This window comes from Zonotrichia leucophrys, chromosome 2 (genome assembly GCF_028769735.1).
Source record: "Zonotrichia leucophrys gambelii isolate GWCS_2022_RI chromosome 2, RI_Zleu_2.0, whole genome shotgun sequence".
Lineage (NCBI taxonomy): Eukaryota > Metazoa > Chordata > Aves > Passeriformes > Passerellidae > Zonotrichia > Zonotrichia leucophrys.
In genome coordinates, this window is record NC_088171.1 from 59,012,903 (window position 1) to 59,074,134 (window position 61,232).

A 61,232-nucleotide genomic window follows, 5' to 3' on the forward strand; every position below is an offset into this window, starting at 1 on the left:
CTGTGCCCTCTTCTCCTCTCCTTAGTCCTCTTTTCAGACCGAGCCCGAGTCCTCCCTCCGGGCACGGCCCTGCCGCTCCATGGAATGAAGGGGAATGAAGGCTGTGGGATGCCTGCGGCTCTGGCAGCACAGAACGGGCGCCTGCGGCCAGCCAGGTGGCGGGCCGAGGAGGAGGAGGAGGAGGAGGAGGAGGAGGAGGAGGAGGAGGAGGAGGAGGAGGAGGAGGAGGAGGAGGAGAAGGAGCAGCCCCAGCGCACCCCCCGCGCTCGGCTCCCGCTGGAATGTCCGCGGCGGCCGGGCGGGGCGGGGACTGGCGGGGCGGCTCAGCCAATGGGGGCTGGCGGGAGGGGGCGCTGCCGGCGGCAGATCCCGCCCATCCCTCCATCCACCCCTCCCTCCGTCCGTCTGTCTGTCCGTGCGGCGGCCGGGGGGCGCGGGGCGGGGTGGGGTCGGGTCGGCGTGGGTTCGACACCCGACCATGGCGGCGGCGGCCGCTCGGTGGCCCTGGGCCCTGCTGTGCCTGGCGGCGGCCCCGCTGCTGTGCCCCGCGGCGGCCGGTGAGTAGCGACCGCGAGAGAGGGAGTGGGGGAGGCGGCTCCGCGGGTCCCTCTCTACAACATGGCGCAGGGGCGGCGTCGCCCGCGGGGATGCGGCGCCGCGGGACTCTCCTGTCGGGCCGCTGTCGGGGCGAGATGCGGGAGACGGGCAAGTGGGGGGACGCCGCCCCGCACCTGCTCCGCGCCCGGGAAGCGGCGGCGGCGCCGTCCTGATGCCGGTCCGGGCTGGTGCCTGCACCGGCTCCCCGGGGAGTGAGCGCGCCTGCCGGAATCCCTGCGGCCGGGAGCGGAGCCGGGGAGGGGCACTTCCACAGCTGCTCAGCGGCCGGATCTCCGGCATCCCGCCGGCAGCGTGACGGGCACAGACCTCCTCGTCTGCCCGCGCGGGTTCCGTGCGGCTGGGCCGCGATGTGCGCCTTCGGTGTCACGCTGCCTGCGGGTGAATTCCCAGGACTGTGGCTTGAAATGATCCAGATGGGTAAAACCTGACGCCTGGGTTTCCATATGCAGTGCCAGAACAGATTGTGTGTTCCGGGGCTCCCATTCCTTGTTTTCAGTAGAAGAGGAATATCGAACAAGGTCTCGAGTGTTTTAAAAAGTGTGTGCAAGACGTTTAATAAAGAGAAGGCTAGTGGTAAAATAGCTCCCCACATTGCAGATGTCTTGGCAATGTGTGCTTGCCGCCCAGAATTCCAGTCATGTCCAGGTTTCCCAGAGGATGGATGCCCTGTTTCTGGATATGTTCCAACCAGGCTTTATGGGGCTCTAAGAAGTCTGGTCTAGTGGAAAGGCTTAGAGCTAGCTGATCTTTAAGGTCTCTTCCAACCCAAGCCATTCTAGGAATCTGTGTGTCTGTAACTTCCTGGCAGGACCAAAAAAGAGCGGTGGCAAAAGAAAGCAGCTTAAGATGGATATTGGAAAACACCTTTTAATACATAAATGACATTGTTGTCATAGGAATGGAAACCTCAAAACACCTAATACTTTAAAGCAGAAGACTGCAGTCACTAAGGCATTTATGGGCATTTCATTGTTGGTCTGTAGTTTTGCTTTCCAGTGAGGCTTAGTTCTAGGAGGGAGACAGCAAAAAGCTAGTGGAATGAAATAGGACGTACTCTGGCCCAGCTTTCCTTTGATAAACCTACTAATATTGCAAGGAATTCATGCCCAAGTTCCTTCTTGATGGTTCAGTCAAAATCTGTTTGGTAAAGTGTTGTGAAAAAGACTTTTTTTGTTGTTGTTGTTGTTGTTGTGCCAGTGTGATAGATAGTTCAGATGCATCTCAGCAGAAGTCTGTAATCATTAAATGATCCTGTGTGTAAAGATGTGAGTGGAAATAAAGTTTTGAAGGACACCTCTGTCCTCTAAAACACTGGTCCAAAAACAGGAAAGTGAGGATGAAAATGGATATTAAGGCACTGTTTAATTCATTTTACATTTGCCAAGCTTAACTATGAATGAGCAAAATATTTGAATGGTAGGGGGTACAAAGCACAGCAGAGTATAATGCTAAAAATGCTGCTTTGATGTTTGATCTTTCATGACTTCTCAGTGCTTCAGTTGTTTGTTGGGGTTTTTTTAAACTCTTGATATGTTCATATCTGTGTTTCCTCTATGACTTCCATCCAGTCTTAATCATCCATCTAGTGAAACAATTTGCAGTTTTGTTCCCAGGTTTTTAGAAGAGAATTCAGTGAACAGCTATGTGAAAAGAGACCCCTGGTCTGATTTTCTTCACCACCTGTTCCTGACTGATTTCTTGCACTTTTCAGATTCTGTGAGATGATTCATTTTACAAAGGCACATATTCTCTGCAGAGATTTTTGATGGGTTTTTGTTCATTTTTTCATATTTATTCTTTTCTAAGTTTCCCCTGAGTTAATAAATTGAATTGTCTCATGAAGGAATTTGCCATGTGCCAAGCTAGTGCAAATTAAGTAGCAGAAATATTACTACAGGCAGAAAGGGAGTGAGATCTCATTTTGATGACGGTGAGTGTTCAGGGGTAACTGTGAAACTTATTGTAAGGATCTTCATCATTTTCAGAACAAAACTTGTTCATTTTTTGCCTTTTGGGGAGGAACGTTTCCCATCGTCATCTGTGGGGCAGAAAATTGTCCTGATAGAACATCAAGTGTGTACTTGTGTTCAGAAGTGATGGTTAAGTATTTCAAATCTTTTAAATATCTTTTTCCCTCTTGCTGCTCTTCCATAGGCTTGTCTTGTTGTTACCATGCAAAGGACAATTTAATGTGCCGTGATGTCTGTGAACAGGTAAGTTTGTTTTAAATTTAACTCCATCAGACTTGAAATTGTGCCTTTAGACAATGATGTAGCAACATTAAGTTTGTGAGGTAATGATCCTCTGTCTGGAGGCTATGGGTGAATTGTGAGATGTAATGGTATCAAAATGAGAACTTGGAAATTTTAGAGCCATAGTCCGCTTTCCTTTTGTAGTGAAAAATGGGTTCTGCTGAAGTTGAGGAGAAATAGGAATACCAACCTGAGGCCACAGTTTGGTCAAGAAGTGATAAGCACATTTTGGGAAGTGAGAGGTCTGAAGCTATTTTACAGAATTTATGAATCTTATGTGTCTCCAAGTTATGGGGAGTTCAAACTGAAGAACAAGATGCTGATATTATTCTTTCTTCCTTCAGGTTCTTGTTTGTCCACTAAGCATCTCGTTATGATATATGGCTTTGTGAGTGCAGCAAAAATCTGCTCACTTACTTTGTTCATAACACTTTGTTTCATAATGTTTGTTCTGAATTCAAAACAGAAAAGTATTTTTCCTTAACTTATGTTTAGATTTGTACCTGTGGGTAGTAATTAATACAGCTTTGTGTGTGTGGTTGCAGTTATTCATCTATGTAAGAATTTTACATCAGTAAAACTTACATCAATGTCAACACAGTTTTTATGTTAAAGTTGTGTTCTTAGATCATACCTGCCCTCTTTTCTTGTTTTCATTGCTTATTTTGGGGCTGTTTGAGTAATAAACCTGGTTATGATGAAATGTATGTTTATCTCTGATTGTACTATCAAAACTTTCACTTTAAATTGCACTTTTCCCTCCCTGATATATCTAGAGATTAGAGCCAAATCTTCTTTCAGCTTTCATATTGTTAGGCCAAACAAGGAAAAGTCTTACAGTGTCTTTGCATAAGATCATCTCTCAATTTCTATAAAAATTCTTGCAGCCCTTCCAGCATAATTTTCTCTCTTTTAATACAGGTAAGCAAAACTACATGGCATTATTAAAAAAAAAAAAGTGTGACACTCAGTCTTAAAAATTGTGTTCTAACTTGGATATAAGAGAAAGAGATCCATTCCTGTATATTAAAAAAAAAAATGGTGAATTTACAAGCTGCATTGATATGGCATTTGGAATTATCTGCCCATTTCTTTCTTGTGTTGCATTGATTTGAAGTTTCCAGCTTATCATGTGAATTCCAGTTGGCTCTTCATGAAAGGCCTCCAGCTTTTTACTGTCAAATTCCATCCCAATTCTGCTATACTGGTTCTAATTACTACATAGTTTTCTGTGGGTTTTGTAAGACACTCTGATCTGGCCTCATCTGGATCATCTCTCTCCACTCAGATAATCAGCATATCCAGAATCTTAGTAGTGAGACGTCTGGTAAAAGTCTGAAGAAGGACTGGTGCCTCCCAAAGTATGCTCTAAGGATCTGGCTTAGCTACCTCACATCAGGCTAGTGGCATCATTTTCCGTGTGATCCTTTGATGCGGTGCAACTGAAGGAGCTGTCTGCTGTTATTTTACTGGTTCTCATCTTCTGTAACTTAACTATTTTGTGCAGCTGACAGGAGGAAGAAATTTCATGCCTGTTTTTGTATATGCACTTGCAGATTAGATTTGGGGCCTTAGAGCAGATGAGGAGGAGTGATTTGTCGAGGAGCCATCTTGGCTTAACCAGCAGATTGTAAGCAATACCACCAGGAGAAACACTGCCTTCTGCAGGGCAAGGAGGCACTCACCTGCACTGGAGACTTTCTGGCTAAGGTGATTTGGTTTTCAGGGACTCAGATCTAGGATGTTGCAGGAATCACAAGGTTTTTTTGACCCTCAGACTGTTACCCATTGCCTGCAAATCTATATGGACACCGGCCATAGTATTGAGGGAGGCCTTGCCTGGGAGCCCAGGGACTGGGGTGGATCCAGGACACCCAGTGGAGTTGCCCTGGATCCTGCCAGTTAAGGAAGGAGGCTTGATTAAGGGTAAGGAATTCTACTAACCAGTAAATTGGCTACTGTGAGACTTTTGAAAAAGAGAATGTGGATTACAGGTTTGTTTGTCAACTAACATGGTTCAAACACCTAATTATTTTGCATTATTAATAAGTATTACTCTACTCTTAGCTTTAGTATCATCTCCTTTTCATGATTATTTGATTTGGCATGTCAGATACCAGGGCAAGGAATTAGTGGGCCCCTCTTTTTTTCAATAGACTTTTTTTCCCTAATCTTATTTCTGCTAAGTTTCATTAGTGATAAGTTTCCTGGCAGCATTCATTGTATACCATTCCAGAGGACTCTATCCATAGCCTTCTCTAAGCATAAGGACTGTCTGTCCCTGCTCCCAGGAAAACACCTTAATGTTCCAAGAATCTGATTCAGATAAACAGAGAAGTTACCAACAACCTTTCGTGCAGAAAAGATATGGTATAGATAGTGTAGAAGCAGGGAGATGTTTTATAAGAAGAATTTAGACCTTTTGCCAAGGCAAGTAAGGTTATATAGGAAAAGACAAAGCTCAGGTGGAATTGGACTCATAGAGAAGGTCAAGGGCAACAAGACATTTTATGGCAGTAGTTAAAGGCTGAAGAAGGAAAAAAAATGTAAAGCTATTGCTGAAGGAGGCGTGTGATTTAATGTCAGTAAATCATTCCTGGCCAACCTGGTTTGGTAATAAGGCTGGATTTCTGAATGAGGGGAAAGGCATGGATGTAATTTGTGTTGTCTGTAGCAAATTTTTAAACATTAATTCCCTCAATGTTTTTGTATCCATTTTAGGATCATATGGGTTTGAGGAATGGACAATTAGATGAGTAAAAAAAAAGTTGTAAAACGAGGCTCAGAGATAGAGGTTAGTGGGTCCTACTTTGCTTGTAGGCTAATAAGAAATGGAATACCAAAGGAGTCTGCCCTGGCACCTCTCCTGTTTAACATCCTTGTTAACAGCCTGGACGAGGTGACTCTCATTGAGTTTTCAGGCCATGTGAAGCTCAAAGTGTTGGTAATCTTAATGCTAGGACTGTCACCCTGAGGGACCTGGACAGATGGGAAGAATAAGCAGATGGACACCATGGTCTAGTCTTGTAGTTTACCCTTCGTTGAGCACAAGTCTGAAATAAATGATCTGCTGAGATCCCTTCCAGCCTGAATTATTTTATTATTCCATGACCTCAGAAGAGTTAAAATACTAATGCAGTTCTTTTTTTGCTCTTGTTTCTGAAACAAATGCTATTGTTCTCTTGATTTTCTTTCAATAAGTTTATCATGTTAGAATAGAACAAATTTAGACTAGAACTGTAATGTACTTTTGCTTCTGAAATTCATCTGTTTCAGTTATGTCATTTCCAGTTTCATATCACACATTAATAGGTCTGTTTCCATTCTTCTTGTTGACCAGTTTCTTGTTTTAATTTATTAGTAAAACTTTATTAGGCTGCTAAAGGAACAGCATCCTCAGTCTAGCGAGCTTCTCGGGTTTCAGTTTACCTGTGGGTACTATGCATTCCCCTGTTAGTTTTGATTGTCTCTTTAACTAGTCTTGGTTTTGTTCTACCTTTTTCTACAGAAATTATGTTTCAGGGGGTTTTTGAAGTTTAATTGCTTGAGGTCATGTAACATGTAGCAGAATGTTAATTAAGAAAATAGAGTAGGTCATGTAACATGTAGCAGAATATTAATTAAGAAAATAGAGTTGTATAGTATTTTGATACATGCAGCAGAAATCCTCTCATTAACATTGCCCTTCCACATTCAGTAGAAACTTTTTGATTGAAATGTTTGTGGAGGAAATTCTCATTCTCTTCTAAATAGAAAAGATTGTATCTCTATAAAAAGTAAAACATATTTGAAAAACTGCAAATATATAAAAAGAAATCCTATATTTGAATTCTGTTCATACTAACTGTTAGGCAAAGTTGTCAAAGAGTAGATATGAGAAAAACTAAAAACAGTGAAATAAATTGAAATAAGTATTTGATGTGCAGAACATTCACTGTTTTAAGGTGTGTTTTGTTTCCAACAGATTTTGTCTTCTAAGAGTGACTCCCGTTTGAAGCACTTACTGCAGCGAGCACCTGAGTATTGTCCAGAATCAATGGTAAGGCTTCTTAGAAAAGCTCTTCATATGAGGTTTGAACCTCAAAGTAGGATTTTTTTCTAAAGCCATCATAAATTACTTTACTTGCAGTAAGGTAGCATGCATAAGCTATAAAATGCAATGAAAGTCTTATCTGTGTTGTAAAAACTTGTGTGGTTGTCACTTGGATGTTAATGGTAGTGACTTAAATTAGATCATACGTTCCAACATGCGTATGGCACAAAGCCATGAAGTCTTGGGCAGAGACAAGAAGGCCTTGATAGCTGCACCAAATTGTTAATGGCCTTACCTCAGAAACTGAATGTCTTGGCTTAGAGCAAATTTGGGAGAGAATCTCCAAAGGGGCTCTGGTAGGAAAGCAAATTCAATCAGCCCTTCTCTCTAACCAGTCTGGGAGAATATACTTCTTTGGAGAAAAGTGGAAAAAAACTGTTTATTATACAACAAAACCTAAGCAATACTAAACAATAAAACTCTTTGCTGCTCCAAAAGAGATGAGAAACTGAGAAAACCCCATCCCCGGGTTGCAGCTCAGCTCACTCAGTCTCTGGTCAGCCCCTCTGGTGCTGGGAATGTCACAGGCCAGGCCTGGCCCGGGTGGGCCACAGGTGCAGCTGTCAGTGCTCTGGTGAGTGTTCAGCCCAGAGCAGGTTTCAAGAGGCCTAAAGAAAATGGAAAAAACCACAGTCCAGGAAACTTCTTTGCTTCAGCTAGCTAAAACTAACAAAAAGCCAAGGAGAGCTCTGTCTTGCTGTCTGTCCATCCGCAGACAACACAGTCCAGGAGCAGGAATGTGGAGAAGTGAGAGCAGTGTCTGGAAAAAATAAGCTGTGCACTTCTCTCCCCCCTTCACTCTCTGCAACAAGTCTTAAAGATGCAAAACTTATTATTCAGCATAACAGAATGAGACAATTGGGGATAAAAGCATCATATCGTCAACTCAGGACACTGAAGTAATGCTTTTATTGGATAAGTAAGATGATGGTTTCCTGAAAGTTCTGTCATGTCAGTAACATTCTTTAGTTTAACTAAAAAAAAAGAGTGTAACCCACTTCCTCTTCTAAGGATGATCCAATCAGGGAATAGATAAGTGTGGTCATTCAGATTGTAAATTTTAGAGTCTTATCTCTTGGCATCCTTTTGCAGTCAGAAAAGCCTACTTTCTTCTGGTAATTTCTGTTACTTTTGAACAGTATCAATACTGTTTGCAGCAAACCTAAAACATGCTCAGCTCAAGTGAGCAGTGAGTAAGAGTAATAAATCTGGGAATAACATTTAATTAGCAATTTCACAAGATTGTGTTCGCTTATGGATCCTTTCCTTCTGTGTGTCAAAGTTCATTCAGTTTTTTGTTTCTATGGGTCAATAGCTCTAAGGTCTCAGAAGGTTATAGACAGCTCCTAGTATGAGTAAAACCTGTCGTGAAAACTTGTTGAAGTGATGAGTAGCATTTGGTTTGGTACTGGTTTTCTTTATCTTTCATTCCCTGATAAGACAAGTAGTATCTTATCTGTATAGTAGAGAAGTGCTTCTGATAAGACAGGATTGGAGATTATCTGAAAGGGGGAAAATGACTCAATGATTTTTATAACTCCCAATTATCTTTATAAGTGACAAGTCAGTTGTCCAGTGTGGACCTTAAATTAATATCACTGAATGGGTAATATCTAGATGCATGAAATAGTTAACCATTTAACTCAATACTTTATTTGCTGCTCTCAGATATCTCTTCTCTTGTTAGACAGGTGTTCTGGTGCCATTTCACTAATTAACAGATGAGTTTTGATTTAATCAGATGGTCAATATTGAGCACTGGTTACAGACATTGTGTTGTGTGTGTTCCTTCAAGGAATGTGATATTGCCTGGTATTAATTTAAAAAGTAACTGTCAACACAAGACAGTTTTTCTTTGAATCATAGATGCATTTAGGTTGGAAAAGACCCTAAAGATCATTGAGTCCAACCATTAACCTCCTCATGAAATAAAGGAAGTCAACTGAATCAAAGGGATGGAACTTGCAGAAGTAGCAGCTCTTTACCATCTTCGTTTGATCTTGCTTTGGCTCTTGTCTAGGTAGAAAACCTCTACAGATACAGAGGAGGACAGTGTTAAATCATTAAATACAGATCCATTGCAACTTTGGAAAGTCATCAGTTCCTGTGATGAGAAATAGATAGATAGATAGATAGATAGATAGATAGATAGATAGATAGATAGATAGATAGATGGATGGATGGATGTGTCACTGTGTGACAATACAGTTTGTTGTGTCAGCGTGATTGAAGCACTTTTTAAAATTTATTTTCTGTATGTTTAGGGTATTTTTAAGCTGGTGGAAAGGAATGCTAGGACAGTAAGCTTCTCCACAGGTCTTAGTCCTAGACAAATCTTGTTCTTTGTTTAAGTTGCAGTTTAGTTCTGTGAACATTGATGGACAGAGTTGACTAGCTTGTGTATTTCAAATAACTGCATTATGTTATGCCCCTGCAAAAATGCTGCTTTTGATTCCGGAGTCTGTGCATAGCAGTCCTGTCATGGATGGAAGTGGTACTCAGCTTCTATCAGAGCACTTCTTTAAAATATATTTAAATATAAGAATTCTTCCAATCAGATATTTTAAAAAGTGAAAAAATGCTGAAATTGCTGGTTTGAGTCTGCTATAAACTCTTATTCTCTAGACATGCTTTTGCTTAATTGCATTTTTACTTTTCAGAGAGAAGTGTGGGGTTGTATAAATTCTTCTTTGCCAGGTAAGAAATACCTTTTGACTATTGAATCATGTTGCTTTTTCACCCTCTGTGTGTTTTGAAATTGTGTCTGCCACCTGCACCTATTGATTTCATGATAATTTAACTTCCATTGTGCATCTGAACTGCGTGTTGTTAAGTTTCCTCTAGTATATAATGAGTTACCTGTGCATTTTATTAATAGTTTTCTTCTCCTAGTTAAAAAATATTTAATATGTTTGTATAATTAAACATGTTCTTCTGTGATAAATCAGGGAAATATCAGCATGGTTTTTTGATTTTGTGACACCTTAACCTGATCTATAAAGCGGTTGATAATTATGACTTTACTCTAGGTGCAGCATAATTTGAGCAAAAACTGGGTAACACAGGGAGATAGTAAGAATTAGGCAAGCAATTTAAGTGCAGAGGCTCAGATTATGAACCAAACTGCTTGGTACACAGATGGATTTAGAAAGTGTGACAGGTTGAAGCTGGCCAAATGCCAGTTCACCTATGAGAAATAATTTATTCATTTTCCTCTGCTGTAGTTAAGCAGAGGCAGGGAAGAAAACTCATGGAGTGAGATAAGGATTAGGAGAAAACACTTTAGGGGCAAAGCAGGCACAAAACTTTAAGAGGTATAAAGAAAAAGAAATTATTAACAGAATTAAAGAGGATAATGAGAACTAAAATAAACCTTTAGAACACCTTTCCTCCCCACTCCAGCCTTTTTTTCTTCCCACCGACAGTGCAGGGAGACAAAATATGGGATTTTTAGTCAGTTTGCCACTTTTTAAGATCTTTCTTCTGTTCACTTAGTGAAAGGAGTCTCTTCTGCTGTGCCATGGGGTCTTTCCTATAGGAAGCAGTTCTCTGTGAACTTTTCCAATATGGTTTTAATTTTCATGGCTAATAATCTGCCCAGAACCTGCTTGCAACATAAAGTCCCTCTCACGGTTTGCATCTTCCCACAACTGCTTTTTGGGGGCCATTTAGTTTATGGAGTGCAGTTTTAAAGGATAAGCCATTCTAGAGTATAAAAGCAAGGTCGTCTTCTTCTATCTCTAGAGGCAAGGGCTCTCTCTCTCTCTGTTCAAGCCTCTCAGCAGATCACAGCTTCTCAGCATCCACATGCTTCAGCTTGAGGGCCTTTTCCTCATGGGCTGAGAGTGGATGCTGCATCCCCCCATGCATTTCATGAGTCACCGGGAAACAGTTTCTTGTATTATAGTCCTCATCAGAGCTGGCAGAGGAATCTCAGCTCAGACGCTTGGAGCACTTCCTCCTCTCCCTTTCTTTGTAGTGACATTACTGCCGCCATGTTGTTCTCCTCACCTGTCTTCTTCTTTTCTTTTTTCCTCACTCGGAGAGAGTTGGTGTTCATAGGTTTGTTTGTTCTCAAGTTCTGACAATTTGAAAAGATTCTGTAGAGTTCTGCAGCGCTGAAAAGTTGATATTGTCCAGGCTTTGCATCAGGGAATTGCTTGCTGTGCTCTCGCTGTTGGTCACGCAGTCCAGGCCCCACAGGTGCTCTTGTCACTGGGATGCCCCGGCAGGATCCCAGCAGCCAGAACGGGCCCAGCCTGGCCCTGCCAGGAAGGGGCTCAGCCGCAGCACCGACCATCCCTCCAAGGGCAGAAAGAGAGCTTCCCATGGTTTCTTCTTCTTTCTTAAATATGTTGTCATAGAGACATTACTGGCCTGTCTAACTGGCTTAGCAGTGTGCCAGTTCTCAGAGCCAGCCAGCCACTGGCTGTTCCTGGCATGGAGGAAGCTGCTAGCTGCTCCTCAGAGACAATCACTTCCGTGGCTGACTCTTTCCCTCTTCACCAAAAGTCAATTAATGCTGATCCAGCATAGAAAGTTAAAGCATAAATCACAACATAGGGCTGTAATGTTTAAAGGAGAGATCAAAAATAGATGAAATCAGGCTTAACTAGTCCATTGTATCGTGTAATTTCTAAAAGACTTTGAAATTACAAAATTAAAATGCTTTGAAATTAAAATGCTATATTTGGAAAAGTGGGAGTGTGCGAAGAGGAGGCTGTAACAGTTTTACAGCATCTGCTCAGACTCCCCCTCTCCCTCCTGTCCCCCCACCAGGCCTTGGAGGCAAGCTGTTGATTCCAGTGCTTGTAAACAAACTTTCTGTCTTACTGGTTAGAAACCTGTGTGCAATTACCAAGCTTCTGTCCTGTTGGGAGTCACAGAGGCACAGCAGGAAAGCTCCCACAGCAGGTGTGCTGTGAGGGACAGGTACAGGAAGATGAGAAGCAGGAGTTGCCCTTTATGTGAGAGTGTTGACTGGATTGCATGGAGCTCTGTTGGAATGGCTGGTGAGCCAGCTGAGAACAGCCTGTGGGCACTGGAGTGCACTGTACAGAGAGCCCAGCACAGGTGATGATGTGGGTGTCTGCTGCACACTGCCTCATCAGGCTGAAGTGGCAAATGAGGCCTTCTTTGTGCAGCTGGAAGAAATCTTGTGGTCACATGCCTGGTGTTTATGGGCACCTTTAATCACCCTGGTACCTTTAGAAGAGAAAGCACATGAGGGCACAGGCAGTCTACTTGGAAGAATCCCATGGGCCGTGGAACTGGAGAAAAGGAGGGTCCAAGAGAGCTGCTTGACTTTCAAGGATCACCTTATCCAAGCTCCACTTAATGCATGGTGGGATTAGAAAAGCCAAAGCCTATCAGGAGTTGATTGTGTTGAATAATGTGCTTGGCAGCCAGAAAGCTTCTTGAGCTACATCAGCAGAAAAGGAAGACTGAAGAAAATGAGAGCCTGCTGCTGAATGAGGCCAGAAACCTGGTGACAAATGACACTAAATAGCCTGTGGTCTTCTTTGCCTCAGTCTTTACTGGTAAGATGAACCTGCAGGATTGCCAGGTCCCTGATCAGTCATAAAGTCCAGAGCAAGGAATACTTGTGTTTGATGGAGGAGGATAGGGTTGGGTATTGGGAGGAGATAATGCGGACTTTGGAGAAGAAGGGAAGAAAGCAACTTCGCTCCTGCCTCTAGAAAGGGCAGGGAGGACCTGAGGAACTCTAGGCTTGGACAGTTTTACCTCAAACCCAGGAAGATAATAGAGCAGATCTTCCTGCAAACAATTCCCAGACACATCGAGAACAAAGACATGATACTCTATAGTCAGCATGGATATATGAAGGGTAAACAGTGCTTAACCAACCTGATGACGCTCTATGATGACTGCCTTTTTAGATGAGGGGAAAGCAGTGCCTGTTATCTATCTCAGCTTCAGTAAGGATTTTGTCACTATTTTTCATGACTTGATTATGGTCAAACTGATGAAGTGTGTGTTGAGTAAGTGAGCAGTGCTGTGTCATAAGGTTTGATCAGCGTCACAGAGGGAAGCTGTAGGCCCGTATCCTGAGGGTTGATGCTGGGTCTAGTCCTCTTTAACATCTTCATTGATGATGGGGCAGAGTTCACTGTCAGTGTATTCGCCAGTGATGCAAAAGTGAAAGGAGAGGTTGCTAGACTAGATGGTTGTGCTGCCATTCACAGGGATGTTGATTAACCAAAGGTATAGGCAGACAGGAACCTCATGAAATTACAGAAAAGGAAATGCAAAGTCCTGCACCTGGCAAAGGCCCCAAGCTCCACTGCACACAGGAGGCCTGGCCAGCTGAAAAGCAGCTTGTTAGAAAGGTACCTGGGAATCCTGGTGACCAGCAAGTGGAACGTGATCCAGCAATGTGCCCTTGTAACAAAGAAGACCAACGGCATCCAGACTGCATCAGTGTTGCCAGCGGATGAAGGGTGCTGATCCTTCCCCTCTACTCAGCATTGGTGAGACCACATCAGGGATACTGTGTCCAGTTCTGGGCATTTGGGACAGGGAAACGATGAACACACTAGAGCAAGTTCAGCAAAGGGCCACTGTAAAATGACTGGAGCTGGAACGTATGAGGGCAGGCTGGGAGTTTGTGTTAGGCAAATACATGATGTGTTATGGCTCAGCAATCTGTATGGTACAGATGAATAGGATGAATGATCGTAACTGTGGGCTCCAGTCAAATGACCTTGCACTGGAGGTATGTTTTCATCTAGAAATGCAGGTAACTACCTTGACAACAAAATTAATTTACAAGTTACTGTATTAAGATTGAAGTTCAGTGTTTCTTGAGAGTGTGACATCAGTTTATTCACAAGCTTCTCTGCTGGTTGGGTATAACCTGGAGAGAGAGCCACTTGCCAAGAAAACATTAACAACAGCTAAAAATTATTAGCCTTCTTAATTTGGTGTGTATTTGTAGCTCGTTTCATTCTTTTATTACCGTTTAGTTCCAGTATGTTTGAAACCACAGGCCCTGTATTGCAAAAACTGTGGATGCCTGATTACTCACTGGTGACTGCTCCTTGGTGACACTGCTTCTGAAGCTGTCCAGCTGTATTTACCATGTGTTTCTCCTGGACACAGCTAGTTATTGCAGCAGAAATTTCTGGAAATCTTTTTTCATATTGCACATGATGTTTCTTTGATGTTTTTTTAGATTGCTTATGCCTTACATTATCAATCCTACTAATAAACATTCTACCAAACATTACTGTTCTGATTGAAAGGAATCCCCACACAGGAATTTATGCAGAAGTGACTGATGTGTTATTTTATGCCTAAAGCAGAGTACAGTGAGTGGTTGATTTGGCAATTTACCGTACATGTGTGTGAAACCTAAATTCCAGATTCTTGAACACTGATTGCAAGCTACTGATGTGTGCAGTACAGCGATCTCTTTGACACTGTCAAAAAGGTGCTTAACCTTGCAAAAATGAATTCTGCACCCCAATTGTGGCAGTGAAAGGTGAGCTATACTTGCAGTTGTTAGTGACCTTCACAGCTGCTTTGGACTAGTGTGAATTGGAAAGCTGAGGCAATGCTCTGAATAGATGTCAAGAGGATTTCGAGTCCTCTTGAGGAAAGACCTATGGATCATTGGCCTGCAGAGGGTCTGAACCATTCAGATGGTCAAACTGACAGAATACAGGCTACAACCAGAAGCTGTAGTGCGCCTTTGCCCCTCTACTCCCTCCACTTGCTGAGCAATGGTGCTACCTTACTTGTGTCAGGCATTAAGCTTTTAATTTGTATTTTAGTAACTGTTATATGTATTTTAATTTCTACAGGGAATGTGTTTATTTTGCTTTGCGCAGATTTTGCTCCTCCTTTATAAATTTGCCATTAGCACATTTTCTTAATTTACTCATTGGAATGTCATGAAAGACAGATGCTGGCAAGACTTTGTATGCCACCTGTGTTTGTAAAGATGATCAAGTGTGTTTAAAAGGCAGTTTTCTTCATTATAAGTACCAGTTGGCCATTGTTTTCCATTAATTGCAATTATTTTTTCTTACTTTTTCCAACACTTTTTTCCAAGTGTTTTCGTGGCATTTAAATTTAAGATCTTACACCTAGCACTTTCACTTCCCCTTTTTAAAACTGGACATCCCATGTGGCTCTTCTAAATAGGCACTTCCACTGGGCTTAACAGCATTTTTTTAAATTAGGTTGTTGATACTTCTGCTTTTTGATTTCTACATAAAGAATATAATTTATGTATGTAGTAAAGTACTGCTTTAGTTTTTTAAATATTTGTAACAAAAATGAGTGGTTCATTTGAGTTAAATAATTCTACCTCCTGTCCTAAAATAAAGAATGTAACAAGTCCGTCACAGCTGCTGGGCAGCTGCATACATCAAACCTTCCCTTTATTTCTTTAAGGTTAGAGAATAGATATAAAAATGCATTCTTTTATTTTATTTCTGGTGTTTAGAAAACATTGGAAAATCTGTATTTATTATTAAATTAAGAGGATGAAACAACTTATGGCAACAATTTGCTTCTTACCGTATTTCTATGTAACCTTGTGGTAAGAAATTATGATCATGCGAAGACTGAAATAAATGGATTAAGGGAGACAGGAAGATGGGAAACTTCTATTGGCAATAGTTCTGGCTATGGAACCATGTTGCTGGGGAGATAAATGACAGAGGAAGTGTTGTGGATTAGCCCCAGCAGGCTGCTCATTACCACCCCAGTGTTTGCTCATTCTCCCATCTCTGGGAAAGAGGGGAGAATCAGAGGCAGCAGTGAGAAAACCCATGGGTTGGGATAAAGGCAGTGTCCATTTTAAAAATGGAAGGAAAAACAAGAAGGAAAGGAGGAAAAAACCCAAACCCAAGAAAAATGAGTGAAGCAAAAGAAAATAGTTGCTTACCACCAACCAACTGATACCCAGCCAGTCCCCAAGCAGGGGCGGCCCCTGCCATCCTCAACCCCCAACTTTTATGGCTGAGCATGGTGCCATGTGGTATGGACTGTTAGCTGGAGTCAGCTGTCCTGGCAGTGTCCCCTCCTGACCTCTTGTGCACTGTCAGCTTATTTGTGAGTCCCTATGAAAAACAGAGAAGGCCAGGGTGCTGCCTGCATTTGCAGTAGCTAAAACATCCCGGTGTTATCGATGCTGTTTTAGTCAGAAGTCCAAAACATAGCCCCTTGCCAGCTCAGCTGAAGAGATTTAACTCCATCCAGACCAAAAGCACCACAGGAAGTTTAGAGAAGGAACACGGAATGTTTTTTGCATTGGCAGAGTTGGTAGAGACGTGCTATTGAAAAAAACAGCAGGGTGTATCTGTAAGAGATGATGCTGTAATGAGATTTTTTTCCTGATATTTTTTGTTGGTTTATATTTCAGATTAGATAGGCTATCAAAATCTAACATTTCCATTGAACGTATAATGCAGTTTACATAAAGCCTCTTTATCCTCAGTGTGTGGAAGGTACTTCATTAATTGCTGGTTTCAACATTTATGAAAACGCAGACTTGTGGTTTTTGCTCGAACTTGGTTTGGAATTCCAATAAAATGTAATTTGTATATAGGCTTCTTGAATGAGAACAGGATTATCAAATCTGAAAAGTAGAGGGAAGGAAAATGATGGCATAGTTTCTCTTTCTACTCTAATAAGTCTGCTATCTTATTTCCCAAGGAGTTTTGAAGAAGTCTGATGGGTGGGTTGGTTTAGGATGCTGTGAGCTGGCTATTGCCGTGGAGTGTCGGCAAGCGTGTAAGCAGGTAAGGCTTTCACCCTACTGACTGAATCCAGGCTGGTTCTGCAGCTCTCTTTGCTTGTGCTAAACTTAATCCTGACCTCTTGTCACAGTTTCTACATAAAAGTTGTTACTTTAAAATAACATTGACCAAAAGGCAACGCGTGGCTGCTCCTAAGCTCTTTTTTTTGGTAGTGTCATGTTTAGTGATACAACATTGTGGTTACAGCCCCAAACAGATTTTTGTGCCTCTTCAAAGAGGTTTTTGTTTATATGGAAGAAAAGGGGGCTTTTTGGTGTTAATAGAGCCACTGCTTTTGTCAAGTAACAGTTTTAAGCATAATTTGTAAATTTAGCAATGACCTCTTTATTAAAAATCTGTGAAGCATTTAGTGACTTTTTTCTCCTAAATATGTGTTTGTGGCTTTAAAAACATCTTCAAAATCTAGGAGCATATTTGTGTTTATCATCATCCTTGTAATTCATTTGTGGAGCACAGATGTACTTAATATTCATATTTGTGAATGTTGCCTATGTAGTCTTAATCTTGACCAAGCAGCCTACAGCAAACTGCTGTCATAACAAAAAAATTCTACTTTCACCCAAAAGCACAGGGTTTAAACTATGTGGCAAGAGATGAGCAGTGAGTACAGAGTAGTGTGAGAGAAAGATGAGTGAGTAAACAAGCTGGATACTTTTGATCTTCAGAAAATAAGATGTGTGTTTATTCGCAAATGCATTTTTAAGCCATGTTTTCAAATATGTCCTAATGCTTAAGTGTCTCCAGACCTGATAAAGACATTTCTGTTTATTCCAGTCTTATTAAATTCTATTAATTTAATCTTATGATTGTTACATCATTTCTCATTATTCTCTAAATAAGATGTTGTACTGTTTGATTGCAGACTGTTGTTTCAGAATCTTGGCTATATTTTGTACTTTGATTAAAACATTTCTGTTTTTTTTTTAAATTTATACTAAAATCTAAATACCTGCCAAATATTAGGGATAATGATAAATATTTGGATTTTAATTTTGATCCTTAAAACTTGAGGGGATTTTGGAGTCATTTTGAAGGTGTTGATATAATAGGTCCAAGGACAGACTTTACCCAAATGTTTTAAATTACTGGAGTGGGAAGTAACATATTAGTAGTTACTATAGTTTGGAATATCTGCCATATGAAAAGGGAGCACAAGATTTTGTATAGAACAAAGGCATCTGTAGTTTGCAGGAAGAATCTCTGCTACTCAGTTTGACAACAGGAACCATAGAAATGAACACACATGAGAGAGGAGAGTTGAAAGTGACACACAAGTGATGAAACAGCAGGGAAAATGGGGAGATCTTTATGCTCAAGCACTTCCATTTCTTAAATGCTTCCTGTATTCTGCAATGTGGCAAACCTTTCACAAAACCTAAGTTGCTTTGTGTGCTTTCAACTAACTTGGTGCAGAAATATGAGGGTTTGGGTTTTCATTAAATGTCATATTAACAAGTCATGGTGTCTGCTTTTTTTTTCTTAAAGCTTTACATGGATTCTTTAGGTTCTTAAAGGAACATTTTAATAGATCATTAATCCATTGTTATTGCAGTTAATTTAAAAGTAGAACAGTCTTTATTTTGCAACATGATTTTATAATTTTCTACTACAAATGGAGAAATTTATCTGTCTTTCAGGCTTCTGCAAAAAATGATGTTTTAAAGGTCTGCAGGAAGGAATACGAGGTATGTTTTTATGTGTCTGAATATATCTGAAAAAACATCAACTTTTATATCAATCAACTTTTATATCAATTTTATAAGTCCTGTCAAAACATCTTGTAGAAGAGGGAAAGTTCAGTCTTTTTAGAGCTGTGTGTCTGAGTGTGCTCATTTTCATATGAATGTAAATTATCTCTCTGCAGTTTTTATAAAAGTATAGTCACAATCTGTAAAAAAGTTTTGGATTTTTTAGTCTTGCATATACCTTAATTTAAATGAAAAAGTCACAACTGTCAAATTGGATTCCCAAAAAGTTTATTTCATAGGAGATTTGATCAAAGTCAGCATTCTTTGTGATTATTCAATCTGTCAGAAACCTTTCAGCTTTGACAGGGAGAGTCCGCCTAAAAGTGACCTAATGAAATAAACTCAAGAAAGAACAGCCTTAAATATCCTATCTGAATATAAATAATTTCAAGCATATAATTTTTTGTAACATCAGTGAAACCATTGATGCTTGCAGTTATTTTTACTGTTCTGCTCATAAAATTAATCATCAGGATATCTTCAGAAATCTGCCTTTACCTATGTTCTTTTTCACACAGTGTGTGGAAATGCTATTCTGCAAGGACTAAGGACTGCTTTTCTTTTGATACTCATCTTAATTAAAAGCCAGATTCCTCCCACCCCCTTTAGTCTAATTTCCTTCAGCCCTAAGTTAGGTAGTCCTGCATCAGTTCTGCTCATAATCAACAGTTTGGGATATCAGACAATATTCCATTCTTTTGATTTGGGCAGAAGTGGAGCAGTTTTCCTGGTTTTTTTCCAGGAAGTATTGAATTACTTTTTTGAAATTTACTTTCCTGTTTGTCTTTTACCTAAACAATCTACAGAGTATTTTCCTAGACTCTTTACTGTGGAAGTTAGTGTGGGTTGAAAGCTTGTTCTCTTAAAAAAATGTGTTTTCATTTTAAGTAGTTCTGTCTCCTTTCATGCTATGATATGCTATACTGTCAACATCTGCAAGCTTCTCCTCTATTATGCTGGTCTGTTTCCTTCTTTTTTTCTGGATTTCTGCATTGCTGTAGGAGGTTGGCCAGTATGGGTTGAAGGAGAACGGGAGAGGAAAGGTAAGAGAATAAAGAACGACTTTATGGTCATAGTCATCTTATTTACTTTTCCAGTTTTTATCTGGAATTTTGAAAAATGGGCTTCTCACTCTTAATCAGGAGTGATGTGATCTTGCTGTTATTGTACAGAAAACCTTAATGCTTGCTATCTGTGCAAGACTAAAAGAGAAGGAGAGGGAGAAAAATCATAGTAGAAGGTATCAGTCTTCTGATGAGGGAAGAAGGAAAGAACTTTTTTAACGAGGACTAGGTGTATTAGATCCAAATAGTGTCAGGGACAGAAATTAAGTATCTGATGTGCTAGATCTTCAGTTATGATAGAATTTTGTTTGACAATGATTTTTCATATGTATACAGGCTTACAGGTGCTCATGGAAAATAATACTTAAAATATCCTTAGGAGGCTCATTGGTTGAATTAAATTCAAGGAAGTTATGTCTAAGATTGAAGATTCCAAATACAACTTTTGGAGGGATCCTGCAGTTTCCCACGCCCTGTCATTATTTCTCTTTAAAAAAAACCAAAACACTGTTCTTGCCACTCTGGTGTATGAGTCCTGCTCCCTCTGTAGTGTCTGAGTAGCTTCTGTGTCCTGTACTGTACTTTGCATTCTGTGGAGTTGGCTGGGGAAGCACTGAACTGGGGAAGGAATGGCTACTTCAAACTGAAAGAGGTGACATGAGGTCACAAATAGCACGTGAATCACATAAATACCATGTCATACACACTGTGCTTGGTTTTGCATTGAAGAATTCATACTTAGGTAAAAATGAGGATCCAATTAGAAAAGTAGTTTGCGGTATGGATCATAGCGCTTGGTAATCAGCTCTCAGTTCTGTTGCTGAGGCATTTAATAAAGTACATGATGTAAAAGTAAAAACTATATGAATTAAGGATGTAAAATATAATTCCCTATTTTGTAAACACTCTCATAGCTTACCAGTCTTCTTAACTTACTTAGCTTACCCACATAAGGATTTCCCAGAGAATTTTCACAAGCTGCTTAGAATAGTCTGAACTGTGCATAGTACACTTCTGTATTCTTTTGAGATTAGAGAGGCAACTTTGTGACTTACCCTTCAGCCTCCCACTAAGTTAATGAGGGTGAAGAAGGAGGTAAATCTTTATGGGTAGGGCAGAGGGTTCAGAGCAGTGAAAAAGCCAAACCATGCAGAAGGTGTCACCAAGTGGAGACTCAGGTCATGCAGTAGCAGAATCACTTCAGCACTGATGTGCCAGCTTTCACAAGATTAATCAAAGATGCTTTTTCTGCTGATCATATATTTCTGCATTATTTTACTGTAAATATTTATGTTTATTTTAATGTGGAGATTTTACACATTTTAGAAAAGTATTTTGTTTGAATAAGGTCTTCATTATTTATCAGTTCTTTGAAGATGGCATGTCCTGTAACAATTTTTATTTTCAAGTAGCACTGCATACAGAAATGAATAAATTATGCACACCTTGCCCAGTATCTTTGAGTGTTACCAAAAGGTATTTTATTTGCCTTCTTCTGAAGGTTTTATTCTAATAGTCGTTTTTTCCATCTTCTGCTTCTCAGATACTCCTTTTGTCGTCTTCATTTTTCCTCTAGTTCTGTGCACCTCAGTTCTTTTATCTTTCACTACTTCTCCCAGCTTTCTGCTGTCCTGTTCATCTTCCTCTAAAAAGAAGGTAGGTAATAGTCAAAGGAAGAAGAAGAAAGAAGTGGAGATGGTATGGGTTGTATGTAGGATTTTCTGATTTTTGAATTTTTAAAACTTTTGTGTAAAGTGAGGGTTCATTTTTTAAAAGACCACATGGAATACATGCTTGGAGGAGCAGCTTAAAATAGTTCATTAATCTTAAAATAATCTGTAAAGGCTTTATTACTGTGTTTAAGATCCCTTTTCTGTCTTCTGTGCATGGAAAGAGTAGCGACGAAGTTTCCAGTAGATTACAGCTCTTGAGTCTGTGCACTGCATATTGTGAGATCACCTCTCTGAATATTAAGAACTCCAGTTTTTACTTTATGTGTTCCAAATAAGGCATATAAACTTCTCTAGTTAATTTGCACTGAGAGCTTTACTGCAGCTGAGCACTATTGACATCTCGCAAGCAGTTGAAATGCAACTGAAAATGTCACCACTTATTTAGCCTATGCTCTTACAACTACTTTTGATACACAGTAGTGAACACTTGGTGTTCCTGGGTGGTTTAAAGGTAGTTTTGCTATCACAGATTTGAGCACTCTAGCCTAATCTCACTTTGCAGCTTTTAAACACAGCAACTTAAAATGCAGTGCCTGCAGCTTCAAGTGCTGTAATGGGGATTCTGGAAAGTATTCACTCTGCTATGGTATTGATTTGTTTTTTTTCCCTCTAGGGTCTTATGATCCTGCTTTTTGTTGAGATTTTAGTGAATGCTGACTATTAATTACCCTGCTGAAAAATGCAGTCATCAGTTTTTAGCTCTTATCTAATTATTTGTGTGGATTACTCCGAGACAACAGATGATAACTCAAGGAACTGTTTAGGACATTGTTTAGCTAAAGGTTCCTAAACAGTTTTAATGAACTCTTAAGGCACAGGGCTGTGTGTGGCCTCTGGAAGTACAGCTTAATGAATTCAGGATGGACTCTGACCGTACACTACACATCGTAGATGATGTTATTGTCATCTGCTGGTGCTTTTTGTCTCTATTCTCTGCTGTTCAAAGAAGGTTGATAGAACATCCAATGATCTTGCCAAAATTTGAGTTCCAGTAAATTTTATACTACCTCACTCTGCAAGTGTTTTCAGTTCTTTGCTGGTTTACATAATAGAGGAAAATCTTGACCTTACTTGTTATTACTGCAAGTTTTTAAAGTTTTTAACAGATGTTCACCATCATTTGACACTTCAGCTGATTCCATTAAACCTTAGTATGTTGTTAGCTTCTAACTTTTCTCTCAATAAATTGCAAGATTAAATGAAGTCAAGGAGCGATCAAGAGGGTTTTCTTTTCTGTGCTTAACTGCACAGAGTTAAGCATTTTACTATTGTATTTGTTAACTCTAGGTAATACTTATAAATTAAGATGGCCTTGATTGGGGAAGATCTAGATTCAAATATTTGTCATAGTTAGGTTGCCCAGGATAATAGTACTGAAGTTATTTTTCTGCCAAAGTTAGTAGAATATAGATCCCATTATAATTTTTAGAGAGGAAAGTACTTTTTTTGTGGGTTTATTTTGCAAAATACTCTGAATTTCTATTGTGAAACAACAGCTTCACTGTTGGTTTTCGTTCAAGACACAAGAGGCAGCCATTTAGAAAGAATGTGCTTATAATGTGAAAGCATGCCTCACAATGCAGAGGACTTCTTCCTTCAGCAAAATGTTCTGCTCTGTTTGTGTTGGGGTGTGTGCATTTTGGGGTTTTGAGCCGTTACCTGCAGCTGATGAGCTCCAAAAAGAGCGAAACCAGTTAGGTCCTGCAGTACTGGCTAAAATCTTCCTTCAGGGGAGGGTCTGGTGGGGAAGACTGAAAAATGTTCTCTGCTGCATAAACCTCAACACCTTTTCCAATTTCCATAACACCCAAAAGAAATCTTTGAGAGCCTTTACTTGAAGGTGTACGTGGTTGTGGTGCTGGTGTGTGCCTGCCACTTTTCACTCCTTCTGCTTGTACTCTCACTGGCTTTAATCACCAGGCTTGGAAACACCTGGCTTGAAAAAAAAAAAGAGAAGTCTGAAAGATGGGACTTGTGCACAAGTAAAACAAATCATTGTGTTTGTGGTTTAGAAATTTTGATATTGCCATCTTTGTTCGCTTAATTTAGATTCAACAAAAGTTAAAAATGGAGTATCAGACTGTGTGTGTACACAGTATTGCCTTTGTAGCATCATTTTCCCAAATCCTGATGACTTAGTCATTCCTTTAAAGAGAACATACTTTTTTCCTCCTTTGGTTTCTGTGTTGATTGTCTGGTTTCGTTTTGTTTTTCCTTACCTATATCTGTCTTTTACCTTTTGCTTTATTTTCTGTGTCTTTCTTCATTGCCAATTCACTCAAAGATTCCGAAGAAACCTTGAGTGGGCAGAAAAGCTGGTGATCTTAGATATGAATGTTAATTAAGTAGACATGGATATGAACCTTGTGCTCTCAAAAGAAGCTGCAGTTAGTAATTCAAATCAGGCTGACTGTCTAATGCTCTTAACTTTATTTATGTACAGATGATTAGACACTAATTTTGAAATTTTTTTTTAAGATTATCTCATATCTATGTAGCTATACCCCTCACATGTTTGAGGGGTATATACGTACATATAAACTGAACATTAGCCAGACCTACCCAAAAAACAAAGTCAGCACCCTTAACTAGCATTCTAGTGGCGGCTACAGACACAATTTTGTGAAATATGGGGAATTGCTGTAACAACTCAGTGCAGCTGAATTTCTTCCCCTGCCTTACTCAGCTGCCATTTTTCCACACGCATTCCCTCCCCTTCCTTGCCTTACTCTGCCTCTGGCAGGTCCTTCTAAAAGATGATGTCTAAAAAATGCTTCTTCTATTGTGTTCTAACATAGTATCATACCTGTTGATATCACTGACTTAAATCCCAGGGGATGACAAAAATGAGTTTTCATAGGGATTAGTGAGAAAGATCAGGTCATGACAAGGTGGTGGTGTAAAGGCATACACAAGACTATACAGCTGGGAACAGGGACAAGGTGGAAAAGGGAAGCCAGACCACTTCCTCTTAACAGAAATGTGAGGATTATTACAGTGATTCAGCAGTCTGTGGAAATGTATTTTCAAAATACAGACAGAAGATTTATTACTAGGTTAGGATTTCCTGCATGTATAAAATTGGTGAAATCATAGAATTTGTGAAATCACTGTGAGAAGATAATTTTATCTCAATTTGAGCCCTTTAGAGGAGGAATATTAGTAAATATCGTAATCTTCTCAACATTCTCCTTTCTTTTGTGTCCTTTGAGCAGGGCAAGTGACACTATTATTCATTAATTGCTTTAGAATCACTTTTTTTTATCATTCAACTTCTGAATAACATGACAATTTTTATCTGAGTTTATTGCAGCATTAGAGTATGATTCTAAGTTTGTTTGTGCTGACAGTATGATCAAGTACTTGGTATAACCATGGCAGACAGACTTTAGACTTTCCAGCAGCCTGTGCTGTCCCAGTGCCTTAAATAATAAAGTTACAGTGTTCATTCTGCCTGACTGGTTTGTGTGCCGCTATGGGAATCCATAAAATCAGAGGATTTTGGGAAAGCTGCAAAAGGCAGGCCTCAGAGACAGCAGAACTGTGATTACAGCTAAGCAGTAGCCATAAGATTTGTCAGCAGAAAAATTATATAAGAAGTAGAAAAGTAGACAAATAGAACAATGACCTGTCTATTAGCACTTGGATAGAATAACTCCCTAAGCTACAGAAAAATATATCTAGCAAGATAGTAGGAAGTTCTAAGCTTCTAATGGAGCTCTGTGCATTGTGTTTTAAGGCTTACAAGCAGGTCTTTTATTTGAAATAAGCAAGCATTGTTTTAACCGAAGGTACATGTGCTTATAGTGGTTGGATAGAACTACTGCCAATATACTTTTGCTTTGTGTGATTGGTCAAAAAACTTTTAAAGTAAGTTGGGACATTAAGTTCTTTGTCTGCTGTCTGGGATGTGAGCTGGTGGCATCTTCCCATTGTCATAACCGTGTAATGAGACTGATGCTGGAAAATACAACAGCTCCAGACACGTTCCTTAGCAATCCTGTCCTGTTTGTGATTTGTACAGAGACCCCTGGCCAGTGATATGCCACCTTCCAGTGCTCCATGCAGGGTGGCTCTGGAGAAGTCAAATTTCAGCAGCTTCTGAGGAGAGTCAGTTTAGGGGCAGTGTTGTTGTATATGGCAGGTCCCATGGAAACTGTGTGGCCACATCAAAAAAAGGCTTTTCTGGTAGTCTTTGCCTGGCATCTACAGTGAAGGATGTATGGTGCTACAAAAATGGCATTACTGTTTAGGCAGCAGTATAAATCTGCTCTTTACAGATGTAGGATGGTGACCCCACCTCTGTGTTCTTTCTCCATTAATTCTCTTGTCCCTCATCTTTGTTGCACAGATGGATGTGTAACAGGATTTGGTTTGTCTTTAGGAAAGAAGGAAACATCTAAAGTTAATCAGATGAAAATGTGCTGCTGGGATGAAGAATGTTGCTGCAAATTCATTGGAATCTGAGAAAAATAATGCAGTATCCATGCTTTTGGGAGAAAAGATCTAAAATACTGTAGGGGATGTTTTTGGCATAGAAAAAAAAAGTCTGAATTGCTACTTTATGAAATCTAGGGCTTTGTTTTATGTAAGGCAGATTTTTCAATTTTTGTGTGAGGTGTACCAATAGATCTGTGCTTTATTTATGATCACTAGAATTATAAATAGTTGCTGTTTGTGGAAAAATTAGTTACACTTCCAAGTTAGACATGTGTTTATTCTCTTAGGGCCTTTTGTTGCCGCATCTGCCGTGGCTTACCCAAGGTTTAAATTAATTTCTGAGTTCTAATAGAAGGAATTTGATGCTGCTCATTACAGTATTGGGACTGTCCTGTTTAAGATCTTGTGTTCAGAAGAAAGCAAGTAGACAATACGAATTAAAAACATATTCCTACACACTAAACAATATCTAAGTCAAAAGGAAAAATAAAATAATTAAGATAATTCCCAACATGTTTGTATTTTCATCTGTTTGCAGCAGTACAGATCTGCACAAAAATAGCCCCAGGATTATTTGGATACCCACTTCTCTGCAATGCAATGAATAACCAGTAACTAAGATAGATGAAGAATGGTGAACTACTGGGCTTGAACTAGGTCTGCATTTTGAGCTCTCTTCCTTGTCCTAGAGGTAGCAGCAAATCTAGTGTTTTCCTGTTTTCAAGAAAGACTTTAATCCCACATGATTTGGGATCAGTCTGATGGTGTTTCTGTTTCTTCTCTAGATACTCTCTTCTGTGTAAAATACCAATTTGTTTAATTATAGGGATAGGGGAAATGAAGATCAGGAATTTTATTAAGATGGGGATTATATTTTGTCACTATATTGATCAAGTATTTGATCAGGTTTTATAACTGGTGTTCTGAAAATTGTAGAGGTTAGATATTTCTAAATTCAAATTTCTCTTTTCTCACAATCATAGAATTTTAGTATTTGATAACAAGCAACTGCATTTTGGAATTTCAACCTCATGACTTCATCTTTTCATAGCGTTCCAGGCAGCTTATATGCAGTACCTAATTTTTTTAACGGGAAATCTGCTTATTCAGCGTGGGGAAGACTGGGGTTTTTTTGGTAAGAGTTCAGCAGTCATGGGAGAGGGGATTCTGCCCCTCTACTCTGCTCTGGTGAGACCCACCTGGAGTGCTGCATCCAGGGCTATATCTTCAGCATGGGAAAGATGTGGACGTGTTGGAATGAGTGCAGAGGAGAGCCACAAAGAGAGATGGAGGATGTCTCCTATGAAGACACCCTGAGAGAGCTGGGGTTGTTAAGTCTGGAGAATAAAAGGATCCTGGGAGACCTTATAGCACTTCCTAGTGTCCAAAGCGGGCCTACAAGAAAGCTGGAAATAAACTTTTTGGCAGGGCTTGTTGTGATAGGGCAAGAGTTAATTTTTGTAAACTAAAAGAGGGTAGTTTCAAACTAGATACAAAGAATAAGATTTTTTTTATGATGAGGGCCGTGAGGCAGTGGCACAGGTTGCCCAGAGAAGCTGTGGATGCCCCGTCCCTGGAAGTGCTCAAGGCCAGGTTGGATGGGGCTCTGAGCAGCCTGGTCTAGTGGAAAATGTCCCTGCCTGTGGCAGGGGGTTGTGACTAGATGAGCTTTAAGGTTCCTTCCAACCCAAACCATTCCATGAGTGGTCTGCAGATTATAGACCTCTGAAACAAAGCAGGATGTGTGTGTTTCCCTCCTTCTGACATTTGCGATGTACATCCCCCAGCTGTGCCTTTCGGCTGCAGTTTGAGAGTTGGTTGCATGCGGTAGCTTTTGAGATGCATTGTCATGGAGTTATTTTGTTGAGACTTACTATTTGCATGCATCCATCTGTGCAGAATTTTTTTTTCTACATAGAATCTTTAAAATTATTGTCCTGAAAAAAAAATCCCAATGTCTTGGGACACTCTATTATAGCAGTTTACTCTGTTTCTAAGTTAGTCCAGGAAAATGTTCCAATTTACTTGTTTGCTTGAATATTTCTCTGTTTTATTATGAGTACACACAGAACTTTGGTGACCCTTGATCTCTTAATTTCCTGGTTTCACTGTTTGTATAGTGGTTTTGTTTTAATGTAATCTAATTGAAGCAAATAATACCAAAGGTTTATTAGCTCATTATAACAAATGATTGGATACTTAAATATTTATTTGAAGTTTTCTGGCTTGTAACACTGTTTTTGTTTTGATTTCAGAATGCTCTCTTTAGTTGTATTAACAGAAATGAAAGTAAGTATGTAATGAATAGTTTATTTTGTTTTTCTTTTGTATTATTCATTTTTTCTCTAAACTATAAGAGGTTACGTAGCTGAACATTTACACAAACATGTAGATTTCAGACCCATGTAAGCAAAAGCCACAAGTAAATTGTCTTACTCGAGTAATAGAGGGATATGGCTATTTATATAATTAATATCCGTTTTTAATTTGAGTATCTGTATTTATCTTTTCTGTCATCTTTTTCTTCTGCTTGTTCATTTGATGTGTGCTAAGTAGCAAAATTAAATGCATAGTTGAAATATTGATGAACCATGCATTTTGTTGCCTGATATCTGTTTATGTAAAATGAAATTGGTGTCTCAGAATTAATTCTGAGTAGTAGAAGCTGTTGTCAAGAACTACTGTATGTATTTAACAAAATAGCAAAAATGGATGAAACACCAGTACCATCTGTCTGGGTTTTTTGAATTATACTACTCTCATATTTGTTTGTTTATTAGTAGCATTTCTCTGATAATTCAATTATTGGACATGTCTGGTTACCTAAAATAAGAACAAAACAGTTGAAAATGAGATTCAGCTGGCTTGCTCATGTCTTGAGCTTGAGTTCAAGGCAGCTTTAATACTGACTTTTTTCTCCTGCCAGACAAATAAATGTAGTTTGGCTAGTTACAGATATTTCCAGTCATTCTGTAGACAGAGATTTTTCAACAGAGCATAGAATTTATTCTTTTTTTTTTCCTTTCATTTTCTTGGGCATCCTTGTGTGTCAGACTTGCTCATCTCTTCATTTCCCTGAGTAGGAACCCATAGATTTTCTGTTGTTTGTCTGTTTGCCTCCCCAGTGGGGTCGGTCTGTTGCAGTTACGCAGGTCACCACACAAACTGCCGGGAATATTGCCAAGCAATTTTTCGGACAGACTCCTCTCCTGGTCCGTCCCAAATTAAAGCAGTTGAAAATTACTGTGCATCTATCAGCCCTCAGCTTATACACTGCGTGAATAACTACACACAGTCGTATCCAATGAGAAACCCTACAGACAGTGAGTACAAGGAAATCCTTCTTTACTGAAAGAACGTTATTGAATATACTGAAAATGTACTTCTTGTACATTTTATATAAAATGCATTATTGTAGAAGTCTATTGTATGAATTGTATTACTATCATTTTATGAATTTATATGATGATAACTTTTGGGTTTAGGTGCAATCATTATATGAATTTATATTATGATAATTTTTGGTTAGGTGCATTAATAATTTTTATTTTCTTTTCATTTTTACATATTGGCTTTGTAGGTTTGTTTCCAGAGTTGATTCTATTTATTTGAGATTATTTGGAGGAGGAGAAGGCACCTTACAGCACTTTTATTTCTCAGGGCTGTTACATTGTCCATCTTTAATGTTTTGTGCTTGACTGTCAACTATTTTGTTAACAGGTTTGTATTGCTGTGATAGAGCAGAAGACTATGCGTGTCAGACGGCTTGTAAAAGAATTCTAATGTCAATGAAAACAGAGCTTGAAATTGTTGATGGACTTATAGAAGGCTGTAAAACCATGCCTCTCCCTCAGGACCCACTTTGGCAATGTTTTCTTGAGAGTTCAAGATCTGTTCACCCCGGAGTCACTGTGCACCCCCCACCTTCAACTGGCCTCGATGGAGCTAAGCTCCATTGCTGTTCTAAAGCAAATTCTTCCACATGTAGGTCAGTATCTCTCTAACCTCGCTTCCAGTTAGGAGTTTGTCTTGTTTCTGACCTTTGCCTGAATCTTGCTGTGTACATCAGATAGGAAGTTCTGGAATTCTTAGAAAAAATGCAGGTTCAGGTTACCAGATAGTAATCTGTTGAGTAATGTATTCTGTCCAATACTTTGTATCTCAAAACATACTGTTTTATAAGAGGAATCAACCTTTTCTTACATTTGATACCAGCTTATTATAGCAGACCCAGTAAGTTAATGAAACTTGTACCATACTTGTGCTCCTAATAGCCAACATTGCAGCCTCTGGTTAAGAGGTCTTAATGAGATGCTAAAGAGAGACAAAAGGACAATCAGCTCCACAAACTCTCAAGTGCCTGCTTGCTTCATGTTAAAACCTTGGCAGTATTCTTTCTAGATGCTCTTCTGGTTTTTGTCGGTTAAAAATAACGTAGGTAATTTAGTAATTCAATAAGGGAGCTAACTATTCTGACATTTAGAAAAACAAAGGTTTTCAGCAAATTGTTGCATGCTTACAAATTATTGAGGCATTTTTAGTCTAGAGTGGTTTTCTGTCCACTTTAAAAATAGATGGTGATTGCATTTTAAATCCATCAGTGTATCTGAATAAGTGGCAAACATTTTTGACCTGTTACTTCCTTTTATATCAAAGTTTCTAGTAACATCTCATGAATGCAGGTTTAGTAGTAGAGGCCTGGAGTTACATTATTTCTTAGAACATTGTAGTATAGGATAGTTAAGAAAGTATCTTTTAGTTCCTTGCTTTGACAATGAGTTCCAAAATGAATCCTTCTATCAAGTTTTCAATAGGCAGGAGATCTAATAATACAGTGAAGTTCCACATCTTGGGATGGAAACTTTTGTTGTTTGTAGGACATTGCCATGAACAATGAGAGCTGGGTATTGCCGACACCAGGAAACATCTCAAACGAAGGCAGCAAACAGTATCCTTGTTTCAAACATCAGGGCAAAAGAAGGAATGTATTTTGCTTGACAGTCATTTCTGTAGGAGGAGAAAGTGTGATTTGAAGCTGAAGAATGGAATTAGAAGTTGTTTATTGTGATGTCAACTTGGATTTATTACCAAAGTAAAATCAGCAGGGTTAGTTTTCATCTCAAAGTTGTAAGTTCAGGTTTCCGTTTGTTACATTTTTATTGGATATTGCAGTTCTATATCCTAAAGTCTTTCAGTCTTAGTAGCTTTAAGATGTCCTGACATGCTTGAGCAGAATGGGTTATTTGCTTTGAGCCCTACATTTGGGTGCCCTTGGAGTCTTTGTGGGCTCTAGCACAATCCTCTGCGGTGAGCGGAGGCAGTGATGAAGCAAAGAAGTGATGGGCTATATCCGAATGGATGTTCTTTTAATTTTATTTTCTTCATCTCTATTTGTTTTTTGTTTTCAGAGAGCTCTGCACTAAACTTTATAGCACGAGCTGGGGCAATTCACAGAGCTGGCAAGAATTTGATCGCTTTTGTGAGTATAATGCAGTTGAAGTTTCCATGTTGACCTGTTTAGCAGATGTACGAGAACCTTGTCAGCTGGGCTGTAGAAATCTTACTTACTGCACTAATTTTAATAACAGGTAGGAGAGAGACACTGAATGTTTTATAAAGGAATTCCTATCTTTGATTTAAAAAAAAAAATGAAATATTTTTAAGACTTATTTTGAGATTGTATGTAGCTTTCTTTCTGCAAGTATGGTTTCAGTTTATTTGAAAATAAATAGTTTTTCTTTGGAATGAACTTTTGGAAGTGTATTTAGCAACTCATGTAACAAAACTTACAAGAAAAAAAGTTAACCCGTGAACTTGTAAAATGTCACAGTGTATTACCTCTATGTATTCCTCTGCCTTACTGCATAGACAAGTAAGCCATGGTCACTGGAATGTTGTGTATTATAAATAAGCTTAAAGTGCTTGTTGAATTTACATGTTACTCATTTTCAAAATTCCTTTTTTGCAGAGATGTTTCTGTGGGTTTGTACTCTGTAAGAAAAAATTATTTAAAAGTGGTGTCTAAAGTAATTGTCAGGCTACAGTTAGAGTTTAAAAAAAACCCTAAATTTTCTTAGCTATTAGAGATCTCTGGCTTTTTTTTTTTTTAATAGTATGTAGTGGTGTGAGTGTTAATAGGAGAATCCTCAGCCTGGCTAAATATAAATCATAAATCAACTTGCATTAGTGAGTCACCAAGAAACATTTACAGACATATTTGGGCTAAGATATTTGCTCTTAGGTCAACTTCAGGTCAGAAATATTAAAGTGATATTTGATCTAAGAGATAGAGGTGAGAAGGAAGTTTCAGCCTTGAGTCTTAAGGACCTTGTCTTCCTTAAAGACAGATTTCAAATTTATTGTGATCTTGCTTAACTGTGGGAGGTATTAACTGCTTGTATACTACAAAAAGCAAGCCATATGAAGGATGTAGAGTTCTTATGGTGGAAAGGGAAAATGTGTGATACCTTTTTTCTTTTATATATGCTATATCTTACCTTCTCCTTTTAAGACCAACAGAACTATTTAGAAGCTGCAATACTCAGTCAGACCAGGGAGCCATGAATGACATGAAGCTATGGGAAAAAGGGAGTATTAAGATGCCTTTCATAAATATTCCTGTGCTTGATATTAAAAAATGCCAACCAGAAATGTGGAAGGCAATTGCCTGCTCCCTGCAGATTAAACCTTGTCACAGCAAATCTAGAGGAAGTATTATCTGCAAGTAAGTATCATGGGGAAAACAAAAGCCATTTTAGAGGTTTTACTAAGGATTTTAATGAAAACTAAAAAGCTGTAGGATTGTGTTTGCTATGTTAGGAGAACATGGCAAGGTAAACATGGACGGAATATGAAATTGCATGGTGGCCATTGCTTGAATCTCCATCACTGTAAATTAAGATATTTGCCTGTTAATGAGATGGATGAATATACTTGCATTGTGAAGTGAAAGAAAAAACAGATGTGTTGCAGGGTTTTTTGGCTTTCCGTGGGGTCTTAAACCTTTCCTCTTTCTTGGTTTTGGGATCTACTAATGACTTTCAGCTGACAGAAAGATCTGAAAAAAAAAGTGGATTTTTTTGCATTAATAAATTTTGAAAGTAGGTGATTGAGTAGGAGAAAGAGCAGTTAATAGTGCATGTAGTGAGGTAGAGTTCAACCCATATTAGAAATTGGTAAATAAAGGAAGTGCTTGGTCTTGGAAGATACATGCATATCATGCCATAGAAAATGAAGATCACCAAGCCCAAAGTCAAAAAGGAGTAGTACAAGCAGTAGTTTCTGTCTTTGTGTTACAAATTTGTTCCTTCCTCCTATGTAAAATGTAGCATATACATATATGTATAAACACTCTGCTGTGAGGCATATTGGTAAAGTTGTGGATTCAGGGAAGGTAATAACATAGAAATCTTTTTCATATAAGCCCTTTTTTCTTCAAGTAGTCTTCATGAAGTTCTGTCTGTTTGTTTATTTATCTGTAGATCAGATTGTGTGGAAATATTGAAGAAGTGTGGAGATCATAATAAATTCCCTGAAGGCCACTCAGCTGAGAGTATTTGTGAGCTCTTATCTCCAACCGACGACTTGGAGAACTGTATACCCTTGGATACTTACCTAAGTACTAACATACCTATGCAGCAAAATTAGAAACCAGGATACTTTGACCGCTTGTCATTACTTTTAAAAATCTTAATTATTTATTTTTAAGAAAATTGTATCGAATTTGAGGCATTTTATTTAGTGTATTAGAGAAAATTCAAATTTTCAAATTGCCATTGTTCATTGCTTCTATTCCTTCTTGTATTGGGCATATGTGACAAGAAAATTATTGGGCAGACAAGATAAAGGAAATATATTTTGCATGTGGAGGTTCATCTGGGTCATTATTTCCAGGAACGAGGATTAAACTATTGAAATAAGTTAACTATCTGGTCATATCATGCTTCTATATCTATAATTAAAGTAAAAAAATTCACAGAATTGTCAAAAATATTATTTTACTGGATGTACAAAATGCCATGCTTTGCTGAAGAAACATAAACCTCACTTACATCAGTGTAGATGATGTGTATTCTATTTTCAGGCCCAAGTTCTTTAGGTAACATTGTGGAAGATGTCACACATCCATGTAATCCAAATCCATGTGCAGCTAATCAGCTGTGTGAAGTAAATAGAAAAGGATGTCAATCTGGAGAGCTGTGTCTTCCATATTTGTGTGTGCCAGGTAAGGTTTTTGAGGCTTCGCTTTACTGAATTTTGCAGGTAAATGTGTCATTGAAATGTTGTTGAAGGTTTTGAAGTGCTCTGCTGTGCCATGGTTCAACCCAGCTAACACCTGAGTACCACACACTGCTTGCTCACTCCCCCTCCGGCCTGGGCAGGAACAGTTTAGTCGCTGAAATAGAGTTAACAATAGTAATTGTGATGGTGCTGATGATGAAAAGGGAGATAACAAAAAGAGAGGGATACAACCCACAGGAACCAAGAGGTGCACAGTGCCACAGCTCCCCTCCCTCTGACCCAGCACCCAGCCCTTCCCACCAAAGACGTCTGGACATGCAGCCAGTGGCATTTCTGCTCCCTTCAGTGACACTTTTAATGTGGGTGCACCTCACCAGAAAGACACTTATGGTTATTTGGAAACTGATGGTTTAGAACACTGGTGTTGTCTAACCTCAGCACCATGTGTAAATGTGAGCTGACTGGGGAGAGAGCCTCATGCAGAATAAGTTTCAAATTTTCATAACCCTAACTTTGAAATGGCAGGGTTGGGTGGTGTCAGTAAGAAAGATCAAACCTACAAAAAGGAAGTGTGAGACTCTGCAATGTCCAACTTCTACAACCCGTTCATTGTCCCGCCCTAGGCACTGGTAAAAACTTGTGCTTGCCGCAGTTTTCCCCTTTCCTTTAAAGCAGCAGGTGTCAGTCACATGAGGGGTCAGCTGTGGTTCTTGAAGCAGAGCAGAAAGTGTGCCTTTGGTGACCACTTGAACGTGTGTGTGACTGAGCAAGTGAGAGCAAAACTGATTTTTACACTGGATTGTGTGGAGTAGCCTCCTTTCTAGAGGAGGTGATGGAGACATTGCCATAGCTGTCTCACATCAGTTCCCTGAGCCTCTGTTCTTCCAGCAGTTCTGTGGCTGATCAGCACTTTCCCCAGTGGTTCCTAATTAAAAAGGAAAGCTGGATTTTGCTTCACGCATATATCTGCTCTACTTGAGCTCTTTTAAAAGTGAGGATAGACTTCAGCTCATTATTTGTGTGAGCCTAGGGCCATTGTTTTGGTTATGCTTCTATGACCCTTACAAATATTTTTGTTTTCCTGGAAAGCTGAGCCTTATTACTATAGAGATTGTATTGTCTTCACTTGCTGCAAAAGTCATTCAAAGTCATCTGAAAACAAGTTCTGAATACAGAGCTTTCAAAGAGACAATTTGCTTCCACTGAAGGTTGGAAAGTGACTTTTATGTTTTCATTCAGTCTTTTTTATTGGCTGAAAGTTTCATGGGATTTGTTGCAGTTCACCCCTTGTAGGGTTATTTCAGTCTATTTATTTTATTATTTGTCCAGAGTTGACGATATGATGCTTTTACCCCCAATCGTCTCGTTCTGTTACGCTGAATAATAAGTTTTGCACCTTTAAGACTTGTTGCAGAGAGTGAAGGGGAGAGAGAAGTGCACAGCTTATTTTTTCCAGACACTGCTCTCACTCCTCCACATTCCTGCTCCTGGACTGTGTTGTCTGTGGATGGACAGACAGCAAGACAGAGCTCTCCTTGGCTTTTTGTTAGTTTTAGCTAGCTGAGGCAAGGAAGATTCCTGTACTGTGGTTTTTTCCATTTTCTTTAGGCCTCTTGAAACCTGCTCTGGGCTGAACACCCACCAGAGCACTGACATCTGCACCTGTGGCCCACCCGGGCCGGGCCTGGCCTGTGACATTCCCAGCACCAGAGGGACTGATCAGAGACTGAGTGAGCTGAGCTGCAACCCAGGGACGGGGTTTTCTCAGTTTCTCATCTCTTTTGGAGCAGCAAGGGGTTTTATTGGTTAATATAATTTAATAAACAGCTTTTTTCCTCTTTTCTCCAAGGAGGTATTTTCTCCTGGACCAGCTGGGGGGAGGGGCTGATTGAATTTGCTTTCCTACCAGAGCCCCTTTGGGGATTCTCTCTCAAATTTGCTCTGAACCAGAACACATACATCTATTGGCACCCAACGTGGGGCTCAAGAAGGTGGAAAAAAGCTCCATTGATTGTGCGTTGGTTGTGCTCGCTCTCTAGTGAGTTAAAGCAGTCACTAGCCATGCTGCTTGAATTCATAATGTCTCTTGGGGTGGAGGCCTTCATGTGATTCTGGTCTCTAGACCTTTTTGAGGTTTCAATACCTTTCTGGTCACTAGGATTATTGTCCATAACACGTAATTTTTACGGTAGAGGGGCACGGATTGGAGTAGCTGTTGTGCTGGCCTTGGTGATAATGATTTATAAGGCGTTTACAAAAATACTGGCATCTGTTTACGATATTTATGGTTTATGGTTCCTTCGTCCTACCCTGCATCCCAGTTCCAGTAGTATGTTTTGGGAATTTATTAGTGATTGCACCCAGTTTGTTAGAGGAGGAGCTGGGAATAAGGCTTTCCAGCCTTTCCTTTTCTTCTTCTCCTTTGAATCTGTTATGTCACTTTTTGAGAATGTTCAGTTTCCCCTGAATGTTAAAGAGACCATCTTTCTGGTATTAAATCTGGTAAGCTTCCTCTATATGGTCTGCAGCTTCTCTAGCATGAGGGCTGAGATATCCAGAGGAGTTGGTGAGACCCCTGACCCAGAAGCAGATGCAGGTATGAACAATCCTGTGTGGTGTGGAGAATGGGAAAATATAGGCCAAACCCTGAAGGAATTTTCTGATCCTGTAGCGTGGGATTTTCCACGGGAATAAATTCAGAACCTAGCTGAGGTGGGGAAATGCCTAAAAGAGAAGTGCCATGATGATTCTAAGGAGAAAAGGCTAATTGCAATAATCTGGGCCCTGGCCTATGCTTATCACATTCTGTTAGATACTGTAGGGCAGCAGACGGAGGCAGGGGAGCACGGAGATAAAGCAGCAGCTACCACAGCCACTCAGGCTGCAGCCAACACCCCAGGCTCGAAGCCAGCAGCTAAACCAGATGGTGAGCATAAGCCACTGGCAGTTGCTGCAGGAAAAATACACACAAGCAAAACCAATTGGCCAGTGACTGACGATGATGATCCAGGGGAAGGACCCTCAACAGCAACTGATACAAAAGCCAAAGTTAACACAACTGACACAGCATCAGAAGCCAATATTGAGTCCTATTCCCTGAAGGACCTTCGTGGCCTGTGGAAGGATTACACCCGACAACCTGATGAATCCGTAATTAGTTGGCTGGTCTGTCTCTGGGATGCTACAGGCGAGTCAACAATTCTGGATGGCACTGAAGCCAGGTATTTGGGATCCCTGTCACAGGATCCTGTCATTGACCAAGGAATGATGAGGGGGGCTAACCCTCACAGCCTCTGGGCGCACGTCCTAGGAAGTGTAGCACAAAGACACCTGTGTGCAGACGATCTCTATGCAGCAAACCCAGTGGAAAACCATAGAACAAGGGATTCAACGCTTGAGGGAAATGGCAGTGGCAGAGATTGTCTTCTCAGATGATATAAACACTGTAAATCCAGACTTGGTACCATGCACATCTGTGATGTGGAGAAAACTTGGAAGATGTATTTGTCCTGGTTCAGAGCAAATTTGGGAGAGAATCCCCAAAGGGGCTCTGGTAGGAAAGCAAATTCAATCGGCCCCTCCCCCCAACCGGTCCGGGAGAAGATACCTCCTTGGAGAAAAGTGGAAAAAGCTGTTTATTAAACTAGAAAACCTAAACAATATTAACCAATAAAACCCTTTGCCGCTCCAAAAGAGATGAGAAACTGAGAAAACCCCATCCCCGGGTTGCAGCTCAGCTCACTCAGTCTCTGATCAGTCCCTCTGGTGCTGGGAATGTTGCAGGCCCAGTGTCTGGAAAAAAAACCTGTGCACTTCTTCTCTCTCCCCTTCACTCTCTGCAACAAGTCTTAAAGGTGCAAAGCTTATTATTCAGCATAAGAGAACGAGACAATTGGGGGTAAAAGCATCATATTGTCAACCTAGGACATTATTTTTCCTTGCAATTTTTCATTTCTTTTTTCTTTTTTTTCCAGTCTTTCTTTTTTAAATCTACTTTTCCTGCTTTTTCTCCCTTTTTCCCCTCCTCACATGTCTTGCAAAAATCTTTCAGTGTTAACTTAAGAGCTACAAGTAGAGAAGAAAGGCACAATGAAATATGCCGGAGAAGGCAAACAACTGGGCTTTGCTTGTGAGACCCTTTAATTCAAATTCTGTATTGGAGAGGATGAAGCATGTGTAGTATTTTTCACATAACATGTTTCATACTACTACAGAGCTGGAAAATTAAAATACATGAGAATTACTGTAATTTCATGTCTGTTTCTCAAAAGTAACATGGCACTTCACAACTTTGTCTCAAGCAGCTATCTTGTATTTTTGCTGCTTGTTGCCTTGAGGAAATGGGTGAATGTAAGGGCAAGAGTAAGGCTGCTCAAGAACACTTTACGTTTTTTGCAAGTCAGTGTAGTAATTCATTTCAGTAATGGTACTTGCCCACATGTTTACCATTTATGAGCTAAAATTTTTCCTTTCATGCAGGCTGCAAACTGGGAGAAGCCTCGGATTTTATTGTCCGACAAGGTACGCTTATCCAAGTTCCATCCTCAGCTGGTGATGTTGGCTGCTACAAGATTTGTACCTGTGGACACAGTGGCTTGCTGGAGAACTGTATGGAAATGCGTTGTGTTGACCTCCAGAAATCATGCATTGTTGGAGGACAAAGAAAAAGTAAGTAACAGAGAGCAGTGATGCATCCTGCACCTGCTCCTTACCTAAGGAATTTTGAGCTACGTGAGAAGACACAAAGGATCTGAATTCAGAGTTTATCAGAAAATACAGAAACTGATGGTTCCATCCCTGTCTTTCATACTGGGTTAAGTCTTACATATGCTGGAGGGTTCCACTATTGAAATCAGTACTGAGCTGTGCCTGTCTCAATCACAGTCCTGTGTGAAGGGTGTTCTCAGTGCACCATTTCTTTTTAGAATAGGATGGTTTTCTTACTAGCTCCAAATGATTGGTAAGGGGTTGTTTTGGCTTTGTTGTGGGCTTTTTTCTTCCTTCCAGAGGCCTGTGGTATCTGGACCCGCAAATTCCCAAGGTTTGTGTTTCCACTCCAGTGGTTGGCACAAAGACCTCTTTCCCTACTTGCTGATTCATTCACCTTAAGTTTTGTTAGTACTCATGCACATATTCAGAGTAGGAAGCACACATCTTCAAAGTGTAAAAATACAATTGGATAAAAATATAGGATAGGTTGTTGTGATCAAGTGTAGGGTTCAGTGGGAAGGGCATACTGTCCAGATACCTGCCTACATTGAACCATTCCCTTTTCCCCTCTTCCCTTTGTTTTCCCACACATCTTCCTGCTTGATTCATCCTAATTAATCTCCTTCATCATCTTGATTCATTTCCTTTTCTTTGGCTCTTCCACTAAACAGCCTCTAATAAGTTTTTCACAATCTCAATGTTAAATAAGAATTATAGTTTAAGATATCTATCCATGAGGCTAATATATGCCAAAAATAAACATGTAAGCAAATACATGATGATGATGAAGGTGTATTGAACACTGTGGTTTTTTTAAATCTTCCTCACCATGGCAGCTCCCTAATTAGAGTTTAAATTGGCATGGGTAACAAGGATTTATTGGGTTCTACCTAATCTGACTGTCAAAGGAGTTCAAGGAGATGTGACAGGTGATGCTTCTTAGAAGACTATATTGATTTATTTTCAGATTTACTCTTCACTTGAGACCTTTAAATGGGTATTTTTGTCATGCAAACTGGCATTATAATCTTGGGAAAAGAAAACAAAATAAAGAGCTTCTACTAAGGCAGGAGAAAACTTAAGAAAGGTCTTGCATATAAAGTGGAGTCTGTGCTGAGCTGTGACCTGTCTGAATTTGGTGTCTTTGAATCAGCAAGCAAGAGATATTCTGCTAGTGAACAGTTACATATCTCAGCACTGCACATTGTTTAGTGTCTGTAAATCAGCCCCTTTAAAATACTGTCAAGACTAAAGGAAAGTAAAAATATCTCATAAGTCCAAAATAACTGAGGTTTCTTTTTTACCGTTATATGAGTTATTTTCACACTAAGTAAAACTTAAGAAGCAAGGCACTTGCTGTATTTTCATTTGTCACAAACATAATTGTCAGATTGGGAACCAAACCCTAAGTCACAAAAGAGCAGGAAATTGGGATATTATTTTCATCACTCAGGAAAGTCTGCCTGCAGTATTCCAGGGAATGGAATGGGGGATTTTGGAATCTCTTTTTTTGTTGTTGTTTGTCCAAAGAAGATAAAAGGCAGCCAAACACACTTAAAACTTTTCTTTTGGGTTTTGGATTTTTTTTTTTTCGGAGTCGGTATTATTTGATCATGGAAGCAGAACAATGAAAACATCTTAACATTAAAAATATATTTGATGGGCAGTTGTAGAAAATATCTTGTGAAAGTGGATACTTTTAAGATACAGTTCTTAACAAATGCAGTTTTTAAATGATGACTGTAACTTTTTATGGACCATTCTATCCAACTGGCAGTTTTTCAGATTATTTGTGAAAATAATCACAAAGATGTTGGATGCTGCATTTGTATTTTATGGTTTCACAGTGTACAGATCTCACTTGTTCTGGGAACAAAATATGTGTAGCTGTAGGTATCCAGTAAGTGCTGTCCATTTAAAAACAAACAAACTACCACAACCCCAAAACTAAACAGCTTCCTCTTTTGCCATAGTGACTTATGAAGTGTTTGTGATGATTAAGACTCTAGCTATTATGTAATAAAAAATAGAAATTACTGAGTTCCAAATTTGCTAGATGATGCATTGAAAGCAAAGAATTAAATTTTTATGGTCACCATGTAAATATTTTGCAGTAACTACATTTCATTGGTTTATATGTCAGTCATAAAAAGCCAGGGTTTAGACATAACATCTGAACTGTGTTTTTTAAAACCATTCTCTATAAAGAAAACAACTCTGAACAACTCTGTTTTGAGTGATGCTGGGGTTTTCTGTGTTGTGGGTTGACTCCAGCCAATGAAATGATTACTGATGAGGAGAGGTTGCTGTGTGCACTCTTTGACAGTGAAAGACAATAGCCCTGCACAGTTTTCAGGTGGATCCTAAGTACTGGATCTCTGGTACTCTGAAGAATCACCTGAGATCCTGTGTTTGGCATTACCTTCTAAGCTTTTCTTCCCTACTGGCAAATTCTTTGCTCCTTTGAGTAGTACTGTGGTGTAGAGAGCTTTTTGTGCTACAGAGGCTTTCTCTCCCACTCCCTCTTGTTCTGCCCTCATTTGTCTCTGAGCACCTCTTCTGAATTGCTGCAGTGCTGAGGGGTTTCCTTGTGCCTGTGTAATATTTTCTTTAAAATTCTAATTCTCAATCTCAACCCTTTGAAAAGAGATGAGAGGGAATTACCTTATTCTGTAAGGTAATTACTATTATGTTTTCCTCAAGAGCTGTGTACTTGTTGGTAGTCTTTGATAACCAGCTTGGTTATGGATAGATCAGAGTCTGTCATCAACATGAATTGATTTGATACAAAACACGCATCACAGTGAAGGGCAGTCATATGGCCAGTTCAGAAGACCAAACTGGAGTTGCTAAATTGAAGAAAAATCCCCTAAGTTTGCAGTTTGATTCTTAGATTCGGGTGTTAAAATGTTACTGACTTATAAAATACATTCCAATTCAATGAAGGCTGGAATGAAGCATTGGCACTTTTACCTCATGACAAACACATACAAATTGTGCTTTATGTGTGAGACTAAAAGTTTAGGAGGTATATGTAAATTTAATTTAGAAGAATGTGTCTTTACATAAGCTTTACCTTTAAGAAAACATGAAACTTGCTAGCCAGGATTTATTATTCTTAAAAAAAAAAAAAAACAAACAGAAAACCTAATTTATACAGGCTTTGAAAGGACTAAGTCCTTGCTTCTGTGGTTAACTAATTAATCAAAACAACATGTGAACAGACTTTTCCTGTAAGTGAATAAAGCAAAACTTGAAATCTGTTGAAAAAAAAGGATGGAAATTTCAGTGGGAAAATATACTGAAAAGAGAAATTACAGAAGCAATTAATGGGAATGTAATATCTATGTAGTGTATATGAATATGTAGTCTTTGGGTGTATTTGCATTAATTGTATGTATTTATTTATTTGAAGGCCATGGAACGTCCTTTAATATAGATTGCAATGTCTGTTCCTGTTTTGCTGGAAACTTGATTTGTTCCACACGTCAGTGTCTATCTGAGCACAGCTCAGAGGATGAACGTCGGAAGTTTACAGGTAACTTTCCAAACCATGAAAATTCCAAGTTGAGTATTTTTAGAGCAGGAATTATCAACTAAATTCTTTCTGCAGTATTAATGGAGGGCACCCGATAATTTGTTATTACTCTGGTTTTTTAACTATTTTTTTTTCTCATGTCCAACCTGCACTGCAGGAAAAAAATCAATACTGAGAAATAAAGCCTCAAGTAATACCTAAAAATAAGTAGAGACAGAGTGCATTAGGGATGAGAGGTAAGGAGTTTAGGGGAAAAATGGAGAAAGCTGAGTAGAATGAGCAAAGGGGCAGGACACAAACTTCTCTTCCTGCTGCTTGTGATCCAGCATTGCTAAATGACAGGTGGGAGAAAGGGGCTGAAGGCAGAGATGCCTCAGTGATTCCTTTCGTATCTCGTGTCGTGGAAAATGAGTGTGCACCCAGTCCCTGTTCTATGTTGCTCCTGCAGGTCTGCCCTGTAACTGTGTGGACCAGTTTGTCCCAGTCTGTGGCCAGAACGGGCGCACGTATCCCAGCGCATGCATAGCTCGCTGCGTTGGGCTCCAGGACAACCAGTTTGAGTTTGGATCGTGTATTTCCAAGGATCCTTGCAACCCAAACCCTTGTAATAAAAATCAAAGGTAAAAGCAGAATATGTTTCTCAGTTTTTCTTTGGCTTCATCTGCTCATAAAGCAGATTTACGTGTTCTTTGAACGTGTTGTATATTGTAGCATTCTACTTTGGGCCTAGTCCAATAAAAATAACTGTTTGAAGTAGCTGCTTTTTATTTATCATAGTTAGTAATACTGGACTGTAATAACTGCCAGTTCTTGATTCCAGTTTTGTAGTGCTATGCCAATTGAATTCATTATGCAGATCTTGGTTCAGTAATAAAGGAGACTTCACATACATTTTCAAAAGTGGGAGAATCAGGTTTTGTCAAAATGGCAATAACTGCCATTTTACTTCTTTGTTTCACACCTTCTTTTACTAGTTTACTAAGAAGACCCACATCCGAATTCAAGACTTGGAGTCACTCTTGCTTATTCAGTCAGTAATCTGTGCTTTTTGTCTCTGAAATAGGAAAATATCAATCACCCTTTTTTTCTTAAACTGAAATCTTGTGAAAACTATGTCTGTACAATCTCTGGTTTTTCAATATCAATAAAGGAAAATCTGCATAGACAAATATATATTAAAACAAAAATATGCTTTGTACTAGTGTCAGGCAAAACAAAAAATTTGACCTTTCGTACAGAGATCAAAGTCTGTGGCTCACAATATTGGTCTCTGTCTTCAATTTTCCCAGTGTTGTGCAATATTGCAGTTTTCTTTGAATTAGTGCGTTTTTCTGTTTTGAAAGAAAACCATCAAAATAAGTTGTGTAATATTGTGCTTTCATGAAAAGTGATTGTAGCAATTTTAGGGTTTTTTCTTTTTTCTGCACTTGAAATGCCATGATGGAGAAAAACACTGAGAAAACGCTGTTGTTTTGTAGCTGTTACAGCCATAATGGCATTCAAAATTGGAATTTCAAAGCTGCATTGTGGATAAACATTTTTTACTTTTTATGTTTGAAATGTAGAGGCTTTCCATTTTCTCAAAATACTATTATACTTAGAACCTCAACTTGTAGTTTCAGTAAAGGACTGTACACAATACTTTTTTCTGGGTCAGTTTGATAATGTAGCTCAAACTGAACATGCTCATTTGAAGGTGCTCCTGATGCACTTGGAATGTGTTTAGGATCTTACACTCCACTTGTGAAGTGTTTAAATCTCAGAATTTCCAAGCCTTCCATAGTACCAAAGGCATGTCTGTAATGCATGGGAGTGCAGCACTCAGAGAGAATAAGGAGTTATTGTGCATTATTCAGTGGTGGCAGCACTGCTGTGATTTATGGAAGGAGGGAGTTGTCCAGAGAGCCGTGAGAGCTTTCATCAGCCTGCTCAGCAGGCTGCATTGGCTGGCATTCCTCTAGCAGAGGGATGCCTTGCAGGGCCTATGCCAAATGCTTTGCAGCTAAGATCATGGAAGGTACATGTTTAATACAAAGGGGAAAGAAATTGTGCTGGTTTTCTGTCTGTACTTGTCTGTGAAGGCTGCAGAGAAATGGATGCGAAGAAGGTGTAAATACGAGATTTTTCTGTTTGTTTGCAGTCATCCTAGAGGTGGGATGCTGTACAATATCCCAAACCTCCAAAGCTAGAATCCAATTAGATAGCTGTAACTGAAACCATATAATCTTGTAGGTCTTGTTTTCACCCTTTTCTCAGCGAAGGGTGAGTCTAGACCTCTGTAATGCTGTTTCCATGTTTTCTGTAGCCTAGCTGTTCTTAAATATTCATTTACAAAATGAAGTAAGGGGGTAGGTAAGAAGTTTATCCAAGCCTTTGTCCATAATCCATTGAAAAATACCTGGTAAAAGATAAATGTTAGTGGAAACTGCAGTTGTGTTGACATACATTGAGTAAACATGGTGTGAAACTTCCAGCTTTGTGATGAGACCTGGAAAGGGCTAATCAGAGTGTTCTACTGCTTGTATTTCCTGTGGCTTCTCCAGTCTAAAGGACTGGAGAAAATTTCACTGAAAATAAGTTTCCCTCAATTTTTGAGAATTAAAAACAAAATAATCCCATGACATGACATCAAATTATTATGACTTTCTGCAGGTGCATACCAAAGAAACAAGTGTGCTTGACCAGTTTTGAGAAGTTTGAATGCAGCCAGCATGAATGTGTGCCAAGGCAGTTAAATTGTGACCAGACACGGGATCCTGTTTGTGACACAGACAATGTGGAATACACTAACTTGTGTACCTTGTACCAAAAAGGAAAAACTTTGGCATACCGAGGACCTTGCCAGGTAGGAAGTGGTTCTGGCAATAAGTATCAAATCTTCTTTGTTCCTTGGTGTTCAACTTAATAATTTTTATTTTTATTTTTTTTAAATATTGTTTGCTTGTTTGGGTCTTTTTTAAGTATTGTTTTTGGGGTTTATAGCTAACAAAAAGTAGTAAAAACTTTTTTTTAACTAGTGTAAAAATAATGTCACAATCTTCAGAATTTTGTCAGGTGTTTCTCTGCTTTATTTAACAGTTGTCTCAAAGCCAATCAAAAGCTCTACTTATGCTTTCTTGGGGGTAATACTCTTGATATTTTTATCTTCCTATATATATTGTTAAAGCTTGCACGCTAAGGTGTGTTTGCAGTAATTAGTGCAGTTCCTTGGTCACTTAAATGCTTCTTACCAATTTTAACTCGTTGAAATATAAAATATTGCCCAGTCACACAAAGTCTTTTAGCTTTTTGTGTGATTGTGCCCCATGTTTACCAAGTTCTTTGCTCAGGATCTATTTACATACTAGGCAGTCTGTAATAATTTTCTAGTTAGTCTGCATTGGATTAGTCTTCATATTAATCCTTGAGAAGGATTAAAATTAGGTTTAGGTTTTGCATCCCGCTGCTCTCTACGGTGGTGTTAGACAAGGTGGTTCTGTCACCTTACAATAACATATACACAGATATAAGTAATATAGGTAAATAAGTGGTATATAAAAATATACAAGAATGTGTTAGAAACACATGTGCACGCCCACTAAATTTTAAGCACACAAAGCCACACTAAGATGAATTAATAAATTACTAATGAGTTGTTTAATTATTAGTAGAATAATTTAAGTTATAGTGAAATTATAATTATTTGAATTTATTTCATAGGTTAATTTAAATATGGTCATTTTATTTAAGCATTGCACAGAACAAAAGTTTTTCGTTTCTGAAATATGTTTTATTGTGCATTTCTCAGACTCTGTCACCTTCTTGAAGTACTTACCTTTTCATTTATGGCCCATTCATAAACTGGCAGGTTACTTCCTCTGGATTTCCTGCCTTTGCAAAGGTTTGGCATTATTAGCAGTGAGTTCCCATTAACTTTGCCTTTCCTGGTGTGGAAGCGCCTCGGCAGTTGGTGTGGCGCGGCTGCAGGCCTGCCATGTGTTCCAGCCCTTCTGCAGGTCGCCGGAGCCCGTGTGCGGGCACAACGGGGACACGTACAGCAGCATCTGCGCCGCCTTCGCCGACCGCGTGGCCGTGGACTACCCGGGGCCCTGCCAGGCCGTGGGCGCGCTCTCCAGCCGCGGCTCCCACTCGGAGTGCGCCTTCGTCAGCTGTCCCCAGCCCTCTGCCGCCGCCTGCAAACCCGTCCTGGCGCCAGGTGGGCCGCGCACTGCAGACAGGGCACAGTTCTCCAGGGCCATGCTTGGAATAAAACAGGCTTTAACGTGTTGTGTGAACAGAAAGCATAAAGCGTAAAGAGATGGCTCTGCTTAGGGCTAGAACCAGCCAGTATCAGGACTCAGATAAGTAAACCTGAATTGGAAAGCCCTTGGCTGTAGGGGGGTGCTCCTTCGGTCTCTTAGAGACTGGCAGCTGGGATGAGTGTGATAGAAACGAATGAGCTCTGTGGTGTCCAGGGTAGGATGCTTCTAGGAATCTGGTGAGTAATTTTTTGGAAGTGGCAGCACAGATACCACATTGGAATGCTGAGCTGTCATCAGCATCGGGTTCCCAGAAGGGCAAAGATGGTATTTAGTTAGTTAGGAGACAGAGTAAAATACCACATGTATTCACTGTACTGTGGAAGACAGCAGGAGTAGGTTTGCAGTGTGCTGGTTTGAACCAATTTTTTATTGTTTCCACAAGTGCTTCCTTTATGAAGCAACAACTAATCACAGGTAATGCACAGAGCAAGAAAAGCTCTGTTCTTAAAATGAAAGTTTTATTTATTTTCCTCCTTTCTTGCCCCCTTTGAAAAAGGTCTTTGTGCTTTGTAATCACATTTAGTACTGTAAATGTCACTCTGTGAATGTGAATTACATAGAAGTTGGTGAGTGGATTTAATACACAGCCATGGATAGAGAGTTGAAATATTATTCCTTTGGTTTCTAACATGATGAGGAAAACCAGTAGGAGAAACATCTGTTAGAAAAGCACTTTTTCTCCCTTGTTATCTAAAGGTTTTACTCTCCAACATGGTGTAAGTGCAGAAACTAATGCTTGCAATGTGCATAAAGCTTCTGTCATGTCCTAGCTATATCAGCTCTTGAAATCCTTCAATTCTGTAGGTGATATGCATGCATCCATACAAAATCTTGTGGTACACACAGTGCCTCCAGTTTTTAGCTTACAATAATGAAGGATCTTAAAAAGAGTGAAAGTTCATTTTGTTGCTTCATGCTGATAGTAGTAAAAGTGTGTGAAAAGGGGACAGATTTTGCATTATAAATGTTTTCAATATTAAAATAATATTAGAACTGTGCAATTCTGCTGTCAAATTGAAACATTTACTTTGTTTTGGTAATTTTGCTATTTTCATGCTTAGTTAATATTCAAATTTTGACTCTTGCTTACTTAAAAGTGAAAAGACTACTTGTTTTTATTACTGAGATTTCTTTAATTCACATAGGAGCCTGCTGTCCACTATGTGCTGGAATGCTGAGAATCTTATATGACAAAGACAAGCTGGATAATTTTGCAAGGGTAAACAGTTCAATCATGCCTAATGTAAAATGGTATATGAAAAGTCAAATTATAGTGCACTTCCTCCTGAAAGGTTAACATGTTATAAAAACCATTATTTTTTAGTTGTTATTTGTGATGGGGTTTTTTTCCTTGTACTGCTTATACTTTCCTTTATTTCTTTATCTGAGTCATAAATTGAATTACAATGCAAAGCAAAACAGAATTAGAGTAGACACAAACAAGCAGACTCAGGTTTGCAGTTTGTAATACTGCAGTTTGCAGTTTTTGACTTGTAATAATGCAGACAAATTATATGGAAACAGCATCTATGATTCTACTGCTTTCCTGTGAGCGATTTTGTGTTTGTAGGTGCTCTGTATGTGTGTTGACCAATTTTGCTGAATAACTGTGTCTGTTGGGTCATGACAGCATCCTGGAGTGGTGTCCAGTTGCCATCTCTAATGGCACGAGGGACACAGTGGCTACTGCAGCTTCTCAGTTCATACATTACAGCATGTGACTGTGAATTTTTGGTTTCTGATAGAAGCCTTTCTAGTTGAAGAAATGTATTGGTCTTACTCAAGTAGTTGGTGATAACTACTCTCACCGACTAAGCACCCTAATCCCTGGATTGTAATGTCTGCCTCTTTTAGTTCAGGCAGCTGGTTCATGTGAGAAGAAGCTGCTTCAAATACTGCAGAGTTCTATAAATCTAGAGCTGCTCTGCCTCTTGTTTTCCAGTGTGGGAGCACAAACCACTGTAACAGATAACCAGTTATTATTTTGAGGTATGTGATACACAGACACACAAACCGTGAAGATGGACAACACATATCAAAATCACACAATATAAGAAGTAAATAATTTCCCTCTTTCTTTCTTTCCTTCACTTTTTCCTTTTTTTGCTTTTATTTTTAATTCTTTTACATTTTTGGAGGGGTTGGTTTTCAGGTTTTTTTAGAATCAGTGAATCATTTCTTAGAATGATGTTTTAGAAGCATGGAATCGTTTAGGTCTTTTGCTAGCATTTAGAGTAGAGTTTGGAACGGAGTCGTTTAATGGCTGAAACCCATTTTCTGGCATGACATAATGTTATAAAACTGAGGAGGAGAATTTTCCATAATATCACTTCATCCACAGAGTTCTTTTTCTCCTCCAGGTAACAAATAAAAAGCCAATAACAGTACTTGACATACTTGAAAAAATCCGCCTGCATGTGTCAGTGCCACAGTGTGATGTGTTTGGATACTTAAGCATAGAATCTGAAATTGTGATTCTCATAATTCCTGTGGATCAGAACCCCAAACCATTGCAGGTAGATGATGTTGTTATTTTATTTACCCAGCATTAATTTACTTCACTTTTGTACGTGTAGGATGGTGCTTGTTTCTCAGGCAGATATGTTGTGTGTAATTTGATTGCTCATGCCCTGTTATGTCCAACTCAGCTTCAACTTGTCTCCTTCTCTAGCAGAAATAGCCCAAAATGTTTCCATGACTTAGAAAAGAAAGTCTTGCCAGCCTGGTCAGCTCTCACTCCATCTGCAGCAGGTGCTGTCAGATTCCTGGGGGAAGGAAAACTCCAAAATCAGAGGCCACCACTGCTTACCTCATTGGTGGCACCCATTGCTGAGCTAGACACTCTTCAACTTTCAAAGCTTTGGACCTCCAGATATTAAGTTTTTCAAGTTTAAACTTCACCAGAGGCAGTTTCCAATGCTTTTTAAGAGACTTATTAAACTAAATTCCTTTCTAGGGTGCAGTAGAAAATGAAGTGGAAAAAATTAATTTCCTAACAGAAATTCATTAATATCATCTTGTCAGTGGGGGAATGGAAACCTGCGGTTTCCCAGGTTCTGTTACTTCCGTTCTTCTCTCCCTTTCCCATAAACAAAATCAGTTATCTCTCATTTGGAAGAAAAATCCCAGGAAGGAGAAAATCTGGATTTTTCCACCATTGCAGACTTCAAGGAAGTAAGTTGGTCAATCAGGAAGGAAGTCCTCAGTTTCAGAGGCACTTTCTTTAGTGATCATTCACTGGGGGCTTTTTTGCATCAACATTCAAAACATATCAACCCACACTAACTTGTATCTAGCTTCCTTCCTTTTCCTTTTCTACTGCTCAGGGCTTCCACAGGAGTTTTCATAGTACCAAAGTCTATGATGAGACCTCTGATCTGTTTTCCAAGTACTCCCCAGAGATATATAAATCTTATGTGGTGATGGGAATATTTTTGCATTGGCATTTTCCATGGTAAAAAGAGAAATAATAACTTTTTTTTCCCCCTCTAGATTGAAGCCTGCAATAAAGAGGCAGAAAAGATTGAGTCTCTGATCAATTCGGACAGCCCAACATTAGCATCACACGTGCCACTGTCAGCTCTAATTGCATCCCAAGTACAAGTTTCATTTAGCATTTCTTCTGCTTCTGCTCAAGAGGTGTCTGCTCTGCACTCCCTGTTCATAAGTCTTCTATTCACCTTGGCATCAGCATTGAGATACTGCCTGTAACTGCTTGGGAAATATGCACCAGCACTGGGGCATTTGTATTGTGAAGGACTTTTGGAGTTGTTGATCACTGAACGAGAAAAGAAAAAACATGCAAGATTTGATGGACTTAAGATTTTTCAATGAAGGACTAAAAGTATTTGAATAATGTGAAAAGATTATTCTCTTACTCATAACTAGTCAGATGACTGTTTCAGCACAATTAGATTGTTTTCCATGGATCTTGGAAACAACATAAATATGCTCTGGAAGGCTCTGACATTATGGATTTATGATTTTGAGGAGAAGGGATCTTATAGGGTTTTTTCAGCCATTAACTAAACAGTGTTTTGAGTTTACTGAAGAATGCTAATTTTATATTATTCAGATGCATATCAGTGACAAAGAAAGCATGCACCTATTTTAAACATCATTTTTGGAAGAAACAGATTGCTGCTACTTAATTACCCTACCAAAAATTTAAGAGTTTATTCTCATGTAAATATGCTTTCATATTTTATTATGAAGAAAGCTAACTAGCCCTGGGCCTATTTCACTAGACATCTTTCCTTGGACTAGTGAGGACTTGCAGGACTTTGGGCTCACTTCTTGTAAAATGACAATCAAGCTCTATGCTAGTACCTGACTTCAGTGAAGAGATGTGTTCTTTTTATAGTTTTGTACATTTCAGAATCTCATATTGGATGCAAAATATAAAGAATCCCAGTATCTATATTTAAGTGCCATTTAAAATATTGCAGTATTTGCATGTTATCTAATGAAATTTATACTTTAAATGTTTATGCAAACAGTATGTTTTATTATTTACTGTATTTTATGCACCTGACTTTACTCTACATGAAGTATTTTATATCAGTATTATGATAGCCAAGTTTTGAAGTATATACAGAAAAACTTATTTTTGCCAAAATGCTGAACTTTGAAAGAAAGCACTGAAAACTTTTTTGAACATATATGTTGTAGCATGTTTGTAGCAGTTATTTTCTGCTAAATCTTTTAAATGCAAAAGCATTAAAGCTTTTTATTTTAATAAACATTTGTGTCTTGTGTCCTTGTGTAGAATGCATGTAATTTTATGGATTCAGCAAGACTGCATAGATTTCCTTTTCTCTCTCAAAATAAGCACTTAAAACTAACTGCACTTACATATGTGCATGACTCACACAGCAAATGTTCCCAAATAGATGTCAAGAGGGTCTCAAGGATGAACGTGTTCTTGCCAAATACCTTGAGGAAGACTCATGCAAATAATCATCCAAGTCTTGAAACAAAAAACTTGAGTATGTTGATAATCCATCTGTTTCTGAAATTTGTTATGTGTATTCTTTAGACTTGGACAGAGAAATAGAATGGATGCATTTTTGAAAAGCTTTTTGAACTGAAATGGCTCAGATGATAGCCCCAGAAACTTCAAACAATTCAGATTGTTTGTTTTTTTCCAAATCATTAGCAAATATCTCTTCAATATGAGGTTTCTTAGCTTGACTAGCATTTAGCTGAAGCAAATCTGATGCCTACTAAAAAGTAATTATAAATGTCTTAAGAGAAAAAATTATATATACACACACATACATGTGCATTTATATATATAATTAAATATATATAAATATAAATAAATAAATATATACACATGCACCACACTGGAAAACTTAGTAAAGAGCTTTAAAAGCACACTTTTGGTGGAATAATATATACAGTGAACTTACTTTTATATACCTGTGAAGATTTTCTCTTATGAGAAATTATAACAAAAAAGTTGCCTTAAATTTTGTGATGAATCTGGGAGAAGCAGAATTTAAGCCCAGAGACTGTGATTCTTTAATTTATGTCAGTGTCCATTGCTTGCTAGAAAAGAGTGAAGCTTTTGAGAAGTTAAATATGTACAGAACCAATGAGGTTTCACAGAATCCTAAATTCTGAAGCAGAAGTCCAGCATTCAGACTGTACAAGGTTTATGTTCTTTTTTCTGGATGAACAAAAGCACTTAACTATTTCCTAGGGTTTCTCAAGACCTTGGACTACCTCAAAAGAATGAAGAAATTGTTTACTTGTGGGTTTTGAATTCAGTTGAACTGGGATAAAAAATAGAAGAAACCAAGACCAGTCTTAATTGCAACCTAGGAAATTTGAACCTGAGGAGGACAAATCTGGTGCAGGTTTCAGAGGAGTTTTCCATAAAGGTGCTAACAATCTTCTGTCACCATCTGTGTGGAAATCTGGGTTCACTTAAAAGGAATGGAGACAGCACAAGGGCACTTCAAAGCAGCACAAGCCTGTTTGTTGCTTTTATAACAGAACCCAGATGAAACATTTACAAAACATAATTTGCTTCCCTGCTGAAAACCAGCAATGGCAATAACTGGCTCCAGAGAGATGTCACTGTCCTCTCTCAGTTTGCTTAGTTTGGTTCTTCCCAGCAGGGTGGTACAGAAGCGGAGATGCCAGAGGTGCCACTTTGTGCAGCCCCAGGGACAAACACCACAGCAAGTAAAAGCAAGAGACTTCTGGCTGAGTTCTGAGTCCAGCAGGAGCTGGCATCTGAATTTTGGAGGTGAGGAACAGTCACTTCTGAGCAGGCACAAAATCACACCTGGAACTGCAGTGTCACTTTGTCACTCCACAGCCCTGCTCCTCTCCCTTGCTCTGCTTTATGGTGCTTTACCCTCTGTCATCGCTTGGAGATTTGCACTTGTGTCTCTCAGTTCAAAGGCTAAATGTTATTTATACATCCCTACTGAGTTCATGACGCTTCTCCAGCTCTTCCTTTTACACATAACAAAGGACATTTCAAAACTTTTCCCCACCATCTCTAGTCCTAGGAAGCTCTGGGAGCGTTTACATGAGCAAATACAAATACATGAATGCTCTGTGAGACTGCAGCCTAAGTGTTTCATATTTGAAGTCTAGACTGTAATTCACTGACCCTATAGTCAAGTGAATCCCAAAAAGTAACAGTTAGGGGGGAAAAAAGATGTTTCTGCCAGAGTTGTGCAAGACCTGACTGCAACCTCCTGCAAGTTCTTTGAACTGGTGCTTTCATACAGTGAGACAGTGGCTCCAGCTGTTCCCTGTGGAGCAGTGATGAAGGTGGCAACTGCACGTAACTCTGTCACCTCCTAAGAGTGGCTGCACCTACCACTGCTAAGGCATCCTGCTCCCATAGAGGTGCTCAGTCACTGCTTGTTCCGTGCTCTCTCCCAGTCTTCTCTGGGCTGCAGTCTTCTGCTGAGCCCACTGCGTAAGCCAAAGAGCATCTCAGTGCATAAACAAACAAAATCTCTGTGAGAAAAATGTTTCCAAGCCCTAGCAGGTGGGTTTGTCTCAAGTTATCACAACAACAGTCAAAAGGATATGCTGATATACATCAGCTTTTGTTAATTAACACCATGAAACTGCATGTTTCAGTTCTATTTGAAGCTACAGCTGTATACAAATTCAATGCTACCAACATTTGCATTATGGTAGGCAAATTGCGTGTAACCAATATTGAAAGCAAACTTGCTTACTCTGAAAACTGGGGAAACATCAATTAATTTAATTTCATTTCTTAATTTAATGGACTTTGTACATGCACTGCTTAATGGAAAAAAAATGGGAGCATTTCATCTCAATATAAGACATTTTTTTACAGTGATAATAACAAATCCCTGGAATAAACTCCCCAGGGACATGGTGGAGTCCCTTCAACTGGAAGTTTTCAAGATACAACTAGACATGGTGCTAAATGAACCAAAATGTTTGACCAGATGATCTTCTAAGACAACAGTAAAATATCTAAGTAAAAGCTCTTGTAAAAGGATTTTTTTTTTTGCCTTTCAGTTCCTAGGACATAAAGGAAAATAAAAAATAAAGGACAGCCTTCCCTGAAGATGCAATAGTTCCTGAGATAGTGCAGTAATCCTACCATTACTTACATAAAGAAAGGTTATTAACCTTAAATTTTTAATTATATTATCATATATATGAAAATAATTCTGATTATATGTGTATATATATAACATATCTGTGAACCTATAAGTGACTTTCAAACTTGTATTAACAGATTAGTAATGTTAACAGAGTTAATTAGATCACAGTCCTTTCTTAAAACAGAATAAATCTATTCTTCCCCCCAGAGTATTTTCTGATTTGCCTTCCTTAAAACTGGATTCTTCTTCATTTGGCCATGTCCAGTAAGGAGAGTAACCTGAGCCAAAGGGTGTTGATGGCTCTGTAATTCTGACACTCCTTCATAATTCCATAGCTTCTTGCTGTAAAGAGCTATCCCTGTGTTTTTGCAAATGCCTTCTCTGGTGCTTGGCAAGGTTTCTCGCTTTGCCTCTTTGTGCTCAGTTCTCAGCATGAGCTGCAATATATACAAAGGTCTTCAATCTGTTTTATTCAGTTCTGACCCCTCCTCTAAGCCAGCATTCTTCTGCAGCACTGAAGAGTCCTAGGGTTAAAATGATTCAATCAGTGGGTTGTGATATACAGCAGAACAGAAGTTCTTACCAGTACTAATGTGGCAGGTTTTAAATTAAAGCCTGCTCTTCAGCTTGGTGTTCTGCAATTCAGCACTGTTTGCTGACAGTAGAAGAAGTGGATGGGTTGTTACTGCTGTTTGCTGTATAAATTTACTTTTTAGCCACATTTTAAGCTGCAGCAGCAGAAGCAACATTCAGTAAATATAAATAAAGATATAGTCAGATGCACATATATGCTTGTATACACACCAATACACACATATATAAGCATATAAATATATTTATATCACAGTGTTCTGTATCAGGCTCCATACCAGCCTCTTCAGGAAGAGAACATTTGGCCATTGCAGAGAATTTAGTAATTTATTTTGGTAAAGAACCAAAATATGAGAGGTTAATACTTTTAAGTTTGAATTTCAAGTACAAACGGCAATCAAAGATGCAGGCTCACACTGACTTATTGCCTAATTTATACAAGATGTTGTCTGGCTATATGCACACAAAAAGGCTAAAAAGATAACTTTGGATGGTTTCATTCTCAGGTGCATTCAGCTGCAGCAGTTCATTTTCCTCTGAGTTCCCTCTGGTGTTTTCACTCTGGTCCCTGCTGCTCAGGGCAGTAAGAGCAGCTTCCAAGAACCAGTGGAATTGCTGGCACCAGTCAGGAGCAGCCATCGGCCCCCAACCGCTGCATCATGTTCGGGGCCTCTGGCATGACAAAGTTTAAATATTTGCAGCCATTAGTTCCATGCAGCAACTGAGCTGCTGTCAGCAAGGCTGTGGCTGTGTTGTCATTAGCAGGTTGTGCACTTTGCTTCTTTAACAGGCTTCAAGTGGCAATGGAAACTCTGGAGCAGCCTCTTGTGGCTGCAGTACTTTCTGAAGTGCTGCTCATATCCATAATGCAGGATTTACTGCCTCCCTGCACCACAGCTTTAAGGCCTCACTCAAGGCCCAGATGAGTCAAAGGAGATGTGAGAAATGCAAATACACATTTCTAAAGTAGAAAAAATTAAATCTATCTTATTTTCCCTTCTGGCTTTAGGCTTCCACAGGAGAAACTGTACAGGCAGAAAGAGTCAAGGGAATGAAACCATGTAACAGAATGCTTATCATAGATACTTATCATAGCAGAAAAGAGAGACAGAAACTATTATTTCCATCCATACATGATGCAGTAAGAATGTGCCATCACAAACAACCTCAGCACAGACTTCCCCCCCTGCTCTGGGAGCTGGCCCAGCCGGGCAGTGCCGGTCAGTGTCCACAGCTTAGGAACAGAGCAAGCGGAGTTGTGGCCTGTGGAGGGAAGCTGAGCTACCCATGCCCCAGGTCAGTCAGTTGTGACGGCAAAGCAGCTAACACAGTCCAGATTGTAACAACAGTGATACGTGGAACTGAGATGCATTTCATTATTCTGAGAAGGATTTTTAGTCAAGTTTAAGCACACTCAAAAATATGCAAAGGCTCGATTACAATCCGGTAACAGCATCTGTTATGTTCATGTGGAGAAGTTTCTCTTGGCAACTGATTAAAAAACTCCAGAGGCAAACATGGGTGTGAGCAAGGGCCAGAGCCTCGGAAATGCTCTTTGAACTTTTCACATCATTGCTGCTGCAGTCAAGGGCATGTGCAGTACAGAAACACAGACTGTTAACCATTACTGTGGCCCTTCTTGCTCTGATGTGTGACCCATGATCCATCACACCTGGTGTTCATTTTGTTATGTACTCAGAAGCAGCACAATGACACTCAACAAGTAAATAAATAGCAAATACACACAATTATAAGCACATCACTGTTAACATCACTGCACCACACTCTGCAATAAAAAAAATGTTCAGTCCTGGTCCTCAGTCCCAAGTTTCCCAAACTGAGTAGTTCACCCGAGTTTCCTGTGTACAGCAGTGCTGTCCATTAACCATGAACTGTTCCAGGTGAAGATAAAGGCATTGGCATTGTGAATGTAGCAACTGTACCATCCTATGATGCTCTGATTTTTAACAGCGTAGAAACTTCCTACCAGAACACAGAAGGAACATTTATTCACAGTAAATGGGTGTGCAGCTGCTGATGATCTTCAATGCATTTTTACTGCCAGCTGCAGCAGACTTTTAACTACTTTGTTAGCAGCAGATGCCTTTCCCAAGGCCTCGTTCTTATCTAGAAGTGTTAGGAAAGGCAGCCCCTACTGGCAGGATAAGAGGCAGTGGACACAAATGAGAAACCTCAAACTTCACCTGAACATCACTTTTACTATGAGATTGGTTAAAACAGCACTGGGCACAGGTTACCCAGAAAGGACAAAAGTATTTTCCACCCTTGAAGATAGTCAACACATGATGGGACACAGCCCTGGGCTCTAGGTGGCTCTGCTTCTTCCCACATCAGCAATGCTGTAATTCTGTAATAAAGCTCTGAGGAGCTAAAAAGCACCACCATACATGCTGTCTTGCTCACTTACCTTGCATTTTTAAAATGTGATAATTTCCAGTGCTTGGATTTGAATTCCATGACATATTTTCTCTCTGCAAGTTAATTCTAGATCAACAGTTCCATTGCAGCAACACATAATCACAGAATGACAGAATACCAGGCTGGAATAAACCTCAGGCATCATCTGGTCCAATCTTACTTGGCAAAAGCACACCGTGCAAAAGCACAGTAACCAGTTCAGCTCAACCTTAAAAGTGTCCAGTATTGGGGATTCCACAACTTTCTTCCCTGGAGAAATTATTCCAATGCCTGTTTGTTCTCATTGGAAAAAAAACCCAAAAGTTCTTGCATCTACTCATAATAAATATTAAATAACTGTGAAATGTTTTCCTTTGCATCCAACCCACCTGCAGCCATCCCACAGCACTGGGCTGCCCACCAGGCAGGTACTTGACACCCTTGAAAAAAAACAACACTCACTGAGCAAGAGGGTTGAATTTGTCCAATCCTTCCCAATCAGGATAAATGCGGTTACTAAACATCCAGCAGCCTCCTGGCTTGAATGATAGCTCTGTGCTTTGCTTGGCCAATTCAACCCACATTTAAGTGACAACAGTTCTGTGTCTGGAAAGAATCAAGTGAGTTGAAAATGCATTCCATACATTACTACTTATTCTTGAAGAGTACATATTTTCTCTCATATATTACAGCCTTTTCTAGGTTGTGGAATGAAAGGTCTTGCCCAAAACATACAGGTTAACAAAAGACTCACAGCCATAACCCAGATGCTTCTTTGAATGTTTAACATTCAGGTTACTTGTCTGGAGTTTAGGACTAGTATTATTACAGTTTCAGATCTATTTTTTGAAGTTTGCATTTAATTATGGCTCCCAAATGCAAATCTTTTAACACAGAAATCCTCTGCTCTTCAAAACACGTATGAATTTCACAGGTTCAAAATCACTGCTATGATGACTGCAGAAACTCACAAGATTTTTCATAGATTGTATTACTCTGATGTTTTTTTTACAAGGCAGATCTAGTATGCACTAAGCAAGTTAGAAATGCCTCTGTGGGCAGGAAGTATATGAGGTGTTGGGCTCAGGTCTGTAATTGCTGACAGCAACACACCAAAGTTTCTGAGAAGGAATTCAACTTTCCTGAAATTCAATACAGAAAAAGCTAACTACAGAGTGGGAAACATTTGTTTTGACAGACTCAGGAAGACATCATGCTCTTGTGGTTTTAAAATAAACCTTCAACCCTAAGATTAAAAATCTAAACGCTGTGGTCAGGGTTGTGCTCCCCACAGAAATCCCGTAGGTGGCATCACAGCACATGGGGAATTACATTTCAACTGCTTTTGGTTTAGATGGAATGCAGCACCTTGGGATTTTTATTTCTCAATTGTTTTTGTTTAAAGCTAACACTTTCCTGCAACTTCAGTTCTATTTTCTGTGCCACTTTTATCTCAAGAAGAGCCAATCTGCACAGACTTAAGTCTCTCTTGCTTTATGTAAATTTATTTCCTCCTGCAGATGCCTACCATAACCTACTCAGGGCTGCTTCAAGAATATAATTCTCAGTTGAGAAGCACACCTGACATCAAGGACATGTATGGATGCATTAAATTGTAGGCATGGAAATGAGTCAAATCCACAACCATAATTTTTGTCACCAGCAATCCAAAGAGTTCATATAACTGGGTACTTCAGAGATTAATCAGACACAGGCACAAACCCAGACACACTCTCAAGGCTTCAGTGCTTGTTAACAAAGAAGTGAGTCTTTTGAAGACTTTTTTTTAAAAACCCTGATAGTTCAAAGAACTCTCATGCAGACCTGAAATTATAATGTTACAGTAAATTCAGCATTATTGTCTTAATTCAGAAGAGGAGGGGAAAGCAAGTGATTGCATTAATATCTGAACAACAACCAGTAGATGTCAGCACCATTTTAAATCTGGCATTGGGGGCCACCACAAGGGGAGGACCAGGAAAACCAGTGAGGAGTCCAGGACAAGAACTGCATCCTGCCCCAGTTCACCACATGTCCATCCTGTCCCCAGCAATGACCGTCAGGGCACAGTGCCCCGCTCTCCAGTGAGAGCCACATTGGTTTGTCCATGTGTGACACGTGGGCACAACCTATATTAGCTCCTGTCAAAAAGGAAAAGGAGGTAAAATTGAGGCAGAGGTGCCTCTGGGCTGAGCCTTGACTGGATGCCTGACACTGATGCTCTGCTTGTCCCTTGCAGCTGACTTACTATACAAAGCAGAATAAGAAAACAGCGTACTTTTAATTAGCAGTATGGATGAAAGGAGGAAAATCCAAACAATCAAACAAAAACAAAAACAAAAAACAAAAAAAAAAAAACAAAAAAAAAAAACAAAAAAAAAAAAAGGAAAAACCAAGTAATTCCCTCTTGCAGGATTTATCATCCTTCTCAGGACTTCTCACCAACATAGTATTTCCAAGCACAACTTATCCCTCTGCCTTTGGCTGGGTCTGCTTATAGAGTTTGTGAATTCCTTTGTCTAAAGCGACCTGTTCAGATTTTTTGCCCTCCTATATCCTTAAAAATCCACCCACAGAGAGGGAACAGGGAACTGGCCCCAACAGCTAAACATCTTCTAATAGTAATGTCACTGCATTTAAAGGTTTTAAGGCTTCAAATTTGCCAAAGAGTAATCCATGTTTCTCAGCAAGATACAAATACTCCAGCAAAAACACAAGCAGATCTAACAATGCTCAACCACAGAGTAGTACAAAGCAAAAGTTTTATGCAAGTAACAGAAAACTGCCAGTTAATTTCTCCTCCACCTAATCCAAAACTAGACAGAGAAGATACAAGAATTGCAGATTTTTCAAGGTTTTTGAAGATTTTTTAAGGCTTTGTATTTGTATTTCAAGGCTTTTGCCAAGATTTTAGGGTATTTCTAAAGCAGTTGACCTCACTGCCCCAGAGGAACATGTGCCTCAGGCCAACAGAAACAGTAGGAAGCAGCTGCTCAGAGAAAATACCTTTTTTCCCTATTAATATATCATTTTGCTAAGCTCTGTTTCCCCAAGTGCATGATTAAGAGGTCTTTAATGCTGCTGTTGTTGTTGTTCTGGTTCCCTCCTCCTGTCCAAAATGAAAGCATTCAGAATACTATGTGCATTTTTTTGAATATCTGTATTGTTTTTAAAATATTTTATTTTATAAATAGTTGACATTTTTCTTCTTAGTTGAACAATTTTTATTAGAAAGCCTCCAGTCCAAGCTTTCCAATTCATCTGTTAAAGAACAAAAACGGCATCTGAAGAATCCAGTGGCCGAAGTGTCATTTGTGGGATGGACTTTGCTCTGACCAAGCCTCCCAGGGCCTGCCAGCCCCAGCACCTTTGGTGCAGCAGCACCAGCTTGGTCTCATGCTCAGAAGGGCTCTGGAGAGGTTCCCCCATCCCCACTCCCACAGTACCCCAGCATCCAGGGACCCCAGGTCCTCTTCCAACTCCTCACTCGTGCAGGGATGTGGTCAAAGCCATGTTCAGCAAAACCCAGGCTTTACAAAGAAACTGCAGATGGGGAGGGACGGCCACTGTGCTCACAGAGAGGTGTTTTGGGAATTCACCTACCGCAGCCTTCCTTGGTGCAGCGTTTAACAGGGAGCTGCTGCCTCTCAGCTTCCAAATGCCATTCCACGCCCTGAGCCAGCAGGAGTGTCACCCTTGATGGCTGGGCTTGCGGGGTGTTCCCAGGACACACATTTTTGCAGAACTTGGCAGGTTCCTACAGAGACTGCCCAGCCCTGGACTGTGCTGGTGGGTGGCAGCCCCTTTGTACCTGAAGCAGCCATCTCACACACCTCCCCTCAGCTGAAGTTCAACTCAAAAATGTCTTCCTGCCCCAGTCACACTTGATCCTTCTCAATGCCACAGCCCTGCACCCAGCTGGCTCTGCAGGATTCCACACTGAACGTGGTCACACGTCACCCTCCCCATGTGCCAAGGCTACCTCTGGCCTTGAGCAGCAGTGGGCTGGGTGGATCAGTGGTGGCTGACCTTTATCCATGTGCTCTATAAATCATGATGCCGTTGCAGGAAGTCCCAG

At 39.5% G+C, this 61,232-nt stretch overlaps 1 protein-coding gene across 3 annotated transcripts; it reads left to right on the plus strand.

The window, feature by feature from the left end:
* The first annotated feature begins 415 nt into the window (after positions 1–415).
* On the plus strand, positions 416–51,225 carry RECK (reversion inducing cysteine rich protein with kazal motifs). Of its 3 annotated transcripts, XM_064705115.1 has the most exons (22): positions 416–557; positions 2,773–2,831; positions 6,835–6,909; positions 9,624–9,660; positions 16,651–16,736; positions 18,392–18,439; positions 19,504–19,545; positions 27,995–28,028; positions 28,865–29,062; positions 29,460–29,727; positions 31,148–31,327; positions 32,251–32,463; positions 33,221–33,357; positions 33,823–33,963; positions 38,460–38,648; positions 42,106–42,228; positions 42,677–42,848; positions 44,881–45,073; positions 46,213–46,423; positions 47,675–47,748; positions 48,890–49,045; positions 50,022–51,225. In XM_064705115.1, the coding sequence occupies exons 1-22, from the start codon at positions 479–481 to the stop codon at positions 50,238–50,240; spliced, it is 2,934 nt and encodes a 977-aa protein (XP_064561185.1). In that variant the 5' UTR covers positions 416–478; the 3' UTR covers positions 50,241–51,225. The 3 variants fall into 3 exon arrangements, with proteins under 3 accessions (XP_064561185.1, XP_064561186.1, XP_064561187.1); XM_064705116.1 differs by lacking the exon at positions 19,504–19,545; XM_064705117.1 differs by lacking the exons at positions 416–557; positions 2,773–2,831; positions 6,835–6,909; ... (2 more) ...; positions 18,392–18,439; positions 19,504–19,545 and adding an exon at positions 26,272–26,396.
* Positions 51,226–61,232: the final 10,007 nt, after the last annotated feature.

What these genes read in the sequence shown, in the direction of transcription:
- RECK (XM_064705115.1), top strand. Translation starts at nt 479, where the DNA reads ATGGCGGCGGCGGCCGCTCGGTGGCCCTGGGCCCTGCTGTGCCTGGCG. An exon ending in TTGTATTAACAGAAATGAAA is followed by an intron (nt 28,029 to 28,864) that starts GTAAGTATGTAA and finishes TTGCCTCCCCAG; the next exon opens with TGGGGTCGGTCTGTTGCAGT. An exon ending in CCTTGTAATAAAAATCAAAG is followed by an intron (nt 42,849 to 44,880) that starts GTAAAAGCAGAA and finishes GACTTTCTGCAG; the next exon opens with GTGCATACCAAAGAAACAAG.